Genomic DNA, 60,816 nt, shown 5'->3' on the forward strand with positions numbered 1-60,816 from the left:
GACTTTAGTCTCGTACTTTTATTTTAAAAATTTAATCCTATATTTTTGAATTTAAAATTCAAGTCAAATAGTCATTGCCATTAAAATTATTCTATTAAATTTAATGGTGTGACATTTGAAATTGAAAGAATATATCCACTTTGATAGTCTTGTAACAATAAAATTAATTTTTAAAATGTTAATTAAGATTTTTTCTTAAAAACACTAGTTCGAAATCAACTAAGTCTATGGAATAAATCCCAATCTCACGGTTTAGTTGCTATTTAAAAATTAGGGCGAAGCCAGAAATTTTTAGGAGAACCGAAATTAAATTATAATATTTACTATAGTAAAAATACAATTTCACTGTTTTAATAGCTTATATCTTTATAATTTCTAAAGGATTAAATCAAAATTTTATCATGTTAACCAAAGTACAATTTTACTTTTACTAATTTAAAATTTAAAAAAATTTAAAAGATATAAATAGAAAATTTTCTAGATGCCTGCCCCTAGCTACATGTAGCCCTTGTTAAAAACTCAATTCACCTTGCTTCAAACTCAAATTTTAAAAACAAAAAACCACCCTATATGGCTAGGGTGGATGGAATCTCAATAACTTGAAAGGATTTTTGTTGGGTATGTATTTCACACGAGTTTATTAAAACTTTTATAAATTGTTTCGAATATTTTTGAAAGATTCTATGCTCATTCTCATGTTTGAGTGTGCTGAATCTAAATATATACTTTAAAAATAAAAAATCGAAATAACTCTAAACGGGTATACCAACTTCATCCATAAAAGTTAAGAAAGAAGAGAGAACAATCAAGTACATTAAATTTTACAAACTTGAAATTAACTTGGAGATTTAAATTCCAACATTTACGACTTCTTTTATTTTCCAGATCAAATGCAAAAACGAGAACGTTTTGAGGTTGTTACCTGTCTTACTGAGAAGGGTGAGTCCAAGGATGAAGAACAACAGCTGAACTCTTTTTTTTGTTGAGATCCATTGGCAGCAATTAGGAAAAATAAAAGAAAAAAGATTGTCTAATCCTATTTACTACTATTTTTGTTACTCCTAATTTGAAGGATCAAGGAGGAAGAAGACCAGATCTATGGCTGCCACGTCTACTCAATTATTAAGCTAAGCAACTGATGGAATTTGTCAAACAACATTTTTTGCTGAAAATTATTTTCATTGTAAATTATTGAAATACAACAAAACATATTCATACATAATCAAAACACACGTTGATCCAATCTCCAGTAAATTATACCAACTTTAGACCAACATGTTTACACATGTTTTTTTCCCATCAAACTACATACCCATAGTAGCCCAAGACACATACAGCTTTCGTCCAACATGGTCCAACTTTCGATAGTATGCATGCCTCCAAGACCTGATGAAAAACAAGGGAGCCACTACACCCCAAAATCCCATTACAAATCCGAGAATTATGCTGACATAAAGCCAATTCACTTTACTTCCTTCCCTGCTACTTCCATTATTTGCAACGTCAATTGGAATACCTTTTGAGGTGCAGTTCTTAGTGAGAGGAGGTCCCCAAAGATGATTGCCCAAGAAAGACAAGTTTTCAAAGCTTTGAAGCTGAGTGTTTGTTGGGATTTGTCCTGTCAAGTTGTTGTAGGACACATTGAAGTGATTCAAGAAATTCAAATTGGAGAAACTTGGAGGGATTTCACCATTTAGTCGATTCATGGACAAATCAAGAGATTCCATTAACTCCATTTTGCCAATGCTGTCTGGTATATTTCCTGTTAGGAGATTCCCTGAAAAATTTAAAGACAATAGTCCAACGAGACTACCAATTTCTTTGGGGATCTCTCCTGTGAGACTGTTAGCTGAAAGGTCCATGCTTGTAACAAGTCCTAGTGTGCTACCATATTCATCCTCTCGTCCTTTCAACACCAATAATGCATTCAAAAAAAATGAGGCAGCTGCATTTGGATCTCTAACAATAACAAAATTATCGGTTTTGTTTGTTGTGGCCATTGCTGTTAAATTATTAAAACATTTTGGAATAACTCCAGAAATGTTGTTGTGGGCAAGGTCCAAGTTTTGAAGAAATTGAAGATCACAAATTTTATGAGGAATATGTCCATCAAAGTTATTTGATCGAAGGCTTAGGATCTCAAGGTTTGAGAGCTTATCACCAATCTATGCTGGTACACTTCCACTGAAATGATTTTCACTAAGATCAAACATTCTCAAATGTGGAGAATTTTGCAATGTGTATGGCAATTCTCCAAACAATGTATTGTTTCGAAGGTTTAGCATTGTAAGACTTAGATACCATAAGGAAGTTGGGATTTTACTGGTCAAATTGTTGTTTCCCAAATTTAAAAGGAACAAATTCTGCCAATGATTCCAACAATCTGGAATATCTCCTGAGATAAGATTTTTATCAATGTAAAGAACTTCCATCCCTTTCTCACTTGATGAATTACAAACTAATTCAAAAAGAGATCCCGAGAATGAATTATTTGATAAAATTAGAAATCGTAAAGTTGGGAATACTCTTGGCAATGGGCCCATGAATCGGTTTGAACTCAAATCAACAGAGTTTCTCACATTCAAATATGAAATCTCTCCTCTAAGTTGATTCGAGGAAAGGTTTAAATATTCAAATGGAGTGGGAAGGTTCAAAAACCAAGTGGGCATGACATCTAAAATTCCTGCATAGGAGATATCCAAATAAGACAATTTCTTTTGGAATTTTAGCCACTGGGGAAACTTTGGGCCAAGATGCCAGTGATCCATTTCGATCCTTCCACATTGAAATGGGGGAATCCAGCTTGAGTTTGGTTCAAATCTAAGCCGATTGTGTGATGCTGCTAGAGTTGTCAATCTCGTGAGATTAGAAAAATGGGTTTCTGATACAACTCCTTCTAATAGATTATACCCACAATCCAGAGTTTCCAAACTTTCTAGTCGTCCAAAAGATAGAGGAAAAGTACCATTTAATTGATTTTTTGAAACATCAAATACCTCCAAAGATGATAACTCCCCTATAGACAATGGAATTTGACCATTTAATTGATTTTCTGAAACATCAAACTCCTCCAAAGATGACAACTGCCCTATAGACAAGGGAATTTGGCCGTTTAATTGATTGTATGAAACATCAAACTTCTTCAGAGATGACAACTGCCCTATAGACAAGGGAATTTGGCCGTTTAACTGATTGTATGAAACATCAAACTCCTCCAAAGATGACAACTGCCCTATAGACAAGGGAATTTGGCCGTTTAATTGATTGGATGAAAGATCAAGCTGAGTAACAGAGCTCAAGTTTCCAATGGCACTCGAGATTGTTCCTTGTAACTGGGTCTCGCTAAGACTAAGGAACTGAAGACGGTTTAAACTATACAAGGAATTGGGTATGGATGAATTGAGATTGTTCCAACTAAGATCAAGAACTTCAAGAAACGAGATGTTCCCAAAGTAATCTGGAATTGGGCCTTCCAAAGAATAGCCAGTAATATCAATGGACACAAGACCACGAAGACTAAATATCCACTTAGGTACTGAAGAGAAGCTGTTCCTAGGGAGATCAAGAACAGCCAGTGATTTTGAAGAATTAATACTGTTGAAAAATGGATCATCTTCTAAACGACAATCTGGCAAGTGCAACTCTAACAAAGAGGGAAGTTTGAATGTTACCTGTGCCCAATCAGTTGCTTTAGAAAGATCCGCATAACTCAAATCAACGTACTGCAAGGAAGAAAGTCCAGAAACCCATTGAAGAGTTTTAGAGTTGAGATTATTATCTCCAAGATCAAGATACTGCAACTTTGAGAGATTCCCAAGGTTATGAGGAATTGCTCCCTGAAATAGTGCACCAGAGAGGTTAAGATATGTTCAACTCTCCAGCAAACCAAAAAATTTCGGGATATGTATGCTGCTAAAATTGTTATTGCTCAAGTCCAGGGAACTGAGATGCTTCAACTCCAGCAGTGAAGGATTTATTTTGCCTCCTAGCAGGGAATTGTAGTAAGCTTCCCATTCAGCATTTGTTGCAAAGTCATAAGGCTCTGAAGCGCAAGTATATAGAGTAAGCTTTAGGTAAAACACAAAAATACATGAAGCGCAAGGAAGTTTCTTCCAACAAAATGCATTAAATTGGAAATTTAATTATCCACAAAATGTTAAAACAGAAGTCAATGAAGAAAGCCCCACTCCCACGTTCTTTAAGACTTTTTAGGTCTTAAAAGCTAAAGGAGAAAAAAGAGAAGGAAAAGCAAATGGAAAACACGGAATTTGAGTAAGAAAAGCAAAATTTTGATAAGAAATATTACTACTTCCACTTTTATCTATATATTCCTGTCTCAACAAAACATTAACTTTTATCTTTATAAACATTAAGTTTAGAGGAACAAAACATTAAGCAAAATTTTGATAAGGAATACTACTTCAACTTCTATTTTTAAAATTAAAATCATTAAAAATATGAGGATCAAATTGAGACCATTTATAAACTTTGAGGGTTAATTTTTTAAATTTATGACTAAATCGATATAATATGTAAAAATTAATGGCTAAATTTGTTATTATCAATTTTTAATTGCTACGTTATCCTCTCGTAAGAGATTTAACAACACTTCATGGAAATGGACCAAAAAATCTTGATTAGTTGGATGACCAAATTAAAAATTGGTAGTTAAATGATCAAAAGAGAAAAAGACAATATACATATAGCTGTGGTATAGTTTATCCTATAAATAAATAAATAAATAAATAAATAGATAAATAAATAAATCGTGTAAAATCTTATAGGTGTGCACCCAAACTCTTTAAATATAGCAAAATATCTCAACATGAGGTTATTATTCAAATCTATTAGACGCATAGAATTTTGGCTTAGCTCCCCAAAATTCGAATTGCCTGCCTCTCTTGAAATTACTTACAAATTTTGAAATTCATCAAATATTTATTCAAATAAATAAATTTAAGTTTAAAATTTCAAAAACCTTTTGAAAAGAAGAAAATCGATGGATTGACCTGATTTGAACCGATGGAATTTGATATTTTGATTCATTTTTTATATTCAATTCGATTTGAGTTTACAAAACCAAAATACTTTAAGATAAATTGAAATATTTCTTCAAAGTCAAGCCAAATTGAATTATGATTACCCTTATATATTTTGAATAAATTTTTTTTGGGTGAGTATTTGGTACTCTAGTGGTACACTTTTATAATTATAAATTTGTGTTTTATTTAAAAAAAATTTATTATACCTTAAATACATAGTGTATCGAATATTTTTCGAACCTTGTTTTTGAAAACGCGTTTAAGTACGCTCAAGTCTATAGCCTCCTTTATTGACAATAAAATCAATATCAACCAAACTAAAATTTAATTTAAGGTCGACAAGTTTAAAACCACAAATGGAGATAAAAGTTTAAAAACTAAGTCTATGAAGTAAGTCCCACTCCCACGTTCTTTAAGACTTTTTAGGTCTTAAAAGCCAAAAGAAAGTTTTGTATATGTTTGGTTATTATTAAGCAAAATTTTGAAAACCATTACTACTTCTTGCATTATTATTTTTCAACATTTATTCAAAATCAATTACTACTTCTTGCATTATGATTTTTCTGGCCCTTAAACATTTATTGAAAATCAATCAATTCATCCTTTACTCTGCTTTATTTAGTTCCCAAACTTTTCTTAAGAGTAAAATAAAACATTTATATATGCATTACTGTGGCTTCCGAGCTCCATATTAAATTGTTTATTTGTTTATTTTAAATTATAAAATAAAAATTTGAAGGTTAAAATATGCTGTAAGTCACTCTATATTTTATATATTTAGATTTTAGTCTCTTACTTTTATTTTAAAAATTTAATCCCTATATTTTTGAATTTAAAATTCAAGTCAAATAGTTATATTCTATTATATTTGATAACACTCTAGAATAATGTATTTTTATGTATTAATTATGTATTTATTCTGAGTATGATCCTACTAATTTGAGCTATTTATGATCTTTTATCTCATAGGGACTAAATTTGAGGCAAAAGTGAAATTAAGGGCCACAAGCGTGAATTTAGAGATAAAATGGGCCAATGTGCGACACAAGGAAAAGTTGGTGTCAAAAGTGCAAGTATGGAGGACACAAGGGTTGAAATGCAAAAAGAAGAGATTTTATTCTATTAAACTCTATTTTAATTATATTAGGATAATTAATATTGAGATAATTATTAATGATTATTTTTAGGATTTTATTTTATCTTTATTTATCTTCAATTAAATGTATTTATCTTTTAGGAATTTAAGTAGGATTAGAATATCTCCCCTAGCACTATAAATAGGGGATGAAGTGACTCAAAAGGGGATCCCATCTTTTCTTTTTCTGTAAACACTCTCTCCCCAAAAGTCTGGTCTTTTGTTCTTTTCATATTTCCTTTCAATAAAATCTTTATTTTTATTTTATTTATTTTCTTTTCTACCACAACCATGAGCCACTAAACCCATCTAGCCGAAGGTTGTCAAAAATCCCCAAAAGAGTTTATGAGGCTTAGAATCCGTACTTAGCCTCCTCGCTGAGTATTTATCTTTTCTCTGCACTACGGGGCTGACGCTTCCCGTCCAAGTCCCTTAAGAAGTAAGTTTTTCAACATATGCAAAAGCGGCCGCTTTGTATGTTTTGGGAAGGTTGCACAGTCGGTTCATTAGCTTACTGCGTCAGAGGTTGGCGAGCTCAAGAGACAAAATGGCGTGAGATTCACCATTGAGAAGCGTTGATCTAGTATAAGATAATCCCACAGAAGCGATTGTTGGCTAGAGTCAGGTTCCACTAAATTGTAAGTCTAAATCCTTGGAGCTGGTGGTCGTAGGCGTCCTCTTCCACTATAACTGGCTTATTCAATTTGGGAAGAATCATCTAAAAGCCGAGGATTGAACCCAAGGCGGAACGAGACAACTGGAGGTTGGAATCTCCCATAAGAATTTTCTTTCTCTTAACTCTATTTTTAATTTCTCGAATTTTCAATTCAATATTCTTAATTCTGTTTTTATTTTATTTTTCGTTTCTAGATCTAACAATTTAATTCTGTTATTGTTTTTGTTTTTTTCCAGGAACGTAGGTTGTCTTGGGCAAGACTCTGCCTGGGATTTTACGGAACAAGATATTTTGCAAGTCTAGTCCCTGAGGATTTGACCCTACTTCCCTTTTATTATTCTTTTTCATTATTTATTAGGGATAGGATATTTTTGGTGCTTTCAACGACCGCATCAATATTTAATGGTGTGACATTTGAAATTAAAAGAATATATCCACTTCGATAGTCTTGTAACAATAAAATTAATTTTAAAAATATTAATTAAGATTTTTTTTTCTTAAAAACACTGGTTCAAAATCAACTAACAAGCTCTTTCAAAGCATTTTCGTTCAAGAAAAATCTCTTTTTTCCTACATTAACTTCTACTTTTTCTCTGTATTTAATGTGGAAATTAACAAGCTCCAAAATCCCAGAAATTTAGAAAGACAATTAGGCATAAAGTTGAGAAGCAAGTCTATGGAGTAAGTCCCCCGCAAGTGTATGGAGTAAGTCCCACTCCCACGCCAAAGGAAAAAATAATATTGGAAGAAAACCATTGCTAATATTCTGTTATTTTTCCAAAAACAGCCAGAATCGTTCATAGATTCACTCAAAATTTCACATATAATTAATTATTTCGTATAAAATATCAAATTATTCACATGTATTATATGAAATTATTTAAATGTCATTAATCATTATATTTAAATTTTTATATTTTATGTATCATTAATTTTATAAATAATTTATATTAATTATTTAAAATACTTAAATGTTATATTTTTAAGAAAAAAATGAAAAATTATACTTTAAAATCTATAGTCACTCCCAACCCGTAAATAAGAAGATAATACATTTCAGCACACTTAAACTTATATCCTCCTACATTAGTAATAATGTTAATACCAATCAAACTAAGACTCAATTAATATATTTTTAAACTTTTATAATGTACAAAATAATAAATGAAAAATTTGTTAAATGAGGTATTTATAAACTTTTTAATCTTATGTATTAGTACTCCTGTATAAACTGCAGAATTATAACATAGGTATCACATTTTTTGGGATTTGCAAGCAATCATTATTAAATATATATTTGTTCTGCAAAAAATCATATCAATGAATTGATGAAAAAAGTTTAAGCACCTAACATCAAATATAAATTCTTTATTTATTTTATCAAATAATTATAATAAGAAAAATGAATCAGAGTAGTAAATTTAAACTCAGAGTTAGATTAATTGATTCTTGTAATTCCTTTTAAAATGTGACATTTAATAGATCCAAATCCTATATAATCAATTATAGACATACACAAAATTTAATTATACTTGGTTCTTTTTCCATCAAACTATTTATCCATAGTAGCCCAAGACACATACAACATTCAACCAACTTTCGATAGTATGCATGCCGTCAAGACCTGATAAAATACAAGGGAGCCACTACACCCCAAAATCCCATTACAAGGCCAAGAACTATTCTCACATAAAGCCAATTCACTTTACTTCCTTCATTGCTTCTTCCATTATTTGGAACATCCGTTGAAATACCTTTTGTGCTACAGTTTTTAGTGAGAGGAGGTCCGCAGAGATGATTGCCCATGTCAGAGACTTTTCAAAGCTTTGAAGCTGAGTGCTTGTTGGGATTTGTCTTGTCAAGTTGTTGCAGGACATATTGAAGTGATTCAAGAAATTCAAATTGGAGAAACTTAGAGGGATTTCGTCAACTCCATGTTGCCAATTTCGTCCTACAACAACTTAACCAATATCATGAGATTCCATCAACTCCATTTTGACAGGATAACTCATGAGAGATTCCATGAACTCCATGTTGCCAATTTCGTCCGTTATATTTCCAATTAGGTGATTTCCTGGTTCATTTAATTATCGTAGCTCGATGAGACTTCCGAGTTCTTTTGGGATCTCTCCTATGAGTCTATTAATTGGAAGGCACATGCTCCTAACAAGCCCTAGTTTGGCACTATATTAATTATTTTAAAATACATCAAAAAGAAATACTTAACCAATATAATTTCTCTAAACTTGATAATAATGATAAATTATTTAAATATTTAATTTTTTTCTTGATAATTATGAGACACAATACATTAAGAAACATACTACAACCTTGTCAAAAGAGAAAACAAAGCTAAACCGATAGAAAAAGAAGCGGCTGACCGGTAACATCCCCTTATTATTATCTGGTAAAAGAAGATCCTTCCAATATCTCCAAGAACTACCCACCAAAGTGCTCGAAGAGTTGTCGCGCACTGCAAGAGACTCCATTTCTCATGACATAGTTAGTTATCAATGTCTACGTAGATAGAATCAAAGCACCCAACTCTCGCTTTTATCATCATCCACACGAAGAAACTATAATCATTCCGAAACTTGAAAATCAATGTTATTCTTCTCTAGTAAACAAAGAACACTTGTTAATTATTCGCGTGGTACAATAATAATGAAATGTAAAAATACTATCTGATTAAATACATAAAAGAAAAAAAATACAATATAATAAAAGATCACTTTGTCATAACAAAATATGGGAGAGGCTGAGGAAACACTCTGGGATATATTGATGATTAAGTAAATTCAACTGTTGTAGCCTTGTAGGTCTGGCAATTTCGAATTGCATATATACAAATGTCCTTACCGGATTCTCAAGCTAGATCAGAGACTCTAAAAGTTCATGTGGGTTCGATGATACCACATCCTCATCTATCCTAGGACTTTAGTCTCGATGAAATCGGTATTCACCGATTTTATTTTAGTTTATTTCCGCTTTTGATTGAGCAATAAGCCGGTGATACATGTGGTAGTTTTAGACCATGCTTCAACTTCACTGTTAGTGTGTATGATATATAATAATCCCTACTTTCATGCTTAGAAGTAGGCATTTAGTGAGTGATAAGTTGTTCTTAAATGTTGTGTTGTGCATCAAGTTTTACGAGGTTTTGGAAACTTTTCATATTGAGTGGTTGGTCGAACAGTTTCCAGTGCAGAGATGGAGGCACTGATGAGTAGTGCTCAATCTCTAGCGTTACATCGAGATAACAACCTCAAAAACTTGGAAGTAACTAGGCAAGATTTCAGATTAGCAATTAGAGAGTTAAGACCGGTGGAAAAACTAGGTTCAATGAGGTAACATCACTTAGTAAATTTTAATTACTTTTTTGGGAAAAAATTAGGAAGGGAAGGATGATTGAATTACCGGAACACCGAGGGGTTTATGAAACCACGACGACTTTAATTGATCAACTTCGGGGTAGCATGAGCCAATCGCTTAGACTTTAATTGTAATTAAGCAGTCAATGCCAAAACGATTCTCACAGTTTTAAATCGAGCAACATGAGAATATATTTCTTCGAAGTCAATACCTTGTTGTTGTGAGTATCCCTTTGCCACAAGCTAAGCTTTATGTTTTTGGACGCTTCCATCAGCTTTATACTTTGTTCGAAATACCCACTTCAGTCCTACAACATTCTTGCCTTCTGCAACATCAACCAACTCCCATGTTGAATTTCTTTCAATGGCATGCATCCCCTAAGTCTATGGAATAAATCCCAATCTCACGGTTTATTTGCTATTAAAAAATTAGGGCGAAGTCAGAAAATTTTTTTAGGAGAACCGAAATTAAATTGTAATTTATATGATAATAAAAATGCAATTTCACCATTTTAATAGTTTATATATTTATAATTTTTAAAGGATTAAATCAAAATTTTATCATTTTCTAAGGATACCAAAGTGCAATTTTACTTTTACTATTTTAAAATTTTAAAAAATTTAAAAGATATAAATAAAAAAAATTTCCAGGTGCCCGCCCCTAGCTACACATGGCGCTTGTTAAAAACTCGATTCACCTTGCTTCAAACTCAATTTTTAAAAACAAAAAACCACCCTATATGGCTGGGGTGGATGGAATCTCAATAACTTGAAAGAATTTCTGTCGGGTATGTATTTTACACGAGTATATTAAAACTTTTATAAATTGTTTCATATATTTTTGAAAGATTCTATGCTCATTCTCATGTTTAAATGTGCTGAATCTAAATATATACTTTAAAATAAAAAATCGAAATAACTCTAAACAGTTATACCAATTTGATCCATAAAAGTTAACAAAGAAGAGAGAACAATCAAGTACATTAAATTTTACAAACTTGAAATTACCTTGGAGATTTAAATTCCAACATTTACGACTTCTTTTATTTTCCAGACCAAATGCAAAAACGAGGACGTTTTGAGGTTGTTATCTGTTTTAGATCCGCTTCTTCGTTGAATACAACATCCCTACTAATTATCACTTTGCCACTTATAGGATTATATAAACAATATGCTTTAGATTGAGGACTATAGCCAATGAAAATACATTTTTCAGATTTTTCATCTAGATCGAGAAGTAACTAAAGCATGTGCTATAAAACCAAAGACTTTTAAGTGGCTTACCCGAGGTTTCTTACCCATCCAAGCTTCATAAGGTGTTTGATTAAGAACAACCTTTGTTGGTGAGATGTTCAAGAGATACACTGCTGTTGCAACTACTTCTCCCCAAAACTGTGCGAATGGCAATAACCTCAGCAATGTTTGAATCAAGGTGACCAAGGAGACCAAAGAAAATACCTCGGAGATGACCATCGTAGTCACGAAGAATGCCTCCACAACCCGCTGGACAAGGTTTGCCCCAAGCTGATCCGTTGACATCAGATTTCAACTTACTGACAGGAGAAGGGGTCCAAGAAACCAAGTTGCGATGAATTATTTTAGGAGTTGAAAGAGGTCCGTCAAAGGGATACAGCCACCAATCAAGTTCAGTAACAGATTCATGATCAGATACTTTAATCCAAGGAAAAGATCGAAGTTTACAGAGATTTAATAAAGAACCGACATCCCACTATTTATTCTTGAAGACCGTCTAGAAGTTTAACAACTTCTTTCGCTGCGCAAGCTATGGAATCAGCCCCCATATCAAAACAATCCCACAATGCAAATTGCCCTGTTTGGGATAATGCCACTTTCTCTTCTCCAACCAGTTTCCTGCACTTATCAGCTATAACATGAAAGAAAATGAAAAAGAAAAAATTTTAAAAAACCATGCATACATAAGAGTCGGATTATATTTTATCCTTTTATTAAAAATGTGGACAAATTAATCTCTGTACGATAAATTAAACAGCAAACTGATCATTTCTATTAAAATTTTTATTCATTTATACGGTTAAAAGCTATAGAAAAAAGCTAAGGTGAATTTCAAAGGACGTCAACCAAGTAAGCCGAGTATTTTTTGTTGGCTCATGATGCTTCAACTTGATTTTTATGTATATATACTCGCTTAAACTAGAATTTTGTTTAATACTTTAACCTCTTATTTTGACCATAACCCTTAAAAGATTTATATAATCCCATGACCATTCGTATGAAAATTTACATAATGTTTTATATTACATTAGCTTTTACAAAATTAATTCCAATTATATGTTACAAAATTGAAAAGTGACATTTTAATGCGCCAGACAGATATTTGATTCAAAAAATTTTAAAGAAAAACTCCATCCACCTTGCTTCAAACTCAATTTTGAAAAACAGAAAACCATCTCTATATGGCTGGGGTGGATGGAGTCTCGGCAACTTTAAGGAACTTTTGCCAACCTCAACTTCAAATACCGGTATGTATTTAACATGGGTATATTAAAATTTTTATAAATTTTTTTTCATATATTTTTGAAAGATTATATGCTCATCCTCATGTTTGAATGTGCTGAACCCAAATAATGAATATGAATATAAAAAAATTGAAACAACTCTAATGAAAGATACTAATTTAATCCTTCTTATATAATCAAATACAAACACATACAAACCTTAATTATACATGTTTTTTTTCCCATCAAACTACATACCTATAGTAGCCCAATACACATATAGCTTTCGACCAACATGGTCCAACTTTCGATAGTATGCATGCCTCCAAGACCTAATGAAAAACAAGGGAGCCACTACACCCCAAAATCCCATTATAAAGCCAAGAACTATGCTGACATAAAGCCAGTTCACTTTACTTCCTTCACTGCTACTTCCATTATTTGCAACATCAGTTGGAAGACCTTTTGTGCTGCAGTTTTTAGTGAGAGGAGGTCCGCAAAGATAATTGCCCATGTAAGAAAAGTTTTCAAAACTTTGAAGCTGAGTGCTTGTTGGGATTTGTCCTGTCAAATTGTTGTAGGACACATTGAAGTGATTCAAGAAATTCAAATTGGAGAAACTTGGAGGGATTTCACCATTCAACTGATTCATCGACAAATCAAGAGATTCCATCAATTCCATGTTGCCAATTTTGTCTGGTATATTTCCTGTTAGGAGATTCCCTGACAAATTTAATGATCGTAGCTCAACGAGAATTCCAATTTCTTTTGGGATCTCTCCAGTGAGACTATTAGCTGAAAGGTCCATGTTGGTAACAAGTCCTAGTATGCTACTATATTCATCCTCTCGTCCTTTCAACACCAATAATGCACTCAAATAAATGAGAGTAGTGGTACCTCCCCAATCAGAACTATAGTTATTGTCGTAGCTTCTATTGGCCATAGCACTCAAATTACTAAAACATTTTGGAATAGCTCCTAAAATGTTGTTACGAGAAAGGTCCAAATTCTGAAGATATTGAAGATCACAAATTTTATGAGGAATCTGGCCGTCAAAATTATTTGATCGAAGGCTTAGAATCATAAGTGTTGAGAGCTTGTCACCAATCCATGTCGGAATATTTCCACTGAAATGATTTTCACTAAGATCAAGAATGCGCAAATTCGTTAAATTTTGCAATGTGGATGGTAATTCTCCAAACATGCTATTATTTCGAAGGTTTAGCCAGTCAAGACCTGTACGTCCCAAAGAAGGTGGGATTTTTCCGGTCAAATTGTTGTTCCCCAAATTCAAAAATGTCAAACTTTCTAATTGATTCCAGCAATCTGGAATTTCTCCGGTGAGAAGATTTTTATCAATGAAAAGAACTTCCATCCTTTCCCTACTTGATGAATGACAAACTAATTCAAAAAGAGACCCTGAAAACAAATTATTTGACAAAATCAAAAATTGTAAAGTTGGGAATACTCTTGGCAATGGGCCTGTGAATCGGTTTGAACTCAAGTCAACACTATCTCTCACATTCAAATATGAAATCCCTCCAGCAAGTTGATTATAAGAAAGATTTACATATTTAAATTGAGGGGAAAGGTTCAAAAACCAAGTGGGCACAGAATCTGAAATTCCTGCTTGAGAGATATCTAATATAGACAAGTTCTTTTGAAATTTTAACCAATGGGGAAATTTCGGGCCAAGATGCCATTGACCCAATTCGATAGTTCGACATTGAAAGGGGGGAATCCAACTAGAGTTTGATTCAAATCTGAGCATATTTTGTGATGCCTTCAGAGTTGTCAATCTCGTGAGATTAGAAAAGTGGGTTTCCAATATAACTCCTTCCAATAGATTATACCCAAAACTTAGAGTTTCTAAATTTGACAGTTGTCCAAGACTTGGAGGAAAAGTACCACTTAATTGATTTTCTGAAACATCAAACAACTTCAAAGATGATAACTCCCCTATCGACAATGGAATGGGACCAGAAATTTTGTTTTGAGCAAGGGACAGGTAAGCTAGATTTTTAAATTGGCCGAGTTGATCTGTTAAATGACCAGAAAGTTGGTTATCTTTCATATTCAATGACTCTAAGGAACCCAAACAACAGCTAGACAAACTCTGTATGATTTCCGATATGTCTTGCTCAATTTCGTTAATCGAAAGATCAAGATATCGGAGATGTTTTAAACTATACAAGGAATTGGGTACGGATGAATTGAGATAATTCCCACTAAGATCAAGCACTTCAAGAAACGAGAAGTTCCCAAAGTAATATGGAATTGGGCCTTTCAAAGAATTGAATCCAAGATCAATGGACACAAGACCATGAAGACTTAATATCCACTTAGGTACTGAAGATAAGCTGTTCCAAGAAAGATCAAGAACAAGCAGTGATTTTGAAGAATTAACACTGATCGAAGATGGATCGTCTTCTAAACCACAATCTGTCAAGTGCAACTCTAACAAAGAAGGAAGTTTGAGTGCTACCTGTACCCAATCATTTGCTTTATAAAGATCCGCAGAACTCAAATCAAGGTACTGCAAGGAAGAAAGTCCAGAAACCCATTGAAGACTTTTTGCTTCAGAAAGATCCGCAGAACTCAAATCAAGGTACTGCAAGGAAGAAAGTCCAGAAACCCATTGAAGACTTTTTTATTTGAGATCATTACCTCGAAGATCAAGATACTGCAACTTTGAAAGATTCCCCAGGTTATGAGGAATTGCTCCCTGGAATCGTGCTCGAGAGAGGTTAAGATATGTTAAACTCTCCAGCAAACCTAAAAACTTCGGGATCTGTATGCTGCTAAAATTGTTATTGCTCAAGTCCAGGGAACTGAGATGCTTCAACTCCAGCAGTGAAGGACTTATTCTGCCTCGTAGTTTTGACCGCTTGTAAGGTTCCCATTCAGCTGGTGGTGCGTAAATATCTAGGGCTGAAAGAGGAGGAGCAGGCAAGTGCAGTTGGTGGACGTGGCCTGTTGAGTTTTGGCAGAAGACACCAATCCATTCACAGCAATCCCCACCTTCAACCCATGAAGATAGCCTGTTTGAAGGATCAATAAGATGATTCTTGAATTTCAAAAGGGCTTCTCTCTCACTCTGAATGCAAAGTAGGTTGATATTGGCATGACAAATGGTAAAACAGATAGCGGGAATGAGAAGAAGAAAAGGGAATAAGGAAATTGGAAGAGGAGTAGTCATGGTTGCAATTGCCATTGCTCACAACTCCGAATATATAGACTAAGCTTAGCTAAAACACAAAAATACATGAAGTGCAAGGAAGTTTCTTCCAACAAAATGCCTTTAATTGATAATAGGCCGTCGGAAATTTCAAAACCCTAAATTTCCACAAAATTTGGTATGAAGGGAAATTTCTAATTAATTGCATTTAATTTTTCACAAAATGTAGTATGAATTTCGATTACTAGATTAAATAATTATAAAACCCAGTCAAACAAATTGGATGGCGTGGTCCCTTAATCATTTCTTCATGCATAAAACAATATTAAATAACTTATAATAAAAATCTAAAAATATAATAATTAAAGTAAATTATACAACGTTTGCCTTTTTAATGGGTTTGCAAACTGTGCATGATTAGTCATTAGATCCACTCCGGTAGATAGCTTAAAATTAAAAATAATTAAAGTAAATAGTAAGAATCTTTTATCTAATTTTATTTTAAAATTTAAAGAGTTTACTTTTATATTTTCTAGAAATTTTAAATTTCTAATTTTATGTACTTTTTAATTTTAAAAATATTTTAAACATTTTGAATTTTTAAAATATGATATATAAGATAGAATAGTGTCACATAAACATGAAATACTTGTGAACTATAAAACAAGATGTCGTGCCAGTGTTTGGTAGCCAACATCAACTACTTCCGGGTTCTAATTTTGTTAAGAGTAAACTATAATCAAGATTACTAAACTACTAATAAATTTATGTTTTAATCATTTAACTTTAAAATATTACAAAATATTATAAAATATGTACATCTTAATAATATAAATACGAGTATTTATTTAAATCCTACTTAAATTTATTTATTCCTTCCTGCTCCAGTTAATGTGTCACTATGTGCTTTTATAATACACATGTGAAACTCGAATTAGCGAAACGAAATAAACGGAAATGGGTTCTGCAAAATTAGTGAAAGTTGAAGAAATTGGCACAATATTCATGTAATAATTCTTACTGTGAGGCAATGAGTTGGAAGTCACTGAATAGAGACAAAGAAGCTAGTTTTCGTATTTTTTAATGAAAGTTGGAGAATACTTTTAGTGGGAAACGAGTCAGAAAAGTCATGGGGGTGGGAGTAGTGGTAGTGCTACCTTTGCTTTTGAATTTTGATGCTCTTCTTTTCTCTTGCTTTTGGTCATTATCCCAAATTTCCAAGTAACCTTGATTTTGATAAAGATGATATCAGTTTTACCAATTTGATGAAAGAAATTATGAAAATAATTTTTTGTTATTAAAATAAATTATATTATTTGAGGATATTTTAATTTTTTATATGAAAAACTAATAAAAATATGTGCATGTAATAAATTCCATGTATGCTCTTTTAGAAATCGGATTGTATTTTATCCATTTTACTTTAAAAATAGGTAAATTAGTCTTTATATATATTAGATTAAATAGCAAACTGGTAATTTCTTTAAAAATTTCACCTATTTCAACTATTAAAATTGGTGTAGCTAACAAAATAACCAAACAATTACTTATGACATGTCACACGTACTTCATTTTGACATACAAGGACAAATTTTAATATATATGGATGAACATTTTAACAGAATGATCAATTTATTATTTGATATAACTTTTAACAATGCAATTTGACTCATAGTACAAAAATTTTATAATACTTTTACCCTAATATTTTCTTTCTTTATATACCTTCAATAACCAAAAATACATTCTTATTAATGAATTTTCTTTTACACAAATCAAAGAGATACAACGAGGAGAGTGAAGCTCCTAGAATGGTGTGTTATATTTTGTGTCCTATACTTGTTTTGACATTTAATTTTATGGTTAACATGTGATGGGAATTACAAATATAATTATAATGCATTAATTTTTTCCCAAAATTTTAGAATTAGAATTAAACTTGATAATTTTTACAATTTTTAGGCCTATTTTTTAAGAATTCAAATTAAAATAACAAATTTTGTAAACATCAAGAGTTAAATTTTTGAATTTTTATATTTAGATTAAAATTAATAAAATGTGTAAACATTAGAGGGTTAATTTTATTATTTTACCAATAAAAAAGCCCACATTAGCTTAGAGTGACTAAAATTTTAGTTTTAATAAATTTAATGATTAAATCGAAAAATTAATAATTAGGTGGCCAAAATGAAACGGAAGACATATTTTATTCACTTTTTATATAGTTTATTTTAAGTTTAAATAATTTAATATGTGCATATAGTAATATTTTATTATTATAATAAAACAATCCATGTGACTTTAATTAATAATGATGTAAAATAATACTTATAGATGTACAAGTTTATTATATTCAAATTAATATATATTTCATTAATTCATTTTTATATAAAATATTTACACATAATATAATTTAGTGCATATATAAAAGATTTATACATGATATATTTTAATTAATTGCATGAGTAAATCATTCTATTCTATCTTAAAATATTATTATTATTATTATTATTATTATTATTATTATTATTATTATTTCGCTCTTTCATTTAATATATATTATTCATATAAACTTTAAACTTTCATTTTTATGAATTTTTCAAATTAGAAACTTTAAAAGCTAATGAAAATAGTGAGAAATTTAACATTAATTCAAATTACTGTTTTTGGCTTCGAAAGTATTGAAAGGCAAGGCGTCTCCCGCAAACTTCTTAAGAATAATTATTTCTTCAATATATGCAAAATAATAAAAATAATATTCCCAAAATACACCACGATTAAAAATACTATTCCCAATACATGATATAATGAATGGAGGAATTCTTCTTACACTTTTGAATGAAATAATTGCACATTTGAATTAAATCATGCCAAAAGTTAAAAAGTTTATATTATATATTTTTGCAATCATATTTTGAATAATAATTTTACCTTTAAATTTGAACAGTGTCAAAAATCAGTCAAGAAAAGGAAAAAAAAAAGATTATATTGTATATTTTTACACTCGAATGTGAGACACATATAAACACCATAAAAAAGTGATGATGTGTCGTTTCAAAAAGGTCATTGTTGACACTATTTTTTTGATAAAACGGGGTCGACTTGGGTTTTGAAAAATGAAATCGAATGTGGGAGTCGCCACCAATCTTTTTTGATGAGGTGTGATCGGGTCACCTCATAAAACGATTGTTTTTAATAAACGGTTTAAATTTATTAAAACGATGCTTTTGGTCTGCGAAATTCAAAAAAATAGGTTCGAGAGTCGGTTACATACGAGGAAGGATTAGTACCCTCGTAATGCCCAAAAATTGGTACCTAGTTGATTAATTAGTGTATTAGTATCGAAGGTTGAAAGATTTTAAAATACGATCCTTGTATTAAAAACTTGGATAAATCAAATTAGCCGTTAAGGCCCTCTCTTTTCGGAGAAAGAAAAATATCATACCCAATAAGTTAGGGCATGATATTTCACCTCCTCAAAATTTAGCTTCTCTGAAAACTCGTGCAATAAAGTTTAAAAAGATATTCAATTGTTTAAGTCAAAAGAAAAAAATTGCAACCCAATACGTTAGGGCACAATTTCTCAAAATTCTAAACATTGAATATTGCATTTATTATTTTTTAGAAAAAATCCTCATCTCGAGAAAACAACGTGTCATATCCAATGCGTTAGGACACAACGTATTGAATTCCTGACAATGAGCCTTTTATTTATGTTTTTTGATTAAAGAGCATTCTCGATTATTTAGATTCACAAAGAAAATTAGAACCCAATACGTTAGGGCTCAATCTTCTCGAAGATCCCAAATACCGAGTATTGCCTTTATTTTCAAAATTTTCTTTCTTCTTTTTTTTTTCATGAATTTGGGTAAAAAAATCATATATGACGGAATAACAACTACGATGAGTAAGTAAAAATAATACGAGGATAGAATAAAGATGAATGAATAAAAGGACAAATTAATAACATGCAGAATAATAAATATGTGAACAAATTAGATTGAAATATTCTTTTAAAAATAATAATAAAGACATGAATAAATAATTAAAATGAACATGAACAAAATTATAAGAGTATAAAAGTATCAATATGCATATAGATATGTACGTGGAAATTATAAAATCTAAAAACAAAACAACAAAGATATACATAAATATACCAATAAACATCAAGTAAAACAAAATACAATAAATAAAAATATATAAAAATAGGTGTGTATATATATACATTTTAAAATTATAAAATATAACAAAAACATATGTATATATATAAATTATAAAATATAAGTACATATATGTATTATCAAAATGTATGTATGTATACATAGATATATAAAAAGACTATATGTATATATATAGGGTTATAAAATATACGTATATATTATAAAACGTACGTATGCATGTGTGTATATATATATATTATAGAAATGTATATACACACATATATAACAAAGTTTGGAATAAAATAAAATAAAATAAAAGGACATAAATAAACGAACAACAATATTAATATAATAAGACAAATATCTTTAATATTTAAATAAGTAAACATAAATAACAATAACAAATGATAGTAATAATAATATCTAGTTTGCTAATATTATTAATAAAATAACTAAAATAATAAAACAAACAGGTTAGACTGAATTTTGAAACGAAATCTAGGGTTTAAAACGTAAATAAACGAAAAATGGGTCTTCAGGGACCAAAATATAATGCGCTCAAAGAACGGAGGGCTGATTTGGAAAATAACCCAAGCCCTATGCGCAGTGTTTTGGCGTGGACTGAAATGAAACAACAATAAAATTACGTGGCTAAATTAAAATAAAAGAAAAGAAATAAAGAGGGCCAAATTGCAATGCGTTGCAAAAGCGAAGGGACCGCGCGCGTAAATAACCCTTTTTAAGAAAACAAGCGGACCTTGGAGAGGGTCCGGGCGATTTTTGGGTCGGCCTTAAAACGGCGCCGTTTTGGTGCCTGAGAGGCCTGCCCAAAACGACGTCGTTTTAGGGGCCTATAAAAGTCAAGTTTTTAAGAAAAAAAAATTCATTTGGCCTTGTTTTCTCAGAAAAAAACTTTAAAACTCTCTCCCCCTCTCCTCTTTTAGCCTAGAATCTAGCAAAGGCTCCGACGAGTCACCACCACGCCTTCCGCCGGTCACCGGTGATAGTGCCGTCATCCACAGTGGCCAAAAAATCGAAAAAGCCATTTTTTTTGCTTTTCGACTTCCCTGACTAGAAAATGCCATCTTTCATCGGAGATGACAACCTCGGCCCCCCCACGACGGCGTAAACACCCGGAAAGGTAAGATCTGGCCTCTCTCTTTTTGATTTTATATTTATTTTCCATTTTTTAAGACGCAAGAAAAAAATAAAAGAAATGTAAATAGCAGAAAAAATAAAAGAGTAGAAGAAAAAAAAAACCTTTTGAATCTGTATCAACTTTTTTCTATTTTTTATTCAATTTTTTGTGTTTTTCAAAAGAAAAAAATACAAAGAAATTGGAGTGGCTTTTATAGCCAAAATTGATACAATATTATATTTTGTTTGCTACTGTTTTGCTTTTGCTTTGCGTGTTTGCTCTGTTTTCTGGGTGATTGAGGAGTAGGTGCAAGTGGGGCGGTAGCAGTGGGTAGGTGAGGAGGCTATACGGTGGCAGAGTTGGTGGCTGCTAGAGGCGGGGACTGCAGAGGGGTCAGAAGGCCCTAGGTGCGGCGCACCTAGGGTTTACTTAATTATTGTTTTCTGCTATTGGGCTGATTGGGCTTATTAGGGTTAGGTTTAGGTTGGGTTTGGGTTTGGGTTGGTGATTTTGGTTAGTTTTGGGCCCCAGGTCAAAATTGGGCTTGTACAGTCATAACACTAAGTGATATTTTAGAAAGGTCATAAAGTGTTGTTTCAAAAAGGTTATAACCTCAAAAAGGTCATGATATTAAGTGTCATTTTAAAAATGTTATAACCTCAGAATGGTTGTAACATTAAGTGTTGTTTTAGAAAAGTCATAACCTTTAGTTGGCTAAGTGCATTGTATTGTAATCACCACCATTCATTTGCAAAGTCTTAACCTTATGGTGGGAAAGTGTACTATATTGTAATCACCATTCATTTGCAAAATCTCAATATTGTATCGGAATCACCATGAAAACTATATTGAAATTATCATTCATTTGCAAAATCATAGTACTGTATGGGATCACCACAATAGTGAGTTATTAAAATCTTAATCTTTTTGTGGCTAAATATGCTATATTGGAATCACCATTCATTTACATTTACGAAATTAATTTTATCACCATTCATTTGCATTTGCAAAATCAATTTCGTAGTCTTAGTATTGTACATTGGAATCACCATGGGTATTGGAATGATTAGGAAAGTTTTGGGAAATTTTAGAACCAATGGAAAGATTATTATTTCCCTATTTCATATATTGTATCTTATTAGGGTAAACTACATAGATAGTCACCCAACTACTAAAACTTTTCATTTTAGGCACCTAGAATAAAAAGTTTGTAATTTAAGCACTCATGTTATATAGCTTGGTCATTTTGGTTACTCCCATTAAAATCACAAATGACAAATGACAAGTTAACCTGCCAATTAAAATTGGTATAATAATAAATTGAACTCTCAACTTTTACAAATTATATTGATTTAGTCATAATTTTAAAAAATAACTTTCAAATTTTAGAAATATGTTCAATTTGATCCTAATTCTAAAAATTCAAAGAAATATATAAAATTCATAATTTTTTTAAAAAATGTAATAAAAATTTTAATGTTATATTAATAATATTAATATTAGATAAAAATAATTATATTAATATTAAACAAAATAAAAAAAACCTCCCCCACCTTGTCCCTCTCCCTCTCCCCCTCCCTCACCACTGTCCCTTTCCTTTCCTCATCTTCGCCCTCCTCCTCACCTTTGCCATTGTCTCTTTCCTTTTCGACTCTCTTCTTTCCTTTCTTCTGGTGGATCCAGTCAGCGTTGTCGAAACTCCGACCCAAGATCCGTCCATATCATTTGGGACAAAACCGGTAATGGGAACAACACTCGTTTCGATGCTGGTGATGATGATGGGACTAAGAGGCATGAAATAATGGGTTTCGTTGGGATCCAAACCGAGTTCGGCTCCAGTGGTTGGAGACAGTCTTTGAGAAAGACGTGGATGCCTTATGATTGTTTTTTTAATGGGCTTCATTTTTTTTTTTTTAGAAAGACGGTCTTTGAGAAAGACATGAATGCCTTATGGTCGGAGAGGGACGGGTGAGGAGTTTTTTTTAATATTAATATAACTATTTTTATTTAATATTAATATAAAATTTAAATTTATTATTATATTTTTTTGAAAATATTTATATTTTTTATATATTTCTTTGAACTTTTAAAATTAAGATCAAATTGTGAACATATATAAATTTTGAGGGTTAATTTTTAAAATTATAACTAAATTGATAAAATATGTAAAAGTTAAGAGTTAAATTTCTTATTATACTGATTTTTTAACTGCCACTTGTCCTTTATAATTTAATAGGATTGACCAAAATGTTGAACTATGTAACGTGAGTGCTTAAATTGTAATTTTTTATATTTTGGGTGTCTAAAATAATTTTTTTTATAATTGAGTGGCTATTGTACAATTTACCCATATTATTATATATCAATACTATATAAATAACTTTAAACTATAAACATTTTCATGAATTTCTTTAAATGAGGAAACTCTAAAGAGCTTATGAAAATAATGATTGACATTTATTTATAAGATAAGTGTGAGCTATGAAATTATTTTCTAGTTATTTAATTTCTTAAAATGTATCTAAAGTATGTATTTTTATTTTATTAATTTATTTTAAATTAAAAATTATATTGAGAATAAATGACATAATAAATTTTATTTAAGAAAAAAAAGATAAATGGGGATGCTTATAAAAAATTTTAGACAAAATAAAATAAAAGATAAACGGGTAAAATTTTTTCCGATAGTTTTTCTTTTAACTAATCACAAATTTTAAAAATATTAATTAATTTAAAATATAAATAATTCACGTGGAAATTTTAGGTTGTCCACCTCACTAAGAGCTTATGACATTATAATATATAATATATTTAAATTTTAAGATTATTATATTATAAGGTATTCTCTGTTGGAAAACCTTAATTTTTTTCTCCAAATCGTTTGATTTTGTTTTTCCCTAGCGGTGGTGTTAGCCTCCGAGCTAGCTATCGCCCGCCTTTTTTTCTGCCCATCAACCCTCTTTTTCTTTCTTCTTCTCTCGTTTACACTATGCTTCTTCTCTCTTTTCAGTTTACAAATCTATTTTATAGGTATCTTTGTTGTTTTCACAAGTTGTGATGGACAGATGACGGTGCCTATCATCGTTGAAACACCACCGACCACCAATAGTTTCTTTTAGAAAGCGGGTAGCTCTTTGTTGACTTCTTAATCTATTTCTGTTTTGAGAGTTTCAGAATAATAAATAATTTCATGAGTCGGTTTGGACTTGTATTATCTCAAGTTCTATATTTTTTTGTTTGTTTTTCCCTTGTTTAATAAGTATTCACTTTTATAAGTTTTTGTCTACTCTTATAGTACATTTTTTAGTCTTGCTTTTGCAAGTAATTTTAGTGCTAGTTTTGTCGCCGTCCCCTTTAGTTTGGTGAATGCTCAGTTTTTTTACCGTTTTGAGGTTGTTACCTGTCTTACAGAGAAGGGTGAGTCCAAGGATGAAGAGCAACAGCTGAACTCTTTTTTTTGTTGAGATCCATTGGCAACAGTTAGAAAATGATAGAAAAAAATTGGCTAATCCTATTTACTACTATTTCATTACTCTAATTTGAAGGATCAAGGAGGAAGAAGACCGGATCTATGGTCGCCACGTCTACTCAATTATTAAGCTAAGCAACCGATGGAATTTATCAAACAACATTTTTGCTGAAAATTATTTTCATTGTAAATTATTGAAATAAAACAAAACCTATTCATACATAATCAAAACACACTTTGATCCAATCTCCATAAATTATACCAACTTGGACCAACATGTTTAGACATGCTTTTTTCCCATCGACTACATATCCATAGTAGCCCAAGACACATACGACTTTCGACCAACATGGTCCAACTTTCGATAGTATGCAAGCCTCCAAGACCTGATGAAAAACAAGGGAGCCACTACACCCCAAAATCCCATTACAAAGCCGAGAACAATGCTGACATAAAGCCAATTCACTTTACTTCCTTCCCTGCTACTTCCATTATTTGCAACGTCAATTGGAATACCTTTTGAGGTGCAGTTCTTAGTGAGAGGAGGTCTGCAAAGATGATTGCCCACGTAAGACAAGTTTTCAAAGCTTTGAAGCTGAGTGCTTGTTGGGATTTGTCCTGTCAAGTTGTTGTAGGAGACATTGAAGTGATTTAAGAAATTCAAATTGGAGAAACTTGGAGGGATTTCACCATTTAGTTGATTCATGGACAAATCATCAAGAGATTCCATTAACTCCATGTTACCAATGTTGTCTGGTATATTTCCTGTTAGGAGATTCCCTGAAAAATTTAAAGACAATAGTCCAACGAGACTACCAATTTCTTTGGGGATCTCTCCTGTGAGACTGTTAGCTGAAATGTCCATGCTCGTAACAAGTCCTAGTGAGCTCCAATATTCATCCTCTCGTCCTTTCAACACCAATAATGCATTCAAAAAAACTAAGCCAGCATCTACATACTTCACAAGAACAAAATTATTGATTTTGATTGTTGTGGCCATTGCACTTAAATTATTAAAACATTTTGGAATAACCCCAGAAATGTTGTTGTGGGCAAGGTCCAAGTTTTGAAGAAATTGAAGATCACAAATTTTATGAGGAATATGTCCATTAAAGTTATTTGATCGAAGGCTTAGAATCACAAGGTTTGAGAGCTTATCACCAATCCATGCTGGTACACTTCTACTGAAATGATTTTCACTAAGATCAATCATAATCAAATCTAGAAAATTTTGCATTGTGGATGAAAATTCTCCAAACATTGTATTGTTTCGAAGGTTTAGTATTGTAAGATTTAGATGCCATAAAGAAGGTCAGATTTTGACGGTTAAATTGTTGCTTCCCAAATTTAAAAGGTTCAAACCCTGCCAATGATTCCAACAATCTGGAATATCTCCTGAGATAAGATTTTTATCAATGTAAAGAACTTCCATCCGTTTCCTACTTGATGAATTACAAAGTAATTCAAAAAGAGATCCCGAAAATGAATTATTTGATAAAATTAGAAATACTAAAGTTGGGAATACTCTTGGCAATGGGCCTATGAATCAGTTTGAACTCAAATCAACAAAGCTTCTCACATTCAAATATGAAATCTCTCCTCTAAGTTGATTCGATGAAAGGTTTAAATATTCAAATTGAGTGGGAAGGTTCAAAAACCAAGTGGGCACGACATCTGAAATTCCTGCATTGGAGATTTCCAAATAAGACAATTTCTTTTGGAATTTTAGCCACTGGGGAAACTTTGGGCCAAGATGCTGCTAGAGTTGTCAATCTCGTGAGATTAGAAAAATGGGTTTCTGATACAACTCCTTCTAATAGATTATACCCACAATCCAGAGTTTCCAAACTTTCTAGTCGTCCAAAAGATAGAGGAAAAGTACCAGTTAATTGATTTTCGAAACATCAAATACCTCCAAAGATGATAAGCGCCTATAGACAAGGGAATTTGGCCGTTTAAGCGATTTTTGAAACATCAAACAACTTCAAAGATGATAACTCCCCTATAGACAATGGGATTTGACCATTTAATTGATTTTCTGAAACATCAAACTCCTCCAAAGATGACAACTGCCCTATAGACAAGGGAATTTGGCCGTTTAATTGATTTTCTGAAGCAACAAACTTCTCCAAAGATGACAACTGCCCTATAGACAAGGGAATTTGGCCGTTTAATTGATTGTTTGAAACAACAAACAACTTCAAAGACGATAACTCCCCTATAGACAATGGGATTTGACCATTTAACTGATTTTCTGAAACATCAAACTCCTCCAAAGATGACAACTGCCCTATAGACAAGGGAATTTGGCCGTTTAATTGATTTTCTGAAGCAACAAACTCCTCCAAAGATGACAACTCCTCCAAAGAGGTTAAGATATGTTAAACTCTCCAGCAAACCGAAAAATTTCGGGATATGTATGCTGCTAAAATTGTTATTGCTCAAGTCCAGGGAACTGAGTTGCTTCAACTCCAGCCGTGAAGGATTTATTTTGCCTCCTAGGTTTGACAGCTCGTAAGCTTCCCATTCAAAATATGGTGCAAAATCATGAGGCTCTGAAAGAGTAGGAGCCAAGTTCAGTTGGTGGACGTGGCCTGTTTAGTTATGGCAAATAACACCAGTCCATTCACAGCAATCCCCACCTTCAACCCATGTGTTGGTGCAAGAGGCAGCAACAAAACTGTTTTGAATTTTGCTTGGATAGCAAGCCTCGAGCCTTGCTGAAGAAACAAACTTAGAAGCAAGAACAGAAACAAAATACGAATAAAAACAAGATAAAAGAGAGAGTTTTTTGAATAAAAGGAGCTGATATTTTTCATTAACACATCAACAAGGCATCAAGCCATTACATATATCAGTCAACAAGTAAAACAAACAAGTAATCACCTAATCAACTACCTAACACCACTAATTTGCATTGAAACTTACAAGATTAGCTTGTACAACTTGCATTGCTGATTTTTCAGTCAATCAATATCAAAACATTTACCTACTTAGTTCAACATGAACTAGATTACAAAATAATCAAAATGCAACTAAAAAGTTGCAAGTGGATCGGCAACTTCAAGCTTCAGGCTTCAGCTCCTGCAGATCAAGGCTCGAATGCCTGCTACGTCATCTTGCATGGCCACCTTTGCATGGAAAGCTGGTTGCATGGGAACTAACTTTAACACTCCTCCTTAATTTCTATGCTGGTTACACCTAGCTTCCCTTTTAATTTTACAAATCTTGACACATTGAGTGCCTTGGTAAAAATATCCGCAATTTGCTCCTCCGAATTGCAATGAACCAGCTCGATTTCATGAGCTTGTTCCATCTCCCTTATAACATGTAACTTGATATTGAAGTGCTTGGTTCTCCCATGGAAGATGGGATTCTTTGCAATTGCAACAGCAGATTTGTTGTCACAGTCAATCTCTGTTGCTTCTTCTTGGTTTTGGTTTAAATCGGCCAAGATTTTTCTAAGCCATATGGCTTGATTCACAGCAGATGCAGCAGCAACATATTCAGCTTCTGCTGTTGATTGTGCCACCAGACTTTGTTTCTTAGAACTCCAGCAAAACATGTCTGAGCCAAGGCTAAAAGCATATCCAGATGTACTTCTCATGTCATCACATGATCCAGCCCAATCACTATCAACATAGCCTATCAACTTCATACTTTCAGCTCTTTTGAACATCACACCATGACTAATGGTGCCTTTGATGTACCTTAGGACTCGTTTAGCTGCTTGAAAATGCTGATTTTTGCAGCAATTCATGTATCTAGATAGCACACTAACTGCAAACATAATATCTGGCCTTGTTGCAGTCAAATATAGTAGACTACCAAAGATACTCTTGTACATAGTCTCACAAACTGGTTCACCAGTTTCCTGTCTTGATAGTTTCATTCCAACAACCATTGGTGTGCTTGTTGGCTTGCAGTTCTTCATTGAGAACTTGTTTAAGATTTTCATAGCAAAGGAACTCTGGCTGAGAAAGATTTCATTTGCTGTTTGCTTCACTTCTATTCCTAGGAAATAATTCATTCTGCCTAGGTCAGACATCTCAAACATCTTCATCATTTTCTTCTTGAAATCATGTAGCATGTTCTTGTCTCCTCCAGTTACTAACAAGTCATCAACATAGAGTGACAAGATAAGCTGAGTCTCAGCTTGATTTTTCTTCACATACAATGTTGGTTCACTGACACTCCTCTCGAATTCCAAACTGAGCAAGTAGGAATCAATTCGAGCATACCAGGCTCGAGGAGCCTGCTTCAGGCCATACAAGGCCTTTTTCAGCCTATACACCATGTGTTCTTTGCCAGTGATCACAAATCCTTGAGGCTGCTCGATGTAGATCTCTTCTTCCAGGAAACCATTGAGAAATGCAGACTTAACATCAAGCTGATGAATGATCCACTGATGTTGAGCAGCTAAGGCAACTATCATTCTGACTGTGTCAAGCCTGGCTACTGGAGCAAAAGTTTCAAGGTAGTCCAGACCATACCTTTGGCTAAATCCTTTGACAACAAGCCTGGCTTTCAGCTTGTTCAGACTGCCATCTGCATTCTGTTTTGCTCGATAGACCCATTTTACTCCAATGGTCTTCTTTCCAGCAGGTTTATCAACCAACTCCCATGTCTGGTTCTTCTTAATCATGTTGATTTCATCAACCATAGCCAGTTTCCAACCTTCATCTACCTCAGCTTCTTCAAAACTACTAGGTTCTGCTATAGCAACTTGTGCTCTTTCATAAATCTCATCTAGGGGCCTTGTGCCTCTCACAGGCACATCATCAACATCCATCTCAGGACCAAGCTGCTCGAGTTCAGCTTGATTAGGCACCAGGTCTTCTGAAGCAGCTTCTGGTTCACTCTTTTCCCAATTCTAGCAAGCCTTCTCATCAAAGATGACATCTCTGCTCACTTGGACTTTGTTTGTCAAAGGATCCAACACCCTATAGCCCTTCTTAACTGAGCTATAGCCTACTAGAACACCTGGTTGAGCCCTTTCAGAGAGCTTGTCTCTCTTTGCTGCTGGTATTTGTGCATAACACAGGCAACCAAACACCTTCAGGTGTGCCAAGGAAGGCTTGAAACCAAACCAAGCCTCGAAAGGTGTCTTGGATACAAGGGCTTTGGTAGGAAGCCTATTTTGAAGGTAGACAGCAGTGCTTACTGCCTCGGCCCACATGGTATTGGGCAGTTTCTTCTCAAACAGCAGGCACCTGGCCATATCCATCAAGCTTCTGTTCTTTCTTTCTGATACCCCATTCTGCTAAGGTGTGTAGACATTTGTGAGCTAGTGTTTGATACCAGCATCATTACAAATGGCTTGAAACTGAGCTGAAGTGTACTCTGTGCCATTGTCAGACCTTATCGATTTCACCTTGCAACCTGTTTCTGTCTCTACAGCAGTTTTAAACTTCACAAACACTTGAGCTACCTCTGACTTGTGTTTTAAGAAGAAAATCCAGCAAAACCTTGTAAATCATCAATGAAGAGGATGAAATACCTATTTTGCTTGAGTGATTCATCCTCATCAGACCCACATACATCGAGTGCACCAATTGCAGTCTTTCAAGAGCTCTCAAAGTCAATTTGTAGGAAATGGCGGTCTTGCTGTTTCCCCATCCGCAAACTTCACACACATCATCATGCTCCATCGAGTGGTGAAGTTCTCTGCCAAGCCCTCTTTGGCCATTCGAGCCAATGATCTAAAGTTGGCATGCCCGAGCCTTTGATGCCAAAGTTTGGAATCATCAACAGAGGCTGTGTATGCTGACTTTGAGTCATTTGGCCAGTGCACCTCAAAGCATTTGTCAGTCATTGTGACTGTCATAAGACTTGATCCACTTGGATCAGTAATGTGGCACTGTTTGTCCTTGAACACAACAGAATAGCCTTTTTCGAGCAATTGAGCTATACTGAGAAGGTTTCTGTCAATCTCAGGCACCAAAAGCACATTTGGAATAATTTTGTTGCCTGTAGGAGTACATATTAGCACCTCTCCTCTTCCTTCAGCCCTTATGAACTGACCATTTCCAACCTTGACCTTTGTTTTACAACTTCTATCCAAGGTTTTAAACAAGGAGGCATCTGGTGACATGTGGTTAGTGCAACCACTATCCAATAACCATCCTTTTGAGCATTTCTTCTCAGCAGCTAAGCAAGAAACAGTAAAGACTTGCTCTTCTTGATCACTACTGTCCTCAGCTACTCGAGCTTCAACCTTTTGTTGTTGAAATTGACTCTGCCGCGGCTTGGTTTTGTTTTTGCAAACCCTCTCAACATGACCTTTCTTCTTGCAGTGTTGGCATCTGCATCCGCCCGAACCAAAGATCTGCCTCTTCGGATGACTGGCCTCTTGAAATGTCTCAGGTGGTCATTGCTACTTGCGACATCGAGCTTAGGCCTACTTTTCCCAGGCTTTTTGCCTCTTGGAGCATTGATGCTCGAGGCTTCTTTGGCCTTGGCATTGAATGCACATTCCTGGTGATCTTCAGCTCTGCTAGCTCTTCTTTGTTCCTGAGCATAAAAGGTGTTAATTAGCTCAGTCAAAGAGATGCTTGCAAGGTCTCTTGAGTCCTCTAGAGAGGATATCTTGGCCTCATATCTCTCAGGCAAAGTGGAGAGGACTTTCTCCACTATCCTTGCCTCATCAAAGTGCTCACCAAGGAGCCTTATACTGTTAACCACTGCCATGATTCTATCTGCATACTGCTTCACTGTTTCTTCTTCCTTCATTTTCAGATTCTCGAAATCCCTTCTTAAATTCAACAGCTGTTGTTGTCTTGTCCTCTCAGTGCCTTGAAACTCCTCCTTAAGCTTGTCCCAGGCCTGTTTTGGAGTCTCACAGGCCATAATCCTTGTGAAGATCACATCTGACACTGAGTTTTGGATGCAAGACATGGCCTTATGCCTCTTGGTTCTCTCATCAGCATGCTGCCTGATTTGAGCCACTGTTGGATTGGCTCTTAGTGGCTCTGGTTCAACATCTGAGTTGACCACCTCCCACAGATCAAAAGCCTGCAGGTAGGTTTTCATTTTGACCACCCATATGTGGTAGCCTTCTCCATTGAAGACTTGAGGTGCAGCTGGTGAAAAGTTTGATGAAGCCATAGATTTGTATAACAGATCCCTTAAGAAGTAAGCTCTCGGTACCAATTGTTGGTGCAAGAGGCAGCAACAAAACTGTTTTAAATTTTGCTTGGATAGCAAGCCTCGAGCCTTGCTGAAGAAACAAACTCAGAAGCAAGAACAGAAACAAAATGCGAATAAAAACAAGATAAAAGAGAGAGTTTTTTGAATAAAAGGAGCTGATATTTTTCATTAACACATCAACAAGGCATCAAGCCATTACATATATCAGTCAACAAGTAAAACAAACAAGTAATCACCTAATCAACTACCTAACACCACTAATTTGCATTGAAACTTACAAGATTAGCTTGTACAACTTGCATTACTGATTTTTCAGTCAATCAATATCAAAACATTTACCTACTTAGTTCAACATGAACTAGATTACAAAATAATCAAAATGCAACTAAAAAGTTACAAGTGGATCGGCAACTTCAAGCTTCAGGCTTCAGCTCCTGCAAATCAAGGCTCGAATGCCTGCTACGTCATCTTGCATGGCCACCTTTGCATGGAAAGCTAGTTGCATGGGAACTAACTTTAACACCATGACGATAGCCTGTTTGAAGGATGAATAAGATGATGCTTGAATTTCAAAAGAGCTTCTCTCTCACTCTGAATGAAAAGTAGGTTGGAATTGGCATGACAAATGGTAAAACAGATAGCGGGAATGAGAAGAAGAAAAGGGAATAAGGAAATAGGAAGAGGAGTAGTCATGGTTGCAATTGCCATGGCTCAGAACTCCAAATATATAGAGTAAGCTTTAGCTAAAACACAAAAGTACATGAAGCGCAAGGAAGTTTCTTCCAACAAAATGCATTAAATTGGAAATTTAATTATCCACAAAATGTTAAAAAGTTGAGCCAAACAAAAGTCTATGAAGAAAGCCCCACTCCCACATTCTTTAAGACTTTTTAGGTCTTAAAAGCTAAAGGAGATAAAAAAGAAAGAAAAGGTAATGGAAAACACAGAATTTGAATAAGAAAACAAAATTTTGATATTTTATTGAAATACTACTTCAACTTTTATTGAATAAGAAGTTTTTGTCTACTCTTATAGTACACTTTTTATTCTTACTTTTGCAAGTAATTTTAGGGTTGGTTTTGTCGCCGTTCCCTCTAGTTTGGTGAATGCTCAGTTCTTTTACCGATATATGCCCGCCACTTTAGATCATCCGGGGTTGATTTTCTTATTGTATTAAGTGTTTGCAATCACTCTGATATGTTGTGCTTGAGTTGTGACAGAGTCGATTGTAAAGCTAAAGCTTTTGTTGTATTGATGGAGCTTGTTCTTTAATGCGTACAATAGGTGTTTGTTATTTTTTTCTCCGAATTGTATGGTCTTATTCATTAAATGAATTAACGAATTTCTCTTAAAAAATAATATTATATTATAATTCAAATTTATTATTTATAAAATTTGTAAAATTAGGTTAATAAGTGCCCATGGCTGTCACCACAGTATAAGGGAGATGAACCTCTTTCAGAACATGGTGCATAAGGTGACTGATGCAAAATCCATATTTCATAAATAACTCCAAGAATTAATCCAAAACAAGAACTCTATGGTTTAAGAATAAATTCAAATTAACTAAGTGATTCGTTGTATATTGGGGTACTCCAAAATCAAAGTGAAATGGGGTAACATCCAATCAAAGTGAAATAGGTAGTATTTATTATAAGACAAACACTCACCCAAGGTAACTCTAACATGATTTGGATAAACTTTATGCTAATCACGCAACTTTATATTTAATATACTTTAGGTAAACTCTAAAATAGAGTTTGTGGGTGTATGATGGGTTATCGTTGATAGTTACCGTAGATCCATTGTTGAGAAAATGGAGAAGGACATGTAACTGTTAGACTGTTCTGATTTCTCCATTTTGAGTTATTGAGAGAAGAGAAAGAGAAAAAAAGTGTTTTGGATTAATTATAAATAGGTTCTTAAGCTTTTGTCAAAAGTCAATTGTACCACGTGTCATCATTCAATTAGCTAATGTGCAACATCAGCAATTTGTTACTGGATTAAAGAAATTTTTAATGGCAATGACTAGCATGAACAATCATCTTAATTAAAGTGACTAAATTAAGAAAAAAAATTTAGAGCAACCTTGGTTTTAGTTTACCCTTATACTTTTACGTATGTTTAAAATTACTATTATCTTTTGTTGAGAGACAAAAGGAATTCATTGCTGAGAAAGTCACAAAACAAAAGAGAACACAAAGAGAAAGACGACTAAACCTGAGCCAATAGGCTCATCCTATACACCCGAACATACCGTCCGCAATCCTCATTCGTATCAACATAAGGCATAATTGCAACATTCTTCAAAAAAGATACAAGGGGAAAAGCATTCCATTCCACGTGGTTTCCATATAACAAAGTCGCTCACACAAGCGAGTGGGTTGCTTTGTTTGCACATCGACAAGTCTAAAAAAATCACAGACGCTAAAATTAATCTTTTAGCACCAAACAATCATGTAGCAGCACATCGGCACACCTAGCTCAGATGCATCAATTATACATGCTATTTTCCCATCAAACTAGATACCCATAGTAGCCCAAAACACATATAGTCTACCACAAATATGGTCCAGCTTTCGATAGTATGCAATCCTCCAAGGTCTAATGAAAAACAATGGAGCCACTACACCCGAAAAACCCATTACAAAGCCTAGAACTATGCTGACATAAAGCCAATTCACTTTACTTCCTTCATTGCTACTTCCATTATTTGCAATATCAGTTGGAATAATTTTTGAGGTGCAGTTTTTAGTGAGAGGAGGTCCACAAAGATGATTGCCCATGTAAGACAAGTTTTCAAAGCTTTGAAGCTGAGTGCTTGTTGGGATTTGTCTTGTCAAATTGTTGTAGGACACGTTGAAGTGATTCAAGAAATTCAAATTGGAAAAACTTCTAGGGATCTCACCATTCAATCAATTCATTGACAAATCAAGAGATTCTATTAACTCCATGTTGCCAATGTTGTATAGAATATTTCCTGTTAGGAGATTCCCTGACAGGTTTAATGATTGTAGCTCAACGAGTTTACCAATTTCTTTTGGGATCTCTCCCGTGAGACTATTAGTTGAAAGGTCCATGCTGGTAACAAACCCTAGTATGGAACTGTATTCATCCTCTCACCCTTTCAGCACTAATCGTGCAGTCAAATGAACACCTCCCCCTTTATACATACAGTTTCCTAGATAGCTTCTGTTGGCCATTGAACTCGATTTACCAAAACATTTTGGAATAGTACCTGAAATGTTATTAAGGGCAAGGTCCAAAATCAGAATATTTAGAAGTTCACAAATTTTATGAGGAATATGGCCATCAAAATTATTTGATCGAAGGTTTAGAATCTTAAGAAATGAGAACTTGTCTCCAATCCATGCTGTTACACTTCCATTGAAATGATTTTCACTAAGATCAAGCATAGTCAAACTGAAATTTTGCAATGTGGATGGAAATTCTCCAAGCATACTATTGTTTTGAAGGATTAGCACGAAAAGTTTTGTATGCCCTAAAGAAGATAGAATTTTTCCGATCAAATTATTGCTTCCCAAATTTAAAAACTCCAAATTCTGCCAATGATTCCAGCAATCAGGAATTTCTCCTGAGATAAGATTTTTATCAATGTAAAGAACTTCCATACATTCCCTACTTGATGCATTACAAACTAATTCAAAAAGAGATCCTGAAAATGAATTATTTGATAAAATTAAATATTGTAAAGTTCCTAATACTCTTGGCAATGGACTTCTGAATTGGCTTGACTCAAGTCAACAAAATCTCTCACATTCAAATATGAAATCCCTCCAGTCAGTTGATTAAAGGAAAGATTTAAATATTCAAATTGAGTGGGAAGCTTCAAAAATAAAGGGGGTATGACATCTCAAATTCCTGCATCAGAGATATCTAACACAGATAAGTTTTTTCGGAATTTTAACCAATGGGGAAACTTTGGGCCAAGATGCCAGTGACCCAATTCAATAATTTGACATTGAAATGGGAGAATCCAGCTTGAGTTTGGTTCAAATCTAAGCCTATTGTGTGATGCCTTTAGAGTTGTCAATCTCGTGAGATTAAAAAAATGGGTTTCTAATACAACTCCTTACAGTAGGTTATACCCAAAACTCAGAGTTTCCGAACTTTCCAGTTGTCAAAAAGATAGAGGAAAAGTACCACTCAATTGATTTTCTGAAACATCAAAGAACTTCAAATATGATAGTTCCCCTATAGACAATGGAATGGGACCAGAAATTTTGTTCTGAGCAAGGGACAAGTAAGATAGATTTTTAAATTGCCCAAGTTGATAAGTTAAATGGCCCGAAGGTTGGTTATCTGCCATATTTAATGACTCTAAGGAACCCAAACAACATCTAGACAAACTCTTGGATTTCTGATATGTCTTGCTCAATTTTATTACTAGAAAGATGAAGAAATCGAAGATGGCTTAAACTATACAAGGAGTTGGGTATCGATGAATTGAGTGAGTTCTGGTGAAGATCAAGAACTTCAAGAAACGAGATGTTCCTAAAGTAATCTGGAATTGGGCCTTCCAAAGAATTGCCACTAAGAACAATGGACACAAGGCTGTGAAGACTAAATATCGACTTAGGTACTGAAGAAAAGTGGTTCCAAGAAAGATTAAGAACAACCAGTAATTTTGAAGAATTAAAACTGATTGAAGATGGATCATCTTCCAAAATGCAAGCTGACAAGTTCAACTCTAACAAAGAAGGATGTTTAAATGCTACCTGTAGCCAATCAGTTGCTTTAGAAAGATTCGCATAGCTCAAATCAAGGGACTGTAAGGAAGAAAGTCCAAGAACCCATTGAAGACTTCCTGATTTGAGATGATTACCTCGAAGATCAAGATACTGCAACTTTGAAAGATTCCCCAGGTTATGAGGAATTGCTCCCTGAAATTGTGCTTGAGAGAGGTTAAGATATGTTAAACTCTCTAAAAAACTGAAAAATTTTGGGATATGTACGCTGCTAAAATCGTTATAGCTCAAGTCCAGGGAACTGAGATGCTTCAACTCCAGCAGTGAAGGATTTATTTTGCCTCATAGTCTTGACTGCTCGTAAGCTTCCCATTCAGTTGGTGGTGCGTAAAAATCAGGGGTTAAAGGAGGAGGAGCAGCCAGGTGCAGTTGGTGGACTTGGCCCGTTGAGTTATGGCAGACGACACCAATCCATTCACAGCAATCCCCACCTTCAACCTATGAAGATAGGCTGTTTGAAGATCAATAACATTGTCGAAACCATTTTTTTGATAAAAGGGGCGACTTTTTATTTAAAAACGAAAACGAAAATGGGAGTCGCAGCCAATTATTTTTATGAGGTGTGATCGGGTCACCTTATAATTTAATCATTTTAATAAAAGTTTAAATTTATGAAATAGACAATTTTTGGTCTACAAAATCCAAAAAATGGGTTCGGTGTCGGTTACGCACGAGGAAAGATTAGCACCCTCGATACGCCCAAAATCGGTACCTAGTTGATTAATTAATGTCTTAATGTCAAAGATTGAAAATTTGAACGGAAATTTAAAATATGATCCCATTTTGTATTAATGTTCATTTTACTTAAAATTTGCTTGAATAAATCGAAATAAACGTTAAAGACCCTCTCATCTCGAGACCGTAAAATGCCACACCCCGTACGTTGGGACACGAGACATTGAACCTTCGAGAATAAGCTTGCCTTTATTTTTATTTAAAACTTTTGTATATTAATCTCAAAAGGATATTCAGTTGCTTAGGTTCAACGAGAAAATCGAGAACCAGTAAGTTAGAGTACGATCTCTCGAATTTCCAAAAACGAAACATTGCCTTATTTTTCAAAATTTTCTTTTTTTTGAATTTGAGTAAGAATTAATGTAATATTTAACGAGATGTACGTTTAATTTATGCAAATATCATGTGAAGGCGAACAATTTTTTCATACAATGTATAGTACAATAATAATGAAATAACGTAAAATACCTATATTAGTAGAATATTTAAAGGGTAAGTAATAAATCATAGAACACAATAATAATGACGTAATTATAATAATAATCACCAAATAATAATAACAATGACCATATTAATTACTATTCTAATACTAAAAATATAAAATGAATTAAACACTAATAAAAATGATAATAATAAAATAATAATAATAGTGATAATAATAATGAAATGTATAAATAAAGGAATAAATAACAATATAAATTCTAAACACAAGAAAAGTAAAGAAATGGATAAATGCATGAATGCATAAATAAATAAATAAAACAGAATCGAAAAGAATAAATAAATAAATAAAGCTTGAAATGAAACGGATAAAGGATCAAATTGAGGTTAAAATAAACTTTGGAGTCTAAATTTTAATAAAATGGATGAATAAATATAAAAGGGACTGGATCAAAATTTGAATGGAATTTAAAGGCATAAGTTACAAATAAAAAAGGAAAAAGGGGTCAACTGAAATGCGCTGGAAAAGGGTGATAACACTCTAGAATAACGTATTTTTATATATTAATTATGTATTTATTCTGAGTATGATTATGCTAATTTAAGCTATTTATGATCTTTTATCTCATAGGGACTAAATTTGAGGCAAAAGCAAAATTAAGGGCCAAAAGCGTGAATTTAGAAATAAAATGGGCCAATGTGCGACATAAGGAAAAGTTGGTGCCAAAAGTGCAAGTATGGAGAACACAAGGGTTGAAATGCAAAAAGAAAAGATTTTATTCTATCAGACTCTGTTTTAATTATATTAGGATAATTAATATTAAGATAATTATTAAGGATTATTTAATTTTAGGATTTTATTTTATTTATCTTTATTTATCTTTAATTAAATGTATTTATCTTTTAGGAATTTAAGTAGGATTAGACTATCTCCGCACTATAAATAGGGGGTGAAGTGACTCAAAATGGAGGAATTTTTTTCTGTAAACACTCTCTTCCCAAAAGTTTAGGCTTTTGTTCTTCTCATATTTCATATCAATAAAATATCCTATTTTATTTTATTTATTTTCTTTTCTACCACAACCATGAGCCACTAAATCCATCTAGCCAAAGGTTGTCAAAAATCCCCAAAAAGGTCCATGAGGCTTAGAATCCGTACTTAGCCTTCTCAACTAGTATTCATCGTTTCTCCGCACTACGGGGCTAACGCTTTTGTCCATGTACCTTAAGAAGTAAGCTTTTCAACGTATGTAGAGGCGGCTGCTTTGTATGTTTTGGGAAGGTTGCACAGTCGGTTCGTTACCTTACTGCATCAGAGGTTGGCGAGCCCAAAAGACAAAATGGCATGGGATTCGCCATAGAGAAGCGTTGATCTAGCATAAGACGATCCCACAGAAGCGACTATTGGCTAGAGTCAGGTTCCACCAAATCGTAAGTCTAAATCCTTGGGGCTGGTGATCATTGCGTCCTCTTCTACTATAACTAGCTTATTCGGTTTGGTAAGGTTCATCTAAAAGCTGAGGATTGAACCCAAGGCGGAACGAGACAACTGGAGGCTGGAATCTCCCATAAGAATTTCATTTCTCTCAACTCTATTTTTAATTTCTCAAACTTTCGATTCAATATTCTTAATTCTGTTTTTATTTTATTTTTTGTTTCCAGATCCAAACCTTTAATTCTGTTATTTTTTTTATTTTTTATTTTTTTAGGAACACAAGTTTTCTTGGGCAAGATTCTGCCGAGATTTCACGGAACAAGATATTGTGCAAATCCAATCCTTGAGGATTCGACCCTACTTCCCTTTTACTATTCTTTTTCATTATTTATTAGGGATAGGATATTTTTGGTGCTTTCAACGACCGCATCAAAGGGCGAGGACCAGAGATGGGAAATTATTCCCAGTCCTTTGAAACGCACCTTTTCCGTCTAGACTAAAATGAAACAAAAATGAAATTATATCGCAAAATGTAAGAGAAAAAAAAGAATTTTAGGACTAAATTGCAAAGCCTCGCAAAAGCAGAAGGGCCACATGTGCAAATATCCCTTTCAGCGCAGAAACACGCGGATCCTGAGGGCCAACGGATTGATTTTTGGGTCAGAGGCCAAAACGACGCCATTTTGGGGCTATTGTAATCAGCCCTAAAACGATGTCATTTTATAGGGCCTATTTAAGCTGAGTTTTTTTTAAAAAATCATTCTGCACCCTTTCTTAAAAAAAATGAGAGCTCTCTCTTTGCTCTCTCACCTGCTTCCCCTCCGACCATGGCTTCAGCCAATAGGGCCACCGTCCGTCCATCATGGCCACCAGCCGACGGCGGCGGTTCCCCCGTGTACGGTGGCTAGAGTCCCAAAAAAGGGGGTTATTTTGACTATTTCGGCCTCCCTAATCCCATTTTGAAGTCAAAAATCCCAATAATCGAACGAGGGTGCCCCAACAAGCAAAGGATCCCTCGTCTTTCGGCCATCTTTCATCAGAGGTGGCTACCTCAGACACTCACGATGGCGGAGCGCAGCCCTCAGGTACGCCTCCTTTAAACTCCCTTTTTATTTCTATGTTTTTTTTTAAAATAGATTTGTAAAAGAAATAAAAATAAATAAATAAAAAGCAAAAAAAAAGAAGAAAATGGAGAGAAACAGTAATAGATCTAATTCAACCTCTTTTGAAATTTCTGCTCTGCTTTTTCGATTTACTATCGTGCGTAAAAAAATTACAAATAGGATATTTTCGCTTTTATAGCCAAGTTACAAGACTCCTAATTTCTATTTTTTTTGTCGTTTTGCTATTGTTTCTTTTTTTGCTGTTGCATGTTGTTCATTTTGCGGGTGTCAGAGGCTGATGGTGGTGGTAGAAGGCGTTAGACGCGTGGGGAGCGGCGGCAGCAGCAAGGCAAGCATAGGTGCGGCGCACCTAGGGTTTTTTTTCTTTGTTTTCTGTTTAGTATTGTGGACTAGGGTTTTTTTAGGTTTTAGGCAATTCTGGTTTGGGCTTTGGATTTTGGGCTTTTATTATTATTTTTTTTTTGGTTTTATTTTCTGTTTTGGCACTGGCCAGGGTAAAATTGGGCTATTACAAAGATAATTCTTGAATTTCAAAAGGGCTTCTCTCTCACTTTGAATGCAAAGTAGGTTGGAATTGGCATGAAAAATGGTAAAACAGATAGCGGGAATGAGAAGAAGAAAAGGGAAAAAGGAAATTGGAAGAGGAGTAGTCATGGTTGCAATTGTCATTGCTCACAACTACAAATATATTGAGTAAGCTTAGCTAAAACAAAAATATACATCAAGCGTAAGGAAATTTCTTCCAACAAAATGCATTGCAGATTTGGTATCAAGGAAATTTCTAATTAATTGCACTTGGTTTTCCACAAAATGTAATATGAATTTCGATTATTAAATTAAAGAAATGTTATAAAGTTCAGTCAAACAAAACGGATGCCGTGGTCCCTTAATTCTAGCTTGAATTTTCCACAAAATGGATGCAATGAAGGAAGTTTTTTACAATACCCTAAAAGTCTATGAAGGAAGTCCCACTCCCACCTTCTTTTAAGACTTTTTAGGTCTTAAAAGCGAAAGGAGAAAAAAAGAAAGAAGAGAAAATGAAAGACATGGAGTTTGAGCAAGATTAATTTTCTATATCTTTGGCCATTATTAGGCAAAATTTTGAAAATGAATACTGCTTTAAACTTGCGTAATGATTTTTCTGGCCTTTAAAAAATTATTGAAAATATATCAATTTATCCTTTACTTTGCTTTATTTAACTCTTAAAACTTTTTTTTATAAAGAGAACCATAAAACTTTTTTATATATATTAATATGGGAGGATTAGGACACCTTCAGATGTTAGGTATGTACCTGATTTACGTAAGAATCTTATCTCTTTAAGTATTTTAGATCAGAAAGGTTGCAGAATCAACATCTAGTCGAGCAACATTAAAGTGTCTCGTAAGGCTCTCGTTTTGTTAAAAGGTAAAAGAACCAACAACCTTTATATTTTGTAAGGTTCTACAGTGACTTATCAAATTGGAAGTCCCTCGTCCGTTATGGAGTCGAAGTCAACTCATTTGGAGCGAAGGCATCTTGGTTATAGGAGTGAAAAGATATGATGATTTCATTGAAGAGAGATTGTCTTTTGGATGCAGTTTTGAAAAGTTAGGGCACTGTATTTGTGAAAATCAGACCTGAGATATGATAATACTCTAAAATGACATACTTTTATGTGTTAATTACATATATATTTTGAGTACGATCCTACTAATTTAGGCTGTTTATGGTTTTTTATCTTGTAGGGGCTAAATTGATGACAAAAGGAAATTTGGGGGCAAAAAGCGTGAATTTAAAGACAAAATAGGTCAGCATGCAAAATAGGGAAGAAATGGTAATGAAAATACAAAGTGTAGAAGACTTGGGGTAAAATTTCAAAGAAGAGATTTATGAACGTAAAACTTTATTTGAATTTGAATTTTATTTTTAGGATTATTGTTAGGATTATTATGATATTGTTTAGATTTAATTTCAAATTATATCTTTTAAACATTATCATCTGGAGATTAAATAGGAATAAACTAGGTTTTTTATGTACTATAAATAGGAGATGGAGTGACATGAATATTCACTCATCACTTCTGTAAAAATCTCCTTCCCCCTAAGGCTCTTAGCCTTCTTGTTTCTTTTCTTCTTCAATAAAATTCCATTCCATTAAAATTGTGTTTTTTTTTTCGAAAAGCATGAGCAACTAAAGTTATCTAAAGGTTATCAAGACTCTTTAAAATGAGTTCATGAGGCTTAAAACCCGCACTTAGCCCTTCTCAATGAGTATTCATCATTTTTCACATTACGGGACTGAATCTTTCATCCATATCCTTCTGAAAGTAATCTTTTTCATCTTATGCAAGGAACAGCCACTTTGTATGTTTTGGGAATGTTACACAATCGGTTCGCTAACTTACTACGTCGAGGTTGTCAAGCTCAAGAGACGAAATGGCGTGGCATTCGCCATTGAGAAACAATGATCTAGTGTAAGACGGTCCCACAAAAATTACGGTTGGCTGGAGTCAGATTCCTCTAGATCGTAAGGCTATAACCTAAGTGGAGTTGGTGGTCATAGGCATCCTCTTCTACTATAACTAGCTTATTCAGTCATGAGAAGGATCACCTAACAGCCTATGATTTAACTAAAGGAGGATTGAGATAATTGGAGGCTGGAATCCCTCAATCAAAAACCCCCTTTTTTCTCAACTTTATTTCTTTTAACAATTGCGATTTCAATTTATTTAATCTCAACTCATTCCTAATTCTATTTTTTATTTGTTTTTCCAAGTCAGAAGTTTTTCTTGGGCATGACTGCACCCAAGATTTTGAGAAATAATAAGCTGTAGCGATCTAGTCCTAAGGACTTGAATCTACTTCCCTTATACTATTTTTTTTTGTTATTTCTTAGGGATAGATTATTTTTGTTTCTTTCAACGACAAACCAGATTAGTTTTGATTTGGTAGTGCACAAGTCGAAGGTTAGTAGTCTTCCAGCTTCTAAGCACATATTCGACTCAGTTAATTCCCAGCATAATTCAAGATAGGCCCGTGCAGGCTTTGGCAAAGATGACGCTTTAAAAATTCGTGTAAAGGTGGAGATTGTTAGAGTTGTGTGACCCAAATTCTAAGAGATTGCTTGCAAGTCAAGATAAAACAAAATCAAAGTGATTCATTGCATATTGGGGTACTCCAAAATCAAAGTGATATGGAGTAACATCCAAACAAAGGTAGGTAATAGATAAGGAATTGAAATAGGCAGCACTTATTATAAGACAAATCACTCACCCAAGGTAACTCTAAAATGATTTTATTAACGTTATGCTAATCACGCTACTTTATATTTAATATGTTTTTGTGTTCATTAAATAGAGTTTGTGGGTGTATGGTGCGCTATCATTGATAGTTGCCATAGATTCATTGCTGAGAAAATGGTGAAGGACATGTAGCTTTGAGATGCCCTGTTCTGTTTTGGTTTCTCTATTTTGAGTTACACTAAGAAGAGAAAGAGAAAAATAAAGTGTTTTGGATTAATTATAAAGAGGTCCTTATGTTTTTGTCAAAAGTCAAAAGAAAGTGTCAAATATCATCACTCAATTGGTTAATTTGCCACATCAACAATCCATTAGCGGATTAATGAAATTTTTAACAGTAGTGACTAGTTCAGAAAATTATCATAATTAGAGTGACCAAATTGAGAAAATAAATTTTAGAGTGATCTTGGGTGTAGTTTACCCTTATACTTTTATGCATGTCTAAAATTACTAAATTTTTTTGAGAGAAAAAGAAATTCATTACTGAGAAAGTCACAAAATAAAAGTGAATACAAAAAGGAGATGTACTACTAAACCCGAGCCAACAGGCTCACCCCATACACCCGAACTTACTGTTCACAATCCTTATTTGTATCAACGTAAGGCATAATTGCAACATTTTTCGAAAAAATAGATGCAAGGGAAAAAGCATTCCATTCTATGTGGTTTCCATATAACAAAGCCACTCACACAAGTGAGCAGGCTACCTTATTGGCACACAAACAGGTCCAAAAAAAGGACAGATGCTAAAACTAATCTTTCAACACCAAACGATCATGTAGCAACACACCTAGCTCAGATGCATCAATTATACATGGTTTTCCCCATCAAACTAGATATCCATAGTAGCCCAAAACACATACAGTTTAGCATAGTTATGGTCCAACTTTCGATAGTATGCATGCCTCCAAGGCCTGATGAAAAACAAGGGAGCCACTACACCCCAAAATCCCATTACAAAACCAAGAACTATGCTGACATAAAGCCAATTCACTTTACTTTCTTCACTGCTGCTTCCATTATTTTCAGAATCAGTTGAAAAATCTTTTGTGCTGCAGTTTTTAGTGAGAGGAGGTCCACAAAGATGATTGCCCATGTAAGAAAAGTTTTCAAAGCTTTGAAGCTGAGTGCTTGTTGGGATTTGTCCTGTCAAGTTGTTGTAGGACACATTGAAGTGATTCAAGAAATTCAAATTGGACAAACTTAGAGGGATTTCACCATTCAATTGATTCATCGACAAATCAAGAGATTCCATCAACTTCATGTTGCCAATGTTATCCGGAATATTTCCTGTTAGGAGATTTCCTGACAAATTTAATGATCGTAGCTCAACGAGACGTGCAATTTCTTTTGGGATCTCTCCCGTAAGACTGTTAGTTGAAAGGTCTATGCTAGTAACAAGCCCTAGTGTGGCACCGTATTCATCCTGTCGTCCTTTCAACACTAATAATGCACTCAAATAAAGACCTTCTGATACATACATATAGTTTTCCCGGTTGTTTCTGTTGGCCATTGAATACAATTTACGAAAACATTTTGGAATAGTGCCTGAAATGTTGTTATGTGCAAGGTCCAAAATTAGAAGATTTAGAAGATCACAAATTTTATGTGGAATATGACCATCAAAATTATTTGATCGAAGGCTTATAATCCTAAGTAATGAGGAATTGTCTCCAATCCATGCTGGTACACTTCCATTGAAATGATTTTCACTAAGATCAAGCATAATCAAACTGGAATTTTGCAATGTGGATGGCAATTCTCCAAACATGCTATTGTTTCGAAGGTTTAGCACTGCAAGATTTATATGCCCTAAAGAAGGTGGTATTTTTCCGGTCAAATTGTTGCTTCCCAAATCTAAAAGCCCCAAATCCTGCCAATGATTCCAACAATCTGGAATTTCTCCTGAGATAAGATTTTTATCAATGTAAAGAACTTCCATTAATTCCCCACTTGATGAATTGCAAACTAATTCAAAAAGAGATCCTGAAAATGAATTATTTGATAAAATTAAATGTTGTAAATTTCTGAATACTCTTGGCAATGGTCCTCTGAATTGGTTTGATCTCAAGTCAACAATGTCTTTCACATTCAAATATGAAATCCCTCCTGTAAGTTTATTAAAGGAAAGATTTAAATATTCAAATTGAGTTGGAAGGTTCAAAAACCAAGTGGGCATGACACCTGAAATTCCTGCATTAGAGATATCTAACACAAACAACTTCTTTCGGAATTTTAACCATTGGGGAAACTTTGGGCCAAGATGCCAGTGACCCAATTCAATAGTTTCACACTGAAATGGGGGAATCCAACTTGAGTTTGGTTCAAATCTAAGCCTATTGTGTGATGCTGTTAGAGTTGTCAATCTTGTGAGATTAGAAAAATGGGTTTCTAATACAACTCCTTCCAATAGATTATTCCTAAAATTCAGAGTTTCCAAACTTTCCAGTTGTCCAAAAGATAGAGGAAAAGTACCATTTAATTGATTTTCTGAAACATCAAAGAACTTCAAAGATGATAACTCCCCTATCGATGATGGAATGGGACCAGAAATTTTGTTTTGAGCAAGGGACAAGTAAGATAGATTTTTAAATTGTCCAAGTTGATCAGTTAAATGGCCAGAAAGTTGGTTATTGGACATATCCAATGACTCTAAGGAACCCAAACAATATCTAGACAAACTCTGTAGGATTTCTGATATTCCACCTTCAATTTTATTAAATGACAAATCCATCTCCTTCAATTTGCACAGATATTCCAGAGAGGTTGGTAATCTTCCTTCCAACATATAATTATAAGAAAGATCAAGGTGAGTAATAGAGCTCAAGTTTCCAATGGCGCTCGAGATTGTTCCTTGTAACTGGTTACCCCTAAGACTAAGGAACTGAAGACGGTTTAAACTATACAACGAATTGGGTATGGATGAATCGAGTGAGTTCCCACTAAGATCAAGAACTTCAAGAAACGAGAAGTTCCCAAAGTAATCTGGAATTGGGCCTTCCAAATCATTGTATCTAAGATCAATGGACACAAGACCATGAAGACTAAATATCCACTTAGGTACTGGAGAAAAGCGGTTCCAAGAAAGATCAAGAATAACCAGTGATTTTGAAGAATTAACACTGATCGAAGATGGATGTAATCCACAACCTGACAAGTGCAACTCTAACAAAGAAGGAAGTTTGAATGTTACCTGTTCCAAATCATCAAAATAATTACCTCCAAGATCAAGATACTGCAACTTTGAAAGATTCCCCAGGCTATGAGGAATTGCTCCCTGGAATCGTGCTCGAGAGAGGTTAAGATATGTTAAAACTCTCCAGCAAACCGAAAACTTCGGGATCTGTATGTCGCTAAAATTGTTATTGCTCAAGTCCGAGGAACCGAGATGCTTCACTCCAGCAGATGAAGGATTTATTTTGCCTCCTAGCAGGGAATTGTAGTAAGCTTCCCATTCAGCTGGTGTTGCGTTAAAATCTGAGGCTGAAAGAAGAGAAGCCAAGTGCAGTTGGTGGACGTGGCCTGTTGAGTTTTGGCAGAAGACACCAATCCATTCACAGCAATCCCTACCTTCAACCCATGAAGATAGCCTGTTTGAAGGATCAATAAGATCATTCTTGAATTTCAAAAGGGCTTCTCTCTCACTTTGAATGCAAAGTAGGTTGGAATTGGCATGACAAATGGTAGAACAGATAGCGGGAATGAGAAGAAGAAAAGGGAAAAAGGAAATTGGAAGAGGAGTAGTCATGGTTGCAATTGCCATTGCTCACAACTCCAAATATATAGACTAAGCTTAGCTAAAACACAAAAATACATGAAGTGCAAGGAAGTTTCTTCCAACAAAATTGTTGGTGCAACAATAGAATCAAGCAGACTCAGCAAGTATCTTGTCGAGCAAGCCTCGAATCTTGCTGAGCAAACAAACAATTTCGAGTTAAAGAAAGAAGAAAATAAGCTGGGGAAATTTGAGAGAATATTGATGAACAAAAACTAATTTGATTCATACATAAAACAATGGCTTGAAGCCAGTACATAACTCAAGCATAAGGCTTGTCAAAATCAACAAGTAATTACCTACCTCCACTAATTACATAGAAACTTGAAATCTTAGCTTGTAAACTTATACAAAAGTGTGTTTACAGCTTATACATAAGCTAATTACATCAATCAGAAAGCTAACTTAGTTAGAAATGAACTAACACTCATTTCATTAACTAAATATAACAAAATGAACAAAATGAGCTTGCATCGCCACCCTTGCATCTGCTCCACTTTGCTTGGTCTTCATGGCTCAGATGGAATCGAGTGTTGGCTTCATGTGACCAACTTCAACACTCCTCCTTGGTTAGCATGGTGCAAACACCTAATTTTCTTCTTAAATGCTCAAACCTTGTGACATTAAGGGCTTTAGTCAAAATGTCTCGCAAGTGGTCCTCTCAATTGCGGTGAATTAGCTTCACTTCTCGAGCTTGCTCCATTTCTCGAACAACATATAGCTTAATGCTAAAATGCTTTGTTCTTCCATGGAACACAGGATTTTTGGCAATTGCAACAAGAGATTGATTGTCACGAAGATCTCTGTTGCTTCCCTTTGATCCATATTCAAATCACCAGATTTTCCTAAGCCAAATGGCTTGGTTGATAAGACTTCTGCTTTGCACATACTCTGCTTCAGCGATGGATTGTGCCACCGGACTTTGCTTCTTGAGCTCCAGCAGAACATAGTGAACCAAGGTTGAAAGCATACCACGAGGTGCTTTTCATGTCATCTATCGATCCAGCCAGTCCACTATCGGTGTACCCAACTAGATTTAGATTTCCTTTCTGCTTTGTACCTTAAGCCATAGTCCAAAGTGCCTTTGACATATCTCGAGCACTCTCTTGGCGACTGAAAATGCTTCTCATTGCAACAATGCAAGAACCTTGAGAGCAATCCTACAAATACATTATGTCGGTCTAGTGGCAGTCAAGTATAGCAAACAACCAACTAGACTCCTGTAGGTAGTTTCACATACCTTCTCAAAATTTCCTTGGCTCGATAGTTTTTCTCCAACAGCAACAGGTGTTTTAGTTGGTTTGCTGTTTTGCATTGAGAACTTGGTCAGAATCTTTGTGGCAAAGCTCTTCTGACTTAAAAATATCCCATTCTGTGCTTGAGTCACCTCCATTCCAAGAAAATAGGACATCTCCCCAAGATCAGACATTTCAAACACCTCTTGCATCTTGGTCTTGAAATTAACCAGCACTGCTCGATCTCCTCCTGTCACCAGCAGAATGTCATCAACATATAGGGACACAATGAGTTGTGTTTGTGTCCCTTGCTTCTTGACATACTGATGTTGGCTCACTCTTGCTTCGATTGAATCCCAGATCACCAAGTAGCCATCGATTCTGCATTGCATCAGCCCTTGGAGCCTGTTTTAAGCCATATAGGGCCTTCTTCAATTTGTAGACCATATGCTCTCTCCCACTATTTCAAACCCTTGTGGTTGTTCAACATAGATGTCTTCATCTAAAAACCATTCGAAAGGCTGATTTCACATCGAGTTGATGAATTTTCCATTCGATTTGGGTTGCTAAGGCAATCAATGATCGATGGTGTCGAGCACGCCACTGGTGCAAAGGTCTCTGTGTAGTCCAAGCCATACCTCTGATGAACCCTTGACAACCAACCTTGCTTTCAGTTTGTTCAAGGTACCATCAGCATTTTGCTTGGCTTTGTACACCCATTTCACCCCAATCACCTTCCTTTTGATGGCCTTTCAACCAATTCCAGTGTCGGTTCTTCTCAATCATGCCGATCTCCTCGACCATTGCACGCTTCCACTCTTCTTTGAGCTTGACCTCTTCAAAGTTACTTGGTTCACTATGGCTATATGAGCCCTTTCATAAATCTCAGTCATTGATCTTGTTCCTCCGACCGGTTCATCATCAATGTCCATTTCAGAACACTTTGTTCGCTCGACTTGGTTTGTTGTAAGTTCTTGAAACTTCCTCGTGTTCATGCCTTTCCGGTTCCAACATGACCTTTCATCAAATACCACATCCACCTTCTCGACACTTTGTTTGTTGAAGGATCCAAGATCCTATAGCCTTTCTTAGCAGTCTTTGTAGCCCACCGTAAGACCGGTCGAGCCCTTTCGCACAATTTGTCCCTTTTAATGCAAGTACATGTGTGTAACATATGCATCCAAAGACCTTCAGATGAGCCGTTGATGGCTTGAAGCCAAACCAGCCTCGAATGGAGTCTTGATCCAAAGCCTTGGTTGGAAGTCTATTTTGAATGTATGTTGCGGTGTTAATCGCTACGCCCATAGTGCTTTAGGCGATTCTTCGAATCATTAAGCACCGGCCATATCCATTAAGCTCCTATTCTTCCTTTCACTTACACCATTCTCATTGAGGTGTATAAGTGTTGGTAAGTGGTGTTTGATGCCCGCTTATCACGAAGGCTTGGAACCGAGCTGAGGTGTACTCGGTCCCATTATCGACCCTTATGGTCTTGACTTGCACTGTTTCGTCTCATCAGCAGCTTTAAACTTCCAAAACACAAGTGGCCACCGATTTACTTTTAAGAAGTAAAGCCAGCAATATCTAGAGAAATCATCAACAAACAAGATGAAGTACTGCTTCCACTTAGTGACTCGATCCTCATAGGGCCACACACATCGGTGTGCACCAGTTGGAGTTTTCGAGGCTCTCGGGCTTGATTCATGGGAAATGGCAATCGGCTGTTTTCCTAGTGACACACTTCACACACATCATCATGGTCCACTGAGTTGATGAAGTTTTCAGCCAGGTCTTCTCGACCATTCGCCATCGATCCGAAGTTGGCATGTCCCACCTTTGATGCCACAACTTAGATTCATCGATGTGGTGTGTAGGCAATGTCTGACTTCTTTGTCCAGTCAACCACAAAGCTCTTATCAGCCATAGGGACTGCCATCAGTTTAGATCCACTTGGATCACTGATTTGGCACTGCTTGTCCTTGAACACCACAGAGTAACCTTTCTCTAGCAATTGAGCTATCTTTGAGTAGGTTTCACAATTTCGAGCACCAGAGCACATTTGAGATCATTTTGCACTGTGGGAGTGCATATCGACACATCACCTTTGCCTTCACTTGAATAAAGTGCCCATTACCAATTTTGACTTTGGTTCTACAGTTTACGTCTAAAGACTTGAAGATTGCAAGATCGGTGTCATGTGATTGGTGCATCCACTGTCTAGAGCCAACCAGATGAGAGCCTTTCTGAGCGGTGAGCATGACACAAGAAAGACTTGCTCCTCTTGGTCACTCGTCCTCCTTAGCTACTCGAGCCTCAGCTTTCATCTGTTGAGACTGGTTCTGTCTTGTTTTGGTCTTGCTCTTGCAAACTCTCTCAACATGACCCTTCTTCTTACAATCTTGACACACAAGATCTGGATTGAACCAAAGATTTTCTTCGGATGACCACCCTTCTACGCAGTGCTTGCAAGTTTGACCTTCTCTTCTCGCACATCATTCTTTGGCTTGTCTCTCCAGCCTTCTTGCCTTTGTAGGCGATTTGTCCTTGCTTGAAAGGCACCTTCTTGATGCTCTTCCAGTCTACTTGCTCTCCTCTACTCTTGAGCATATAGAGCATTGATCAACTCGGTCGGAAATGGTGGATGATCCCTTGAGTCCTCGAGAGATGAGATTTTGCCTCATACCTCTCGGCGAGTTGCTATTACTTTCTCCACTATCCTAGCTTCATTAAACCGCTCTCCAAGGAGCTCGATGCTATTAACCACGACCATAATCCTGCTGAATATTGCTTGACAGCTTCTTCTTCTTTCATCTTTAAATTCTAAAATCTCTCCTCAAATTCAAGAATGCTTGTTCTTTGTCCTCTCTCTGTCCCTTGAAACTCTTCTTGCAACTTATCCAGTTCTGTTTTGGTGATTCACGAGCCATAATCCTTGTGAAAATCACATCGACATCGAGTTCGAATGCAAGACATGGCCTTGTGCCTCTTGGTCCTCTCATCGACATCTTTGCTGATCCGAGCCATTTGTTGGATTGCCTCTAAGTGGTTCCGGTTCAACATCTGAGTTGACCACCTCCCACAGATCATAAGCCCGCAGTAAGTCTTCATTTTGACCACCCATATGTGATAGCCTTCTCCATTGAATACTTGAGGTGCGGTGGTGAAAAGCTTGATGAAGCCATGGATTTGTATAACAGTCCCTTAAGAAATAAGCTCTAGATACCAATTGTTGGTGCAACAATAGAATCAAGCAGACTCAGTAAGTATCTTGTCGAGCAAGCCTCGAATCTTGCTGAGCAAACAAACAATTTCGAGTTAAAGAAAGAAGAAAATAAGCTGGGGAAATTTGAGAGAATATTGATGAACAAAAACTAATTTGATTCATACATAAAACAATGGCTTGAAGCCAGTACATAACTCAAGCATAAGGCTTGTCAAAATCAACAAGTAATTACCTACCTCCACTAATTACATAGAAACTTGAAATCTTAGCTTGTAAACTTATACAAAAGTGTGTTTACAGCTCATACATAAGCTAATTACATCAATCAGAAAGCTAACTTAGTTAGAAATGAACTAACACTCATTTCATCAACTAAATATAACAAAATGAACAAAATGAGCTTGCATCAATGACCCTTGCATCTGCTCCACTTTGCTTGGTCTTCATGGCCTGTATGGAATCGAGTGTTGGCTTCATGCTGACCAACTTCAACAAAAATGCATTTAATTGATAATAGGCTGCTGGAAATTTCAAAACCCCAAATTCCGCATGGAAGATTCTTCCAAAACCCCAAATTTCCACAGAATGCATTTAATGTCCACAAAATTTGGTATGAAGGGAAATTTCTAATTAATTGCATTTAATTTTCCACAAAATGTAATTAAATTGGATGCCGTGGTCCCTTAATAATTTCTTCATGCATAAAACAATATTAAATAAATTATAATAAAAAATCTAAAATTATAATAATTAAAGTAATAGAGAATTAGTTATTGGATTTGCTCCGTGATATCTTGGAAACTAAAAAAATTAAAGTAAATTATAATAATATTTTATTTAATTTTATTTTAAAATTTAAAGATTTTACTTTTTATATTTTTGGACATTTTAAATTTTTATATATATTTTAATTTTAAAAATATTTTAGACTTTTGGATTTTAAAATGTGACATATAAGATAGAATAATGTCACGTAAATATGAAATACTTGTGACTATAACACAAGATGTCATGCCAGTGTTTAGTAGCCAACATCAACTACTTCTCGATTCCAATTTTGTAAAGGGTAAATTACAACCAAGATCACTACACTACTAATAAGTTTACCAACTTCAAAATGTTACAAATGTTATAAAATATGTACATCTTAATAATATAAATACAGTATTTATTTAAATCCTACTTAAATTTATTTATTCCTTCCTACTCCAGTTAATGTGTCACTATTTGCTTCTATATATAGATATATAAATAATATGTAAATTCAAATTAAGCTTTAAATTAGATATTGATTATTGCTAAGTTTATATTATTAGAGGTGTTAATGAGCCAGGCTAAGCTTACATATGATATTAGTATACTTTATATTTGCTTAAGCCTAGTCAAACACAAAATATAAGTATAACATTTTGCCTAAGGCTGCACCCATATTTGTAAATGGCTAACTTAAGCATGTTTTAGGTTTGCCCATATTATTTTCAGTTTGATATTTAAATTTTTTCTTTTATTAAAATTTCAATATGGAAACATTAACATTTTTTAATATTTACATAGTATTATGTTAATTATTTGATACATTAAAATTTTTGAACTCCATAAGTGGGTTGAAAGTTTAACAAATATTACATTTTTATATAATTGTTTTTTTAATTTTTATATCTTATAATACACATGTGAAACTCAAATTAGTGAAACGAAATAAACGGAAATGGATTCTGCAAAACTAGTGAAAGTTGAAGAAATTGGCACAGTATTCACGTAATAATTCTTACTGTGATGCTATGAGTTGGAAGTCATGAAGAGAGAGAAAGAAGCAGGTTTTCGTAATTATTTTTAATGAAAGTTGGAGAATACTTTTAATGGGAAACGAGGGGTTTTTTTTATAAAATTATTATTAAAAAATAAAAAATAACTAAAAGTATTATAACTTTTTTTTATTTACCAAAATATTATAAATTTTTTTATTTAACAAAATATACAAAAAAACAAAAAACAGAAAAAAAAAAACCTAACAACAGCCTGATCAGGCCAATCACACTGGCGGCACCAATGGTGCCAAAGGACTAAAATGTAACTATCTGTAGTTTCAAGGACCTGAAATGCAAATTTACCATTTTGAATTTTGAAAGTTAATTGCTGTTGTGGGCACTAAAATTGAAATATGACTAATTGCCTTCTAAACCCTCCTTATTTATTATTTTCTTTTTATTCCCCTTCAACTCACTTTTTTATTTAATAACTCTATTTTAATTTATTAAATTTAATAGTTTATGTTTATAGATAAAATAGTTTATGTTTCCATTATTTTTTCCTTTTGATTTAATATTAGTTAAGGGAATATATTAAATTTATAAAATTAAAATAGTTTAATTTAATAACTCTATTTTAATATAATAAACTATTCTCATTTAATAACTCTATTTTAATTTAAAAAATTAAATTAAACTATTTTAATTTTATAAATTTAATATATTCTTAATAGACTTATAACATAAACATGTTACACTAAATAATGGAAACATAAACTATTTTATCTATTTATAAATTTAATATATTCTTAATAGACTTATAACATAAACATGTTAGACTATTTTAATTAAAATAGTCTCTTAAGATATTATGAAGCTACAAATTTTATATTTCAGTAAATTTTATATTTTAAATGAAAATAGAGTTATTAAATGAGAATAGTTTATTAAATTAAAATAGAGTTATTAAATGAGAATAGTTTATTAAATTTAATAAATGAAAATAGAGTTATTAAATTTAATAAATTAAAATAGAGTTATTAAATAAAAAAGTGAGTTGAAGGGGAATAAAAAGAAAATAATAAATAAGGAGGGCTTAGAAGGCAATTAGTCGCGCACAGCCGCCATTAACTTTCAAATTCAAAATGGTAAATTTACATGTCAGGTCCTTAAAACTACAGATAGTTACATTTTAATCCTTTGGCACCATTGGTGCCGCCAATCTCTTTGGCACCTTTGGTGCCGCCAATGTGATTAGCCTGATCAGGCTGTTGTCAGTTTTTTTTTCTGTTTTTTGTTTTTTTGTATATTTTGGTAAATAAAAAAATTATAATATTTTGATTATTTTTTATTTTTTTATAATAATTTTGTAAAAAACCTGAAAACGAGTAAGGGAAATCATGGGGTTGGGAGTGGGTACCTTTGCTTTTGAATTTTGATGCTCTTCTTTTCTCTTGCTTTTGGTCATTATCCCAAATTTCCAAGTAACCTTAAACTTTCATAAATACTGTTACAAGTCAATCGATTATCAATTTGATGAAAGAAATTATAAAAATATCTTTCTATAATTAAAATAAGATATACTATGTATTCGAGAACACTTTTTTATTTAAAAAATTAATAAAAGTATGTGCATATGATAAATTCCATGTATGCTCTTTTTAGAAGTTGGATTACATTTTATTCATTTTACTTTAAAAATGGGTAAAATAATTTTGTATATTTGATTAAATAACAAACTGGTAATTTCTTTAAAATTCCATCCATTTCAACTATTAAAAATAAGCATAGCTAACAAAATAATAAGACAATTACTTATGACATGCCACATGTACTTCATTTTGACGATACAATGACCAGCTTTTAATATATATGGATGAACTTTTTAACAAAATGACCAATTTACCCTTTGATATACTGTTCAATGATTAATTTGCAATATTTTTTAATAGAAGAGACAAAATGCAATTTAACTCATAGTACAATAGTCTTCATAATACTTTTACCCTAATATTTTCCTTTTTATATACAAGAAAAAAAGTTTTGCTTAATTTTACTTATCCCTGTCAGTTCTAAGGAGTAACTTCAAATTAAGTTTTTATTAGATATTAATTATTGTTAAGTCTATATAATTAGAGGTATTAATTGATTGGATTGGGTCGGGTTTATATATGATATTAGTACATTTTATATTTGTCCAAGCCCAATTCAACATGAAATATAAGCTTAAAATTTTGTCAATCCATATTTGTAAATGGCTAACTTAAGTCTGCTTTTAGGCCTACTTATAACTTTTTAAAATTATATTATTTTTATTTTGATATTTAATATTTTAAATTTTTTCTTAATTAAAATTTTAAATATAGACAAATTTAACATGTTTCTTTAATATTTACATAGTATTATATTAGCATAAACTATAAAAATAGTCACCCAACTAGTAACATATTTCTATTTATACTATAAACATAGCATAATCTAGTTCGATGTCAGTTGTTGGAAAAAATCTAGTATAAAACGATTTTTTTGTCACAACAAAAATAAAAAAACTTGAAAACAAAGTCGGTTTGTGATACTTATAGTAATAAAATTTTCCCGAAAAGTACATTTATTTTGTGCGAGATGGATCCTAAATGTTTTCAACTTTCAACCAACCGACCTTCTCCACTATTTTCGTACCACATGTATTTCATGTTTTTTTTAATATTTATGAATTTTTATATATTTTTGAATTCTTTTATTTTTACAAAATTTAAGTTATTTATTGATGTGACATATAAGACAAATAGTGTCATGTTAGCATAAAGTATGTGTGAGTTGCTATGCAGGTTGCCATGCCAATATAAATTTAAAAATTAATATTTTAGTCAATATTTCTATTAAAAATGATTTGACTCTTTAAAAGGCTAATGGTCAAATTTAGCTCGAAAAAGAATAATATCAAATTTACAAAAATGAAAACATTGACGGTTAAATTTATTATTTTTCCAAATAAAATTTTCATATTAAAAAATGTAAAAATTAATAAATTAAATAAATTAAAAGACTCAAATTTTGATAAAAATTCCAATAATTTTCTTTAAAATTGTAAGAATTATTTAAAATTCAAAAAATTATAAGAAATTTAAAAAATTAAAAAAACAAAAAAAACTATAGTACTAAAAAATATGGTTGGCCGCAATTGAATCAATATGTTTATGGTAATAAACCTAAAAGAAAAAGTAAATAACCAAAATAAAGAATTTTTACAATTCTTTTTTTTTTTGTAATTTTAAAAACTATTGGAATCATTTATAATATATATGGACACACACTAGTTCTCTTACCCATGCGATGCATGAGCTTGCTTAGGTTATAAATTTGTTATAATCCTAAGAATCATGAAGATCTGTCAAAATTGAATCTAATAATAAGGTAGTTGATAAATAAATTTAAGGAAAAACTACAAAATGGTGAATCAAATATGTCTTTCGTTTTATTTTGATCACACAACTATTAATTTTTTGATTTAGTCATTAGATTTTTGAAATTAAATATTTTAATCACTCTAAGTTGATGTGGGTTTTTATTGGTCTATCAACAAAATTAACCCTCCAAAGCTTACACATTCTATCAATTTGATCCTAAAATTCATCAAATTTAACTCTCAACATGTATAATCCACATTTAAAAAATTGTTAATTTAGTTATAATTCTAAAATTTTACACAGATGAAAAAGTAAAAATCTAGTTTTAGAGTCTTGTGATAATTCCAGTCAATAAACATTCCTATTAATGAATTTTCTTTTACAGAAATCAAAGAGATATACAACGAGGAGATTGAAGCTGATAGAATGATGTGTTATATTTTGTGTCCTATACTTGTTTTGACATTTAATTTTATGGTCAACATGTGATGAGAATTACAAATATAATTATGATGCATTAATTTTCCCCAAAATTTTAGAATTAAAATTAAATTGTAATATTTTGTAATTGTTGAGGCCTAAAATAACAAATTTTGTAAACATTGAGAGTTAATTTTTTTTGAATTTTTATATTTAAGTTCAAATTGATAAAATGTGTAAATATTAGATGGTTAATTTTGTTATTTGACCAATAAAAAATCCCACATTAGCTTAGAGTGACTAAACTGTTTATTTTTTTATAAATTTAATGACTAAATCGAAAACACTAATAGTCGGATGACCAAAATAAAACAAAAGACATATTTGATTCACCATTTTATAGTTTATTCTAAACTTAAATAATTTAATATGTGCATATAGTAATATTTTATTATTATAATAAAACAATCCATGTGACTTTAATTAATAATGATGTAAAATAATACTTATATATAGATGTACAAGTTTATTGTATTTAAATTAAAATATATATTTCATTAATTCATATTTTATATAAAATATTTACACATAATATATTTTAATTAATTGCATGAATAAATTATTCTGTTCTATCTTAAAATATTATTATTATTTCTCTCTTTCATTTAATATATGTTATTCATATAAACTTTAAATTTTCATTTTTATGAATTTTTTCAAATGAAGAAACTCTAAAAGCGAACGGAAATAGTGAGAAAATTAACATTTATTTAAAGTGTAAGTGTGAGATATGAGAGTATTCTCTAATTAATGTGGATGTATGCCCTTATCTAAAGAAGTAAAGTAATTTTTTTTTGAAATTTATTATTTCCATATAAATTTAATCACTTTCTAAAATAAATAAAATTATATAAATGTAAAGAAATTATAAATATAGTTTGTTAATAATAACCCCACGTTTTATATTAATATGTTTAATAATATCTTATATATAAATAAGACGTCTCCCCACAAATTTCTTAAGAATAGTTATTTCTCCCATATGTGCAGAATAATAAAAATAATATTTCCAAAATACACCAGAATTAAAAAACACTATTCCTGATATATAATGTGGAGGAATTCTTCTTACACCTTTGAATGAAATAATTGCACATTTGAATTATATCATGTCAAAAGTTAAAAGTTTGTATTATATATTTTTGCAACCATATTTTGAATAAATAATTTTACCTTTAAATTTGAATAATGCAAAAACCACTCAAAAAGGGAAAAAAAAGTTTGTATATTTTTACACTCGAATGTGAGGCACATATAAACACCATGAAAAAGTGATGATGTGTCATTTCGAAATATCATAATATTAAGTGATGTTTTAGAAAGGTCATAAAGTGTTGTTTCAAAAAGGTCATAATATTAAGTGTCATTTTAAAAAGGTTATAACCTCGGAATGGTTGTAACACTATGTGTTGTTTTAGAAAAGTCATAACTTTTAGTTGGCTAAGTGCACTGTATTGTAATCACTACCATTCATTTGCAAAGTCGTAACCTTTTGGTGGGTAAGTGTATTATATTAAAATCACCAATCATTTGTAAAATCTTAGTATTGTATTGGAATCACCGTGAAAACCATATTAAAATTATCATTCATTTGCAAAATCATAGTACTTTATGACATCGTTTATTTACATTTGCAAAATTAATTTGGTAGTCTTAGTATTGTATTGGAATCACTATGGTAACTACATTGGAATGATTAGGAAAGTTTTGGGTTATTTCGAACCAATGGAAAGATTATTATTTTTCTATTTCATATAACGTATATTACTAGGGTAAACTACATAGATAGTCACCCAACTATCAAAATGTTGTTTTTAGACACTTAAAATAAAGGTTTTTAATTTAAGCACCCATGGTATATAGCTTGGTCATTTGGTCACTCATGTTAAGATCACAAATGACAAGTTAACCTGTTAATTAAAAATTGGTATAATAATAAATTGAACTCTCAACTTTTACATATTATTGATTTACTCATTATTTTAAAAAAATAACTTTAAAAAATTATAAATATTTTCAATTTGATTCTAATTCTAAAAATTCAAAGAAATGTATAAAATTCATAAATTTTTTTTTAAAAATGTAATAAAAATTTAAATTTTATATTAATAATATTAATATTAGATAAAAATAATTATATTAATATTAAACAAAATAAAAAAAAACCTCCGCCAGGTTGTCCTTCTCCCCCTCCTCCACCACTATCCCTTTCGTTTCCTCATCTTCACCCTCCTACTCACCTTTGCCATCGTCTCTTTTCTCTTTGCCTCTCTTCTTTCCTTTCCTCTAGTGGATCCGGTCACCGTTAGTGAAACTCCGACTCGAGATTCATCCATATCATTTGGGACAAAACCGGTAATGGAAACAACGCTCATTCCGCTACTGGTGATGATGATGGGACTAAGAGGCATGAAATAATGGGCTTCGTTGGGATCCAAACCGGGTTCAGCTCCACTAGTCGGAGACAGTCTTTGAGGGAGACGTGGATGCCTTATGATTGTTTTTTTTAATGGGCTTCCTTTTTTTTAGAAAGACGATTTTTGAGAAAGACGTGCATGCCTTCTGGTTGAGGAGGGATGTGGTGGGGAGGGTTTTTTTAATATTAATATAATTATTTTTATTTAATATTAATATTAAATTTAAATTTAAATTTATTATTACATTTTTTGAAAATTTATGTATTTTATATATTTCTTTAAATTTTTAGAATTAAGATCAAATTGTGAACATATGTAAATTTTGAGGGTTAATTCTTTAAAATTATGACTAAATTGATATAATATGTAAAAGTTGAGAGTTAAATTTCTTATTACACTAATTTTTAACTGCCACTTGCCATTTATAATTTAATAGGATTGATCAAAATGATTGAGCTATGTAACGTGAGTGCTTAAATTGTAAATTTTTTAGTTTTGGTGTCTAAAATAATTTTTTATAATTGAGTGACTATCATGCAGTTTACCCATATTATTATATATCAATAATATATAAATAACTTTAAACTATAAACCTTCTCATGAGTTTCTTTAAATGAGGAAACTCTAAAGAGCTTATGAAAATAATGATTGACACCTATTTATAAGGTAAGTGTGAGCTATAAAATTGTTTTCTAGTTAACATGAAATTAAAAAGTTATTAAAATGTATCTAAAATATGTATTTTTATTTTATTAATTTATTTGTAAATAAAAAATTCTATTGAGGATAAATGACATAATAAATTTTATTTAAGAAAAAAAGATAAATGGGGATGCTTATAAAAAATTAGACAAAATAAAATAAAAGATAAACGGTTAAAATAATTTTTTACCAATTATTTTTCTTCTTAACTAATCACAAATTTTAAAAATATTAATTAATTTAAA

General features: G+C 33.1%; 6 protein-coding genes across 6 annotated transcripts; all 6 read right to left on the reverse strand.

The window, feature by feature from the left end:
- Positions 1 to 1,304: 1,304 nt before the first annotated feature.
- Positions 1,305 to 2,000, reverse strand: LOC105761408 (receptor-like protein EIX2). The gene has a single exon (XM_012579211.2). It carries the CDS (start codon positions 1,998 to 2,000, stop codon positions 1,305 to 1,307), a length of 696 nt encoding a protein of 231 aa, XP_012434665.2.
- Positions 2,001 to 2,165: 165 nt separating this feature from the next.
- On the reverse strand, positions 2,166 to 4,014 carry LOC105801363 (receptor-like protein EIX1). Its single transcript, XM_052623540.1, has 2 exons — positions 3,952 to 4,014; positions 2,166 to 3,836 (listed from the first exon to the last, which is right to left on the reverse strand). Exons 1-2 carry the CDS (start codon positions 4,012 to 4,014, stop codon positions 2,166 to 2,168), a joined length of 1,734 nt encoding a protein of 577 aa, XP_052479500.1.
- A 7,534-nt stretch (positions 4,015 to 11,548) lies between these two features.
- On the reverse strand, positions 11,549 to 15,915 carry LOC105761406 (receptor-like protein EIX2). The gene is made up of 4 exons (XM_052623541.1): positions 15,369 to 15,915; positions 12,960 to 15,278; positions 11,972 to 12,109; positions 11,549 to 11,895 (listed from the first exon to the last, which is right to left on the reverse strand). Exons 1-4 carry the CDS (start codon positions 15,913 to 15,915, stop codon positions 11,549 to 11,551), a joined length of 3,351 nt encoding a protein of 1,116 aa, XP_052479501.1.
- A 9,038-nt stretch (positions 15,916 to 24,953) lies between these two features.
- Positions 24,954 to 25,910, reverse strand: LOC128034718 (receptor-like protein EIX2). The gene has a single exon (XM_052623542.1). The coding sequence runs from the start codon at positions 25,908 to 25,910 to the stop codon at positions 24,954 to 24,956; it is 957 nt and encodes a 318-aa protein (XP_052479502.1).
- Positions 25,911 to 36,159: 10,249 nt separating this feature from the next.
- Positions 36,160 to 40,039, reverse strand: LOC128034719 (LRR receptor-like serine/threonine-protein kinase ERECTA). Its single transcript, XM_052623544.1, has 2 exons — positions 39,989 to 40,039; positions 36,160 to 36,702 (listed from the first exon to the last, which is right to left on the reverse strand). The coding sequence occupies exons 1-2, from the start codon at positions 40,037 to 40,039 to the stop codon at positions 36,160 to 36,162; spliced, it is 594 nt and encodes a 197-aa protein (XP_052479504.1).
- A 4,377-nt stretch (positions 40,040 to 44,416) lies between these two features.
- On the reverse strand, positions 44,417 to 47,347 carry LOC105761407 (receptor-like protein EIX2). The gene has a single exon (XM_052623545.1). It carries the CDS (start codon positions 47,345 to 47,347, stop codon positions 44,417 to 44,419), a length of 2,931 nt encoding a protein of 976 aa, XP_052479505.1.
- Between the last annotated feature and the right edge of the window lie 13,469 nt (positions 47,348 to 60,816).

Source organism: Gossypium raimondii, chromosome 11 (assembly GCF_025698545.1).
Source record: "Gossypium raimondii isolate GPD5lz chromosome 11, ASM2569854v1, whole genome shotgun sequence".
In the NCBI taxonomy this organism is placed as follows: Eukaryota; Viridiplantae; Streptophyta; class Magnoliopsida; order Malvales; family Malvaceae; genus Gossypium; species Gossypium raimondii.

What these genes read in the sequence shown, in the direction of transcription:
- LOC105761408 (XM_012579211.2), bottom strand. Translation starts at nt 2,000, where the DNA reads ATGGCCACAACAAACAAAACCGATAATTTTGTTATTGTTAGAGATCCA.
- LOC105801363 (XM_052623540.1), bottom strand. Translation starts at nt 4,014, where the DNA reads ATGGGAAGCTTACTACAATTCCCTGCTAGGAGGCAAAATAAATCCTTC. An exon ending in CCTTCACTGCTGGAGTTGAA is followed by an intron (nt 3,837 to 3,951) that starts GCATCTCAGTTC and finishes GCACTATTTCAG; the next exon opens with GGAGCAATTCCTCATAACCT.
- LOC105761406 (XM_052623541.1), bottom strand. Translation starts at nt 15,915, where the DNA reads ATGGCAATTGCAACCATGACTACTCCTCTTCCAATTTCCTTATTCCCT. An exon ending in GCAGTATCTTGATCTTCGAG is followed by an intron (nt 15,279 to 15,368) that starts GTAATGATCTCA and finishes ATCTTTCTGAAG; the next exon opens with CAAAAAGTCTTCAATGGGTT. An exon ending in AGTTGTTAAACTTCTAGACG is followed by an intron (nt 11,896 to 11,971) that starts GTCTTCAAGAAT and finishes CTTGGATTAAAG; the next exon opens with TATCTGATCATGAATCTGTT.
- LOC128034718 (XM_052623542.1), bottom strand. Translation starts at nt 25,910, where the DNA reads ATGTTTGGAGAATTTTCATCCACAATGCAAAATTTTCTAGATTTGATT.
- LOC128034719 (XM_052623544.1), bottom strand. Translation starts at nt 40,039, where the DNA reads ATGGACGGACGGTGGCCCTATTGGCTGAAGCCATGGTCGGAGGGGAAG. An exon ending in CATGGTCGGAGGGGAAGCAG is followed by an intron (nt 36,703 to 39,988) that starts GTGAGAGAGCAA and finishes GCACAATTTCAG; the next exon opens with GGAGCAATTCCTCATAACCT.
- LOC105761407 (XM_052623545.1), bottom strand. Translation starts at nt 47,347, where the DNA reads ATGGCAATTGCAACCATGACTACTCCTCTTCCAATTTCCTTTTTCCCT.